This window comes from Chenopodium album, chromosome 18 (genome assembly GCF_948465745.1).
Source record: "Chenopodium album chromosome 18, dcCheAlbu1.1, whole genome shotgun sequence".
Classification (NCBI taxonomy): domain Eukaryota; kingdom Viridiplantae; phylum Streptophyta; class Magnoliopsida; order Caryophyllales; family Amaranthaceae; genus Chenopodium; species Chenopodium album.
Window position 1 is genome coordinate 36,464,007 of NC_137851.1, and position 51,566 is coordinate 36,515,572.

The 51,566-nt window shown below is 34.0% G+C and overlaps 3 protein-coding genes across 3 annotated transcripts; 1 reads left to right on the forward strand and 2 right to left on the reverse strand.

The window, feature by feature from the left end:
• Positions 1 to 32,231: 32,231 nt before the first annotated feature.
• On the forward strand, positions 32,232 to 38,397 carry LOC145590824 (kinesin-like protein KIN-7N). The gene is made up of 18 exons (XM_081647215.1): positions 32,232 to 32,390; positions 32,484 to 32,573; positions 32,903 to 33,021; positions 33,132 to 33,245; positions 33,321 to 33,402; positions 33,493 to 33,560; positions 33,643 to 33,708; positions 33,810 to 33,952; positions 34,023 to 34,125; positions 34,212 to 34,292; positions 34,817 to 34,885; positions 34,961 to 35,020; positions 35,115 to 35,273; positions 35,372 to 35,671; positions 36,342 to 36,428; positions 36,675 to 36,833; positions 36,929 to 37,198; positions 37,736 to 38,397. The coding sequence occupies exons 1-18, from the start codon at positions 32,246 to 32,248 to the stop codon at positions 38,171 to 38,173; spliced, it is 2,553 nt and encodes an 850-aa protein (XP_081503341.1). The 5' UTR covers positions 32,232 to 32,245; the 3' UTR covers positions 38,174 to 38,397.
• Positions 38,398 to 41,198: 2,801 nt separating this feature from the next.
• LOC145590825 (uncharacterized) lies at positions 41,199 to 43,169 on the reverse strand. The gene is made up of 3 exons (XM_081647216.1): positions 42,358 to 43,169; positions 42,175 to 42,286; positions 41,199 to 41,956 (listed from the first exon to the last, which is right to left on the reverse strand). The coding sequence occupies exons 1-3, from the start codon at positions 42,826 to 42,828 to the stop codon at positions 41,460 to 41,462; spliced, it is 1,080 nt and encodes a 359-aa protein (XP_081503342.1). The 5' UTR covers positions 42,829 to 43,169; the 3' UTR covers positions 41,199 to 41,459.
• Positions 43,170 to 45,206: 2,037 nt separating this feature from the next.
• On the reverse strand, positions 45,207 to 48,070 carry LOC145592097 (uncharacterized). The gene is made up of 3 exons (XM_081648565.1): positions 47,812 to 48,070; positions 46,095 to 46,277; positions 45,207 to 45,793 (listed from the first exon to the last, which is right to left on the reverse strand). Exons 1-3 carry the CDS (start codon positions 48,068 to 48,070, stop codon positions 45,207 to 45,209), a joined length of 1,029 nt encoding a protein of 342 aa, XP_081504691.1.
• Between the last annotated feature and the right edge of the window lie 3,496 nt (positions 48,071 to 51,566).

Genomic DNA, 51,566 nt, shown 5'->3' on the forward strand with positions numbered 1-51,566 from the left:
ATTTTTGGATTTTCTAAGTGTAGAAAATATGATTTTCTTAGTGAATTTATTTAGTGAATAATTGGTATTTTCTTAATTAATTATTTTATACAAAATATATTATTTACACAATCATTTTTATTCCTTAAAAACTAGCAAAATAATTGCCTAAATATTTAAAGGGAGGTCCGAAAATATGAGCTTAGGAAAGCTCAAATTTTTGGCCACCATATTGTATTTTGAGCAAAATTATTTTTGTAATTTTTGTATATTAGTTATCTTCCTCAATTCTATTATTTTCCTCAATTCTTATTTTCTATCTCCTAAATATTTGATCATCTTATTTCCCTGCCTTAAAACATTCTTGATTATTCCCCAAACAAAGCCATTTGCCATATTATTTTTCATGACAACACACTTTTCATAATTAATTATTTCTTAGTCACCATAATATTAAACCTTCCTTAATTTTTAAACTCTCTTCTCCAAGTAATTTCCTTAAACCAATTTATCATAATTCTTCCTATATTCTCCTACCATAATTATTGCATGAGCTAGCCTATAAATACCCCCTCATACCTCTCATATTCTTCACACCAAAACCCAATTCTCTTATTCTCTCTTACTCTTCTTTTCCCTCAACGTTTTCCTACTTTTCTTCTCCTCTTTTCTAAAGAAAATCATCCCGTATATCTTTTGATCCAATTTATCAGGAACTTCTGGTCAGTTTTGGGGTTTTTCTATTTCACATAAAATTATTCCTCTCAAAAAATCCTTGAGGTTAGGCTCAATAATCATCCAATTTGGAGTTATATTGAAGGAGTTATGGCGTCTGCAAGTTCTGCCTATTCTTTCCAATGCAAATTCAATTATCTTTAATTCTATTTCTTTATATTATTCATGTTTAGTTTTCTAAAATATAAGTACTTGTTTCAATGCTATAATTTATATTAAAATATTATTTTAAAAGAGTTTTATAGTCTATGCACATTAGATTTGGGTTTATGTCTAAAGATGTTGTGATAACCTTATGGTTATGTTAACTGCAAGATGTATTCATGATTGAATTTTAAAAGTGCAAAGTGTTGATTGATATTCGGAATCAAGGTACGTTTAGGTGGCTAGATACCTTCAAAAGTGATTGGTTTGAATATCATGTTTTATAAGAAGTATGATTTTATTGTTGATTGAATTAAATAAATTTGAAGTATGATTTATGAAATAAAGTATGTTCAGAAGAATTGATTTTAATATTTGTTTTAATAAATGTATTTTTGAAGGACTGATTTTAAGTAAATTTTGATTTTTAACACCACAAAAAAAACACAAAAATGATTTTTAACACTACAAAAAAAAAAAAAAAAAAAAAAAAACTTTTATTTTAACACCACCAAAAACCTCAATATTTTTTTTTTACCACCACTTAACGGATTTTAGGATGGAATCCGTTAAGTGGGGCCATAATGCCACGTGTCTCATATAGTTGGCTAAAAAAAATCATAATTAAAAAAAAAAAAAAAAACAAAAGCCTAGCCACCCCACCACCACAAGCAGCCTTTCCACCATCCAACCAGCGCGGCCCCTACTCCCGGCCCCATCTCCGACGAATCCCTTCTCTAGGCCGACCACCGAAAACCTTCCCCCGATCCTTTCCCGCAACCCTAACCTGACCGACACCCCTATAACCCACCCTAAACCCGACCTTCAATTCCCTAAAATAGGCCACGAAAACAACCACTAATGGCCGAAATCGGCCACTTTAGGGTCGAAATCGACCACTCAGCCCCAAAACCGGCCGATTTCGACCGTTAGTGGCAGATTTCATAGACGTTTTGGGTTAGTTCGGTCGTTTTGGGGATACAAAGGGTATCGGCTGGCTGCGGGAGGTAATTTCCGGTACGCCGAAGGTAAGGTTAGGGGCGGGGGCTGCGCAGATGGCGTGGGGAAGAGGGTGCCTGTGGTTGTGAGTGCTGATGGTGGTGGGGTGTCGGTGGTGGACCTGGTGGTGGTAGGGTGGCTTTATTAGTTTTAGGGTTTGTTCTTTTTTTAAAAAAAAAAAACTTTTTTTAGCCAACACAATTGTGACAAGTGTACTTTATGGGACCTACCTAGCGGATTTCATCCAAAGATGTGTTAATTGGTGGTGATTTCCAATTTTGTGATTTTTGTATGGTGTTAAAATAAAAACTTTTTTTTTGTAGTGTTAAAAACCATTTTTGTGTTTTTTTGTGGTGTTAAAAATCAAAATTTCCTGATTTTAATATCATGTTTTGAATAGTTTGAATTTATTTATTATGTTTAAAGGAATTTGGTTGTTAAAAATATGTTGGATAGATTTAAAGAGTTTTTAAAAAGGTTTTGAAAGCTTGTTGAATTAAATACAACGAGTTTTTGAGTTGTACTATTATAAAGTTTGATTTATTCAAAAGAGGAATTTAAAGAGGATTTATTGAATTATTATTAAAGCTTTACAAGCATGTTAATAGTAATCCCACTATGCAGATTTGGTTGATAATACTATGGACTTTGCATTACCTAGTCTTTCCTCAAGAATAGTCTTGTAATAGAAGGAGACTAGCTTGGGGGGTATGCACACTTGGGCGAGGAATTGGTTTTAAAAAGAGGAATTGGTTTTATAAATCATTTTTATTGAATTATTAGATTGTTTTGAGAATATTGAGAATTGGTTTGAATTATGAGTTTTGGAATTATTGGAATTGGTTTTAAAAGCATGTTTGCAAATAAATTGAGTTTACATTATCTTGCACTTATCGTACTTAGCATATTTTGCTAATTTGTATTTCCTATTTGTTTTGGTTTGCCCTGTTTACCTTAATGGTATGCAGTGTTGTCTATTTCCAAGTGGAGTCATGAATGAGCATATGGGAGTCCCGGGATTTGTTTCACCTAGTTTAAGAATGTTGGTTTTGTCTTTATTTTGAGTACTCATAACAATGTTACTATTTTTATAAGCATTAATAAAAGAAAGCTGATTTCCGCTGCAAGTTTTATTATTGAGTTAAGTATTTTTGAGTAGCCTTGCGTAATCACACAGCGGTAATACTCCTAAATCTATCTCTACGGTATAATTATACGTATTATACTAGTTTTTTTCGTAAAGGGCGATTTGTGGATGCTACATGAAGCCACCCCATATCCCTTCCCCCACCCTCGAAACCAACTACCCTCCCTTCCCATACCCTCGGAACCACCTTAGATCTCCTTTCCCCTCTCCCAAAACTAATCATACGAACATGATTCTGGATATCTTGGGTGGCTTCAGGGGTTGGGGAAGGGAGGGTGGTGGTTTCGGTGGTAGGGGAAGGGATATGGTGGGTTTCGTGGCATAATTAATTAACCAAACTGCACTTATTTTGTAGTCATTAAAGGTATACGATGCATTAATTTTGTAAAAACTCATGGTCATTAAGGGTATATAGTCATTTTTGTAAAAATACATGGGGTATATGATGTATTTTTTAAAAGGTCTAGAGGTATATGGTGAATAAACTGAAACTCAGGGGTGTATGGTTTAAAAACTATACATTTTATTTAATTAAACATGCTTTGAAAACAACTAACTTGAATAAACCATGTTTATACAAACCTTTCATATATATATATATATATATATATATATATATATATATATATATATATATATATATATATATATATATATATATATGTCAAAATTGGTAACTCTTTTCGAGAATAGATTTCAATATAAATGAAAGTCAACTTTCCTTTAATCCAATTCTTTTACTAAGGCCCCGTTCACTTCACCTTATTTTTGCTGAAGTGAAATTATTTTTATTGAACTGAAATTATTATTGCTAAACTGAAATTAATTTTACTGAATTGAAATTACTTTTGCTGAATTGAAATTAATTTTACTGAACTGAAATTATTTTTGTTGAACTGAAATTATTTTTTTACTGATTTTTAATTATATTTCTTCTTTATAGTTACTGAATTTTACTGAACTGGACTTATTTTTACTGAACTTAAATTATTTTTACTGAACTGAACTTATTTTTACTTAATATTATTTTTTTAAGGTGAAGTGAGCAGGCCTAAGTGTGCACATCCTCAAGCTAGTATCTTTATGAAGAAAGAGAATTCTTGAGAAAAGACTAGATTATACTAGTTTCGAATAGAGGGAACTATATTCAACCCGTACTGTAGACACCCAAATGTGTCTCCCCAAAACCAAACCCAGTGATGAATACCTTTTGCGTCGAATGATAATCGAACGAGGTGAAAGTGTGAAAGGTCACGTGTTGCGGTTAGTTTTTATTTAAAATTCTTTCTTTCTGTTTTCGAAAAACAACTCTATTTTATGAAAACAGCCAATCCAGTTTAGTTTGGTCCACGACAAGGATCCAATAATAGTGTAGTTGGATGGGGCTTGCAAAGAGCTTTCCAACGATATATTATAAGCCCAATTACGATGAAGAATGAGGAAGTTATGGCCAAAATACTAAACTGGGCCCGGTTTGATCTTTACATGCGGCCCAATGATCTAGGGGAGGGCCCAATGTTAATTATTATTCCTAAAGTTATTAGAATTAATTATAGTCTTCTAGAATTCTCTAGAGGGTTCTCTTTAATCCTAATAGAATTAGAATTAATAATTATATTTTGATAAGTATTATTTGGAATAAAATATTATTTTATGAAAAATACGATTTCAGTTTTCATACGGACTTTACAAATCAATTTCGATTGATAAGTGGACTCCGTGTTTGAAAGCGCGTAGAAATCCAGGCTGTCGCCAAGCGACAAAGTCGGTTTTGCGGCGACGGAATGGAGTTTTATTCCTTATCAAATTCTACCTATTTCCGGACTGTTTTCTTATAAATAGGGTCCTGAACCTCCGTTTTTTATCATCAACAATCATCAATATCAATCCACAATCATCAATCAGTTAATTCTCTCTAAGTTCTCATCTTTCTAGATTTTCACAAACACAATTCCGCATACACGAGATCTAGAAACACCTAGCCGAGTTCGAAGTTGCCTTCGCCCTAGACGTGAAAGGTTATAATTTCTGAGGGTTTGGTCCCTAATCTCTATTTCAATTATTTAATTTAATTGTTTGATTTTATATTTTCCTTGAAGTTACTAACGCGTGTATTTTGTTATTAGAAAGAGATACGAGGCATCAAAGTATGTAATCTTATTGCTCTATTCTTGTAGAAAGCATGTTTATTATTTATTAATTCCTAGCATCATGTTAGGATGTTATTATTGCTTTCTAGTATCATGTTTAGGGTGCCTTTTACTCTTTTCTAATATCAATTAGTATCATGTTAGGGCTAAAGGTTTGATCTTTATTGCTTAGTGACATGGTAGGGTTTGTTATTAATCTTGTTAGTATCATGCCTAGGATCTTGCTAATATTATTATGCTTTGAGATTGAGAATATTATTATTATTATGATTATTATTATGATTATGATTATGGTGATTGTTATGATTATCGTTATTATTATGTTGCTTGATGTTTATTTATTGTTATTGCTTGATCACGCCTTTTATCCATTTTTAAAGGGAATTTGTACTTGTAATCACGCTTAATAAGATAATTAATAATCTTGTTTAGGGTTAATTTGATTATAATTCAAGTGATCGCCAATAATAGTTTTATTTGTGCATTAAATTCAACCAACATAGATAAACAGGTTTAGGGTTAACCTATTGTTTGCATGTTAGTCAGAAAGCGCACATGAATACGAGAAGAATGAAGTAGAGGCCTATTATTAGGGCAGGTTTAATCTCTTTTAGGTTGGATTTGTACCTTCATCCCCGAACCCTATTTGGTTCAAGACCTTTTGGGGTTGACGATCTCATGGATCGTTAAGGGGTGTAATCTTCACCTTGTGAACAGTTTACAAGCTCCTAAAACTTGTTGGCGACTCTTTTGCTCTAGCTTCCTTCCCTTTGGACGCCACCATGCTTAAGTGTATGATCACAGTGGGGTTCAAGTTTGGGTTAATGGCTTGAAATACTCCCTACACGTACAAGCTTCAAAATATAATTAATTTCTTTTACTTTATAACTTGCAAATCAAGTAATCATAAACAACTTTTAAATTTTCCGCTATTTCACCAAATGCCAATAAGCACTTTAATAATTCACCAAATGCCATCAAGGTTTTCAAAACCTTCACCAAATGCCACCAAGTTTTAAAAAAATTCACCGAGTGCCATTAATGACTAACAGTCGTTAACTTCGTTAGTCATTAGGGTTTAATCATGAAACATTTCATGATATGATTGTTTTATTTTAATTAATAAAAATAAAAAAATTTCTCGATTTTTGTGACAAAAATTGTTCGGGTAACGTTTTGGGGGTTACTTTGAGCCTTTATGAAATCAAATTAAACTCGGAATTGACAAAAAAATAACGTAAATGCCCCGCTTTGTGTGTCGAAAAAATATCTCGATTAGCAAGTCATTATTTTTTTTACCATGAAAGTTGACCGTGTAAGGTTTTGGAAGTTATTTTGACCCTTCATGATTTCAAATTAAGCTCGAAATTGACAAAAAAAAAACATAAATGCCTTGTTTTGTGTGTCAAGAAATATCTCAATTAGCGTGTCTTTTTTTAAACCATTAAATTGACCGGTTAAGGTTTTAGGGGTCATTTTGACCTTTTAAATCTAATTTAAGCTCATATTTTGCAAAAAATTAACGTAAATGCCCCGTTTTGCAATTTTTACGGTAAAAAAATTACGATCTTAACACGCAAAATAGGATATTTACATTATTTTTTTGCAAATTCCGAGCTTATTTTGGTTCCATAAAGGCCCCAAATGACCGCCAAAACCTTACCTCGACGATTTACAAAGTTAAAAAAAAAGTCACGCCAATCGTGATATTTCTTGACACACAAACGGGGTATTTATGTTATTTGTTTATCACTCTGAACTTAATTTGAAGCCATAAAAGGGTCAAAATTAAATAACCTCCAAAACCTTACCCAATCAATTTTCATGGTTAAAAAAATGACTCGTTAATCGAGATATTTTTCGACACACAATACGGGGCATTTATGTTATTTTTTGCTAATTTCGAGCTTAATTTAATTCCATAAAGGTTCAAAATAACCCTAAAATTTACCCGAACAATTTTCGTCACGAAAATTGAGAAAAAATGATATTTTTATTAATTTAATTAAATGATTTAAATGAACCAATCGTATCGTGACATGTGTCATGCTTAAACCCTAATGACTAACGGAGTTAACGGCCGTAGTCATTAATGGCACTCGGTGAGTTTTTTTAAAAACTCGGTGGAATTCGGTGAATTTTAAAAACCTTGATGGTATTTGGTGAATTATTAAAGTGCTCAGTGACATTTGGTGAAATAGCCGTTTAAATAATTAGTTCTTGTAAAAATCAAACATTTGATTCATAAAACTCATTATTAACATGCATTATTCAAAACATTTATTCAAACATTCACCTAAACATTCATAAAACATTCTTCAAACATGCATTCAAAAGTATATCAAAGGTCTAGCCACATATACGTACCTCGACCTTCAAAAATTATTATCCCACCAGTTATAATCATAGACAATCTCCATTATGGAAGAATTAAAGGAATAGGGGGATGAATTCATGTTGGAACGAATAGGAAGAACTTGCAGAGGCCCTAACTCCTATAATATAACTTTGAATTGGGCGATTCTTGTGTTAAAAACGACCAGAAGTACCCAAAAACTGGCTTTAAAGGTACAAGGGCCGATTATTTTATGAAAAAGGTTTTTGAAAAAAAAAACTAAGAAAATGTTTAGGGAAAAAAACAAAAAGAGAGAGAGAGATAGAGAAGAAGAGAATTGGGTTATGGTGTAAAGAATATGAGATGTATGGAGGGGGTATTTGTAGTTTTCAAAAGGTAAAAAGATAGAGATTAAGATGAATTAGTGTTAGGAAAAGATAGGCTTTAACTAAAGGTAATTAAATGAATCTAGCTAGGTAGAATTAAGTCTAGATAATTGTATAGAGATTTTAATATAAGATGAATAAGAAAATAAGATGAAGTAGATGAACAATAGTTTGAATGGAGGATAAATGATAGAAATTATTTAAGATAGATTTGTATAGGGATCTTAGATATTAATTAAGCTTAGGATTCAAATGATAAGAATCAACAATTAAAGATGATAAAATTACAAAAATAACTTCTTTTTTCTTTTAATTTTTTTTTAATTTTTTTTTATAAAATTGACAATTTTAATAAATTAATTAATATTTAAAAACCACAACCTTAAATTTATAAACTTTCAAAAATAATTATATACTTCTAATATTTTTGGCGCCAATTTTAAGTAATTAGGATAATTTAATAAAATACCCTTTCTTTAAATAATTATTAATTAAATTAATTAGGAAAAAAGCCTCAAAATTATGGGTATGTATTACATGAACTTAAGATTTAATGCTAACTATCATGTTAACAAAGATAGAAAATTGAACGTGAGAATATTATGAATACACGCGTAGAATTGAATGTTGTAATGTAGTATGATATTGCTTTCGATTGTAATTTGTATAGAGTTTTAGAAAACAAATCAAGTTGTAAATATATAATTTAGATAAATGAGAAAGCGAACTATTTGAGATTATTTTGTCATGGTATCAAGAGTTAAGGTTAAAAAAATGCACAAATGAGAGAAGAGTCGTGAATTATGGTGAACATTGAGAAGTTGCATCAACTCCACCTGAGAAACCACCGCCACCACAATCAATGGACGATCTTGAGTATTATTTTGCCTCGCGTGATCATCCTGATGTGGCTATTACACCTTTAAAATTACTTCTTTTTTTTTTTTTGACAAAAACAGAAAGAATGGACGTAAAGAAAAAAGACTAGCCTAAAAAACATCAAAACCTACAGTATTAGAAAAGCAATTTAAAGTAGTTCGACACTGATTAGCGATACGATGGGAGAGGTTGACATGTGCTCTATCAACTTTGAGGATGATGCAATGCTGGAAGGTGCTTCCGATCGTAATAATATCCTTCCAAGTCCAGTAAATGTGAATATCCAAGGGTCGTTTGCTTTTAAGCGTCGTAACAAGAGAGACACAATCAGTTAAAACCTTGATAGATCGGTAGCCATTATCTTTGGCCCAGCGCAAAGCATGTAAACAAGCCAAGAGCTCTGGTTGTAGGGCTGAGGCCGCAACTCCAGAGTTTCCTCCAGCTTCCAATTCACCTGTGTTATACCTATCTATTGTCCATCCTACCCCGTATCGTTTGCTAGACTTCTGCCACGAACCATCAATTCGAATTGTACCATGAGCTAACGAGTCATTGAAATGGAGGATATGATTCACTTGTCCTATCGAGACCTGTAGAAACCCCGGTGGGGCCCGATAAGAGGGATCTGGTAACTGAGCAACTTCCTCTAAACTAGTTGTCGCCTTTGTGTAATCATTCAAAAGGAGGAAGGCCTCCTTCAGATTACCAAAGTAACAACCCAAATACCCATTGTCACCTTGAAAGACACGCTTATTCCGAGTAATCCATATAGCCTACAAAGTGGCTACAAATGCCTGAATGCGATTACTATGGATTCCATCCTGACTATAAAAAAGTAGAATATGGCTTCGGATGCAATCCTCTAGTGAAGTGGCATCCGTTAATTTTTTGCAGTTCGATATCTGGCGGTTATCCCAGGCATATCGAGCTATGGAACATTCAAGAAAGAGATGAAAATCATACTCCTCCTTTAGATCACAGTAGTCACATATGGCTTCAGGGGTAATTCCTCTTGATCGAAGATTAGCCTTGAAAGGGAATCCATTAACAGCAAGTTTCCACATGAAAATTCGCCATTTAGGGGGAATATCGAGATGCCATAAAATTTTGAAAAAATCATAAGATTCTTTCCTATGGGGAGATTCTCGCATACCTTCTGGATTTGTTAAGTAGGCGTACCCTGATTTAACCGTATAGATCCCTGAACTGTGCCAGGGCCAGTATAAGAAGTCCTCCTCTTCCTCGGTTGGAAGGGCCATAGAAAAAATTTCTTGTGCGCTATCCCACTCAAAACGATCCCAAATAATTCCAACGTTCCAAGAGCGGGAAGGAGTTATAAGATCACTAACCTTCCATAACGCACTCTGTCTAAGATTCTGATTCGAGTTAACAACTGGAATTTTGTTGTTAACCCATTTAGAACTAGAAGCCAACACATTATGACCTGTTCCAATTTTCCAGGCAAAACCTTTCCTCATTTTAACAGCCGTAGAGTGCATAGTGCGTCTAACCCATGAGAAAGAAGCCGGAGGGGGTTTGCGCAAATCAGAATGGGGACAAAAGATACAATCCGATTTTGCATTAAATATCTTAGCAGCAAGAAGTTGGGGGTTGGTGTGCATGCGGTGGATATTTTTGAAGAGTAAAGCTTCATTATAACTACTAGCAGATCGAATCCCTAAACCCCCCATGCTTTTAGGAAGCTGAACTCGTTGCCTATTGATCCAGTGGATACCTTTGTCCCCACTTTTGGCCCACCAAAATCTAGTGACAAGGGAACCTAGCTTATTAGAGATAGACATCGGAATTTTGCAACTCTTCATAACATGAGCAACCATTCCTAGAAGAACAGAGTTTATGAGAATGAGCTTAGCGCTATTTGAAACTTCTTAGTATTCTCAATTAGATCCACAAAATGGGTAGCTTTCCTCCCAAATAGTACCACACGACTCCTCCGAGCTTTAAAAAAGAACATAGCATCATCCGCAAAAAAAAAAAAGATGGGAAATAGAGGGGGCCCTTCTTGAGATTTTAATCCCTTTAAGGCAATGAATATCCTCAGCAAGAAGAAGCACACGAGAAAGAACATCCATGCTAGTAGTTATGATTGGGCCAGTATAAGAAGAAGAAGCATACACCTTTAAAATTACGAGGTCTTAACTATGATGATTGGGCTAAGGCTATATGTCGTTTGATGATGAGTAGAATAAGGCCCCGTTCTTTAGAGCTGCTCTGCTGAAATCTGCTCTGCTCTGCTGAAATCTGCTCTACTCTTCTTTAATCTGCTCTGCTCTACTCTGCCCTGCTCTGCTCTGCTTAAAAATAATACTTAATATTGAATTATTATAATAATAATTAATATTTAATAGTAATAATAAATAATTAATTTTAAAAAATAATAATAATTAATATTTAATAATAATAATAATTAATTAATATTTAATAATAATAATATTATTAAAAATTAATATCTAATAATAATAATAATAAATAATATTTAATAATAATAATAATAAAAATTAATATTTAATAATAATAATTAATAATTACTATTTAATTATTATAATATTAATAATAATAATTAATATTTAATAATAATAATAGTAATAATAATAATGATTATAATAATGATAATAACAGTAATAATAATACTTATAATTAATAATATTAATTATAATAATAGTAATAATTTATTTTTTATAATAAAAATTAATATTTAAAGATAATAACTAATATTTAAAGATAATACTAATTATTAATTTTGATAATATAATAATAATAAAATAATATTTATTAATTTTTAATAATATAAAAATAATAATTAAATAATATTTAATAATACTAATAATAATAATTATAATTAATATTTTATAATAAAATTTAATGATTATAATAATAATGCGATAATATTAATAATAGTAATAATTGTAGTAGTAGTAGTTGTAGTAGTAGTAGTAATAATAATAATAATCATAATCATAATAATTAATGTTTAATAATAATTAAAAATAATTACTATTATTATTATAGTGATAGTAGTAGTAGTAGTAGTAGTAGTAGTAGTAGTAGTAGTAGTAGTAGTAGTAGTAGTAGTAGTAGTAGTAGTAGTAATAATAATAATAATAATAATCATAATAATAATAATAATAAATAATAATAATAATAATAATAATAGTTATAGTAATAATAATAATAATAATAATAATAATAATAACAATAGTAATATAATAACAATAATGTAGGGAATATTTCAAGCATTATGATAACCCCAAACTTAAACCCCACTGTGATCATACACTAAAGTACGGTGGCGTTCCAAAGGGAAAGAAAAAGAGCAAAAAGAGTCGCCAACAAGTTTTAGGAACTTGTAAACCCAAAAGACAATCCAAAAGGACCATCAACTACTCCATAAGGTCTTGAACCAAACAGGGTCCGGGGATGAGGGTACGAATCCAATCTACAAAAGAAAGGACCCGCCCTATAAAATAGGCCTCTACTTTGTTCTGCTCGTATTCATGTGCGCTTTTCGAATAACATACAAACATTATATTAAACCTACCCTGTTTATCTATGTTGGTTGAATATTAATGCACAAATAAAACTATTATTGGCGATCACTTGAGTTAAAATCACATTAGCCTAAACCAAATTAATAATTATCTTATTAAGCGTGATTTCAAGTACAAATTCCCTTTAACAAGCATAAAAGGTGTGATCAAGCAATAACAATAAATAAAATATCAAGCAACATAAGCATCATAATAATAATATCATGTTAATAATAAAGCTTAAATATAATAGCAAGATCCTAGGCATGAAACTAACAAGATTAATAACAAATCCTAGCATGTCACTAAACAATAAAGATCGAAGCTTCAAACCTAACATGGCACTAACATGATATTAGAAAGAGTAAAGGCATCCTAAACATGATTCTGGAAAGCATTAAATAACATCCTAACATGATACTAGAAATATTAAACAATAATAAACATGCTTTCTACATTGAAAGAGAGTAATAAGATTACATACTTTGAAGCCTCGTATCTCTTTCTAATAACAAAATACACAAGTTAGTAACTTCAATGAAAATAATAAAGTATAATTAAAGAATTAAATTAAAATCAAGTTAAATGAAGTTTAGACTAGTTTTGGACCAAACCCTCAGAAATTATCAACCTTTCACGTCTAGGGCGAAGGCAACTTCGAACTTGGCTAAGAGACGTCTTGTGAATGCGGAATATTGTGTTTTGTAAAAAGGTAGTTTAGAAAGAGAGAGAAAGAAAAGAACTAAGTAATTATTGAGAGGGAATAGAAAGAATTGAGAAAGAGTTGATGATTGTGAATTGATGATTCTGAAAACAGAGAGTCGGACGCTATTTATAATGAAAATAGTCCGGAAAAACATAGAATTTGATAAGGAATAAAACTCCACGCTGTCGCCAGGAATTAACTCTGTCGCGACGCGACAATGTCTGTCGGGAGGCGACAGGGTCTGTCGCGCGGCGACAGAGTCTGTCGCGTGGCGACAGACTTGTCGTTTGGCGACAACCTGTATTAGCGCGTTTTTCTTCACGCAGAATCCGATCTTTAATCAACTTGATCTACGGAATCCGTACAGAAGATAAAATATATATTTTAAGATAATAAAACGATATTTTATTCCAAATAAAAATCTATTAAAAATAATTAATTATTAAATCTAATAATATTAGAATTAAAAAGAACTTTCTAGAAACTTCTAGAGAACTATAATTAATCCTAATAATTTTAGGAGTAATAATTAACATTGGGCCCTCCCCTAGATCATTGGGCCGTATTTAAAATAATTAACCAGGCCCAGTTTAGCATTTTGGCCATAACTTCCTCAATATTCATCGGAATTGATCTTATAATATATCGTTGGAAAGGTCTCTTCGAGCCCCATCCATCTACACTATTATTGGACCTTAATTATGGATCAAACTAAACTGGTTCGGCTATTTTCAAATAAATAAAGTCATTTTCAAAAACAGAGAGAAAAGAATTTAATTAAACTAAACCGCAACACTCGACTTCCAAACCACTTTCACCTAATTCGATAATAACACAGCGTGCAAGGCATTCATTACTGGGTTTGGTTTTGGGGAGACACAAATGGGTGTCTACAGAAGCCCCCACTTTGACTGAGTTTGAAGAAACTTATGTTTCGAAAAAACGAGAGTCAAAGTATCGATAGGGACGGAGAATGATTCAAAACGTTCTGCGATTCCAAATCATTCTTATAACGCCGATACCTGCAAACTAATCATTAGTTAAAACAGATAAAAGAGTTAAGAAACGCGTATCTTGCACCGTCGAGCACACGTCTCTGAACGTAACCGTTTGTTGTTGCTTCATTTGTTGTTTGTGACAACCTCCACAGTGCCTCGTGAACGCCATCGTTGAAGATAACCATATGTCGTCGCCTTCAATAATCTTGGTGACAATCCTCCACAGTATTTCGGGAACATCGTCGAAAATAACTGTATGTCGTCATCTTCTAGGTTGTGGCCTATGTCGCCACGGCAGTACGTCGCCGCTATAGACAATCTCTTCTTTACCTTGAGGGACCGTCGAAGTTGACCTTGCTTCGCCATCTCCACTATTTGTGACACTACCTCGCCACGGCCGTGCTTCGCCACTAGACAACTCCTCTATATGTTGGGACATCGCCAAAGAATCATTTTACCTATTGACCCTTAATATATTGTTATTTATCATCGCTTTTGTATATTTGTGCCAGTACTTTGGTGCTTTTACCTTTGTAAACCTTTACTTTGGTGCATCTATTGAACCAATATTTCGGTATATCTGTTGAACCAATATTTCGGTATATCTGTTGAACCAATATTTCGGTGCCTTATTATGAGCCAATACTTAGGCGCTTTAAGCTAAGTGAGACGATCTTCATCAAGTCGATCACTCAGTGTATTGCAATCAAGCTGACTAAATCATGTCAATTTGCTTAAAGGGGCTAACTGGCGTACCAAGGAACCCAAATTACTAAACTAGACCCACAAAACCATAAGGAGGGGCCCAACACTCTGTCGCCGCTCCAGCGCTGACCAGAGACACCTGTCGCAAGGTTTTGCCTCTGTCGCCATAGTTGTACCTGTGTTTATTTATTTTTGACTTTTGTAGGACTTTGTCTATCTTATTCATATGACTTATGTACTAGACATTTGTATATATATGCACTTTATTATTTATCAACATTTTATTTGCCTGATTTATTATTATTTTATAACAAATGTGTTGTGCATATTAGTGTGTGAGAAAGTGTAATTTTTGCGCAAAATTTCCGTCGTTTTTAATATTAGTGGAGGGTACCGACTCTCTCCCCCAAAAAAGAAATAAAAAAAAAGAAAAAAGAAGGCAGAAAATATGATAAGCCTAAAAATTAATTAAGCTTAATGTGATATAATAATAATAATAATAATAATAATAATAATAATAATAATAATAATAATAATAATAATAATAATATAATAAGGGTGTATGAATAGGAATAAAACAGTAAGTTAAGTCAAAGTGGAAATCAAGTACGTAAAAACACTGTTTCCTACGCGTAATAGGTGTCGCTGCAAAGAAATAAATCGGTGTCATGTAATTCATCCTATCGCCACGCGACAGGGTCTGTCGCCACGCGACAGCCTTTGTCGCCACGCGACAATTTTATCGCCTGGCGACAGACGCGCTTTCCTGTTTCCTTCAGGAATTGAAGTCTGCCATGAAAATAAAGTTATAAATAGCCCCCGAATCATCCGTTTACTGCATAATTTAACCAGTTTATTACTTAGCTAATTAACTAGAAATCATGCCTTTAGCTAAAAGAACTTTTTGTGGATACATGGATGAATGGTGTCGTCATTTAACTGTTAAAGATAAAAAAGCATTAGATATTTGTCATATGGGGGGTATGTTAGGTTATGGATCAAGAGGAAGAGAATGAAGACAGAAACTGGAAAAGAATCAAGAAAGAGAAAAAAGATTAGAGCATTGCTTTTCCTTTGATTTATTAGACAAAGTTAATTTGTTTTAGTTAATTTTTCAGCTTTTATTTTATCAATAATGTACTTTCTTTATTAATTAATAAAATTTCAGCTTTTATTTTAATTAACTTTCAATCAAAGCAATGAAAACAATTACAATATTTATTTTTCGGAGAAGTAATTCGAGTACGGAAGTCGAATAAATTTCCAGAATATGTGAAACTGGTCTAGACACTCGCAGAAAGCTGGCGCTGATATCTGATTTACTGTCGCTGACGATTGGGCTCTGTCGCCTGGCGACAGAGGCTATCGTCTGGCGCCAGTTTTGAGATTTTGCAGACATGCGTTTTTTACTTCGGGGATACAGAATTTGAAGAGATTAAAGTGGCCGCACCCTGTCTGGGTTGCCTACGTATCCTTGGTTTAAGGAATCAGGCCAAACGTAGCTCTCTTGAGTATTTCACTCAAGTACTTATGGGTAGTATTTCTTAAGTTGGTCAAGGTTTGTCATGTTTGAGAATTCATTGCCATCCATATCAGTTAATTTAGCCGCGCCCCCTGACAGGATTGTTTTGACAATATATGGTCCGGACCAATTAGGCCTGAATTTGCCTCTTGGATCTAAAATATTTTTTCTTAATGCTTTTAATACCAAGTCCCCAACCTTGATATTTATAATCTTGACCTTTTTATTGAAATGTCTAGCCATGCGGGTTTGATAACATTGAGTATGATGTAGAGCTTCTAGTCGCTTTTCATCGAGTAGGATTAGCTCTTCATATCGTGCTCTAGTCCATTCGGCTTCATCGAGTTTACTTTCTAACGCAATGCGTAGAGAAGGTATTTCTAACTCTACAGGTTGTACGGCATCCATTCCATATACTAAGTTGAATGGCGTATTTCCTGTTGATGTTCGGATTGACGTGCGATAACCCCACAATGCGAAGTGAAGTTTGTCAGGCCAGTCCTTATAATTTTCAGTCATTTTTTCAATGATCGTTTTCAAATTTTTATTAGCGGCCTCAACTGCTCCATTTGCTTGAGGTCTATACGGGGAAGAATGGTGATGTTGAATACCATATTTTTGTAGCAATTCTTCACATTCGGCTTGAAAGTGAGTTCCATTGTCACTTATCATTTCATGTGGGACTCTGTATCGACAAATTATGTTTCTTTCGATAAAGAGTGCTACATGTTTGGCGGTGAGTTTGGCATATGATTGTGCTTCCACCCATTTTGTGAAGTAATCTATTGCAACCAAGATGTATTCATGACCTCCTGTTCCGGGAGGTGTAATCTTTCCAATTATGTCTATTCCCCATGTAGAGAAAGGCCATGGTGAAGTGTAGGTGTAGAGAAGAGAAGGTGGGATATGTTGCAAATTTGCGTAAATTCGACATTTTGGGCATCTTTTTACATATTGATGACAATCTCTATTCATGGTGGTCCAGTAATATCCTTCTCGCATTATCTTTTGGACTAGCATTTTGCCGTTAACATGTGTTCCACATATACCTTCATGGATTACTCTCATAGCTCTTTGGGCATCCTTTTTGTCTACACATAATAGAGCTCGACCCTTAGATACCCTTTTGTGTAGTTCATTTCCTATGAGTACAAACTGGGAAGCTAAAAGTCTTAATGCTCTTTTCGCTCTTTTGTCAGCATGAGAAGGATATTCTCCTTTGGTGACATAATTTAATATATCTATGAACCATGGTTCTTCTTCAGGTTCTTCTTCTTGAATCACTTCATCATCTTCTATAGCTTGAATATATGCTGGTTTATGCCTTTTTTCTATGGTTAAAGGCATTTGCTCAATTTCCTTAGGTATTCTAACCATTAAGGCTAGTCTTGCCAAGGCATCGGCGAATTGGTTTTCCTCTCTAGGTAGGTAAGTGTATTCCACTTTTTCCAATTGATCGGTGAGAGTTTCCAAATACGTTTGGTAAGGAGCTAAGATTTCACTCCTAACCTTCCATCTTTTGGAAATTTGATTAATAATTAAGGAGGAATCTCCAAATATCCGGAGTTTTCTTACGCCTAAGGCTAAAGCGGTTTCGAGGCCTACCACACATGCTTCATATTCGGCTGCGTTGTTGGTGACGTCGAAATCCAATTTAATGGATATAGGGACATGTTCTTCTTTAGGTGATACTAACAAGACTCCTACGCCGCATCCCTTTTGGTTTGAGGCTCCATCAAAATATAGAGTCCATGTATCATCCTCTGTCATCATTAAACTTTCATCTGGGAATTCATTCTCTTCTAAAGGTGTCGAATCTTCTATTGGGAAATCTACTAGAAAATCCAAGACCACTGATCCTTTAATCGCCTTTTGAGGCATAAACCTTATATCGAACTGGGCCAAATTTACTATCCATCTTGAGATACGCCCGTTAAGTGTAGATCTTTCGAATAGGTATTTAAGGGGGTCCATTCGCGAGACTACGTGAACGGTATGCACGAGCATGTAATGTCTTAATTTAGTTGTGGCCCACACCAGTGCGAGGCACAACTTTTCCAATGGTGTGTAGCGTGTTTCATACTCGAGCATTTTCTTACTTAGGTAGTAAATAGCATTTTCTTTGCTTTCTACCTCTTGTGCAAGCATAGCTCCCATTATTTCCTTTGTGACGGTTAAGTATAGTCTTAAGGGTATTCCGGGGAGTGCTGGAGCTAATACAGGAGGATTCGAGAGATAGGCTTTGATCTTTTCAAAGGCTTTTTGACACTCATCGTCCCATATGATTGGTACATTTTTCTTAAGCTTCTTGAATATTGGTTCGCATATCGTGGTTAACTTGGATATGAACCTACTTATGTATTGCAACCGGCCAATAAATCCCCGAATTTGCTTTTCGGTTTTGGGCGGTGGCATGGACATGATTGCTTTAATTTTGGTGGGATCTATCTCTATTCCTCTAGAGCTTATGACATATCCCAAGAGTTTCCCTGAGGTAACTCCAAAAGCACATTTGGAGGGGTTTAATCTCATGTTGTATTTTTTAGTCTTTCAAAGAACTTTTTTAAGGCTATTGGGTGTCCTTGGCGGTCTTTTGATTTTACAATCATGTCATCCACATAGACCTCCACTTCTTTATGCATCATATCATGGAGTAGGGCAGTTGCTGCTCGTTGGTAAGTAGCACCCGCGTTTTTTAACCCGAATGGCATTACCGTGTAGCAATAAGTACCCCAAGGTGTTATGAATGTTGTCTTTTCCATATCTTCTTCAGCCATGAGGATTTGATTGTATCCTGCATACCCATCCATAAATGAGAGAAGTGCATGATTTTCTGTGTTATCTACCAAAATATCGATGTGTGGTAAAGGGAAGTCGTCCTTTGGACTTGCCTTATTTAAATCTCGATAGTCGACACACATTCGAACTCTACCATCTTTTTTCGGAACCGGGACAACATTGGCGACCCATTCGGGGTATTTGGATACCCTGATAAAACCTGCAGTTATTTGTTTTTGTACTTCTTCTTTTATCTTAAGAGCCACGTCGGGTTTCATTCGACGTAACTTTTGTTTTACAGGTTTCATTCCTGGAATTAATGGTATTGTGTGTTGAGCTATATCTCTATTAATGCCTGACATATCTTCGTATGACCAAGCGAATACATCGATAAATTCTTTAAGTAGATTAATTAAATCGGTTCTTTCTTCTTTGTTTAGTGTTAGTCCGATTTTAACTTCTCTTTTAATGGTTGGATCTTTTGAGATATCAACCGTTTCTGTATCCTCAATTATCGGTGTCTTATTTTCAAGTGTTTCCATTGCTTTAATTATTTCTTTATCATTTTCATCATTAGTTAAGCAATGCTCGTCATCTTTAGATAAAGAAGAACAAGAGGAATACGGGGAAGAAGACATATTATTAAATTCAGAAATCATTACATCAAATAAAGAAATGTCCGTCGGGACTTGATTGCTAACTATCCTAGGAGTAGAAATAGAAGATGAGGGTGCCACAACTAAAGACTTAGAAGACTCGATAGGGAAAGACTCTAACTCAGACTCTGACTCAAACGATTCTTCGAACATTGGTCCTTGTCCTGTAGTTATTCAAATCTTCTTTCCATTTGTAGTGGTTATCTTCACCGTCTTGCGCCATCCACGCTCTTGATCTTTTATTGGAGTGATAAATTCGGAGGGGTCAAAACTTTCACTTTGGAGAACCGCTTGGATAAGTGAAGAATCATCCTCCGTGTATCTTGATTCATTCTTTTCTCTTCCAAAGAGGAGTCCCATGACATTAAAGTTGAAACAAGGAGGTGCTTTCTCCTTATAAATTGGAGCTGGGATCTCGTCTAGGAAGCAACAATCCAAAAAGATTTCGAACCCAGGTTGTCTTATACCATTTACAACGAAGGGTTCGGGAAATTCATGACAAGGATAGTCTTCTCCTTCTCTTATAAATTGTCCATTTAAAGTGAGAGGATATTGGTCCATGGGTATCTCCTTTTTTGTGTGCGGGCATTTCTTCGTACTCTTGATTTTTCCTGGGCCCGCTTAAGGTCTTCGCGAGTTGGTTCAAAACCAAGTCCGAAAGTATCCAATTTAGGGAGGCCAGGTAAGCCCATGTGTTTAGCTATTCCTTTCTTCTTTCCTAAAGTCATTCCAGGAAAATGTCCTTGCTTTCTTAGGATAGCATTCGTTGTCATGTTTGAGTGGAGGTCGTAATGAAGAGGGGTCCTTTCATCTTCCTCTATTAAGGAGACCTCTTCGCTAAAGCCCCACAAATCTTCATCATTTTCATCATGTTCCACATTAATTAGTGGATTTTCTACTGTTTTGATTCTCATAGATGAAGCATCAATGGTAATTGGAATGCCTCCAACTATGGCCTTTACTTGTTGGTGAAGAGATAAAGGGACGGCCTTTAAATCATGAAGCTAAGGGCGTCCCAATAGCAAGTTAAAAGATGCCTTGATATCTACTACTTGAAATGTAGTGGCATTCTCAATTGCACCCGCCGTTATATTCATGGTAATTGTCCCTAGTGCTTGACGACATGAGTTATCATAAGCTCTTATGCCCTGGGTTGATGGGGATAAATCCTCATCTCTTATTCCCAACATTCTTGCGGTTCTAAGTGGGCACACATTAATTGCTGAACCGTTATCCACAAGAGTCATGGGGACATTCATTCTTTTGCATATGACTGTGAGGTTTAGAGCTTTATTGTGTTTGTCACCTTCCGGTGGTAGATCTTTATCCGAAAAAGTGACTAAATTGATTGGACTTGGAAGGTCACTCGTGAGGAAGTTAGCAAGTCCCTCAGGAGTAGTGTCCGAATCTATGTCTACTTTGGCCAACGCATCCATGACTGCAACTCTATGTTCTCGAGATGTGGCTAAAAGTTTCCATACATTCATTTCCACTTTAGTCTTTTTTAACTGTTTGACAACATCGTTGTCTTCTATAATAGGCACGGGAATTTGCTGAATAGAAGGTATAGGTTGTGTTGAAATGGGAGGTTGTATTCTCCCGGACCTAGTGAGGACATCTATGGGCGAATCCTCCTCGTCCCAAATGTCACTTACTGGGTATATTGTTGATAGAGGAGTTTCTTCAATGTCTTTAAGGTAAACATCCTCATCGTCACTGTCCCATACTCCATTAATCATGGCATCTTGTGGAAGTTGAACTAATTTCTTTTCATCAATCAAACGTTGAACCAAGTCCTTAAACTTGAAGCATTGCTCTATTGTATGTCCCCCTGATTGATGATATGAACAATAATATTTGTCTATTCTTTTCAGTGATTCAAATGGTCTTGGTTCGAGAGGTTGAACTTTTCCATTCTCGAAGAGCATTTTGAACATGTTTGTGTATGACGTCCCAATTGGAGTATATTTTCTATTATTCTTTTTGGGAGTGTCAATTACTTGGAGAGAAAAAGGTTTCTTTTGTTTAGATGGGGGTCTACTTCTAAGTAACTCATTTTTTTCTTTTATAGCCTCAAAGGTTTGTGAGATCAACTTTTTCAATTCTGTCAATATTAATGTCAATGCCACTACTTCTTGCTTGGTTGCAGGTTCCTGGCCATGGAATTCGAGAGCATCTTCGAAGATTTCTTCTTCAATGGTCTCGATAGGCTCTATGAGGCTAGATGGATCCTCTTGGTTTTCTTCGTCGGAAATAGCTAAGGAATCCGACAGCGGTGCGGTATTGATACTTGGTTTCTTACTTGCAGGAGGCAGTGGGAGCTAGTTGCTATCGATCAAGTCTTGAATGGCTTCCTTTAGTCTCCAACGATTTTCTGTAGGATGACCCCTACCTTGGTGATATTTGCAATGTGCATTTGGGTTCCAGCTAGCCGTTCTCCTTTCGACAGGTGGGTCCCCAAATGGTCCAATAGGAGTTATAAGACCTTTTGCATGTAAGCGATCAAATGCGGTGTCATAACTCATACCAATAGGAGTATAATTCTTCCTAAATGGTTTCTTTTGTCCTTGATTATTGTTCATTGCCAAAACTTCGTTTAGAGGAAAAGTTCTAACATTATTTGAGTGGGTAGATTTGGATGAAGAAGGATTGTCGTTCTTCTTATTTTTCCAGCCACTACTTGAGTTGTTATTAGCAACTTTTTGTTTAGCAAGGTCATCTTCAATACTAATTCCAATATCATATACAGCTTTGAAAGTGTTTAAGTTGCTTTGGTACTTAAGGTGCTTAGAGTATTTTTCTTGGAGGTTCTTAATGAACATCCTAACGGATTCTTTTTCACTAGGCACTTCAACCATTTTTGCAGTAGTTTCCCTCCATTTATTAAAGAAGGAGGTGAAACCTTCATTTTTTTTTTGTTTTAGCATTTCTAATTCTCTATGATCGGTTTCAACTTGTATATTGCATTTATACCTTTCAATGAAAGCGCTCACAATGGATTCCCAACTAGAGGTTTTTTCTTTATCAAGTGAAAAGTACCACTGTTGACATACAGCTTCTAAGGATAATGAAAATACAGAATGAAATGCTTTTCTATCTATCCCCTTAATACTCATTACAGTTTCAAAGGCTCTTAAATGAAAATAAGGATTGTCCATAGCCTTGAACTTAGGGATGTCATTGGGATTGAACTTTTGTGGGAGAAGGTCCCTATCTACCGAGACCCCTTGGGAGCTAATCTCTTGAAATCTAAAGTCGTTGCACAATTTGCCCAAGCTTTCCTGGATTAGGTCCATTTGTTTTTGTTTTTCAGGATTACTTATTTGCAGCGATAGGTTTTGCAACATTTCAGCCAAGTTGGCTACCTGTCCCTTGACTTCATTAAGTTCTTCTTGACTAGCCATTTCCTTCTTAGCTTTCCTTTTCCTACCGATTGGTTTGTCAAAAAGTAAAATTTGAACAAAAGTGTAGTCCTTGATTAAACGCCCTTCCTTTCTTGACCACGCGCTGTAATTTAAACCATATTTGTTTTAATACTCGACTCTAATTGACTTGACTTTATGTTCAAAAGATTAAAAGAAAAAGAAAAAAAAACGGGGTATATATATATTTTAAGGGAATTTAAAAAAATGGAGGATTAATATCCGACTTACCCCCCTAAAAAAAAAATGACGGAAAACACGCATTCAAGACTCTCTAGACATGGTCATAATGTGACAAACATGTTATGTGTGTGCTTTATGTGTATGTGAGTGACATGCTTTGACTACTAGTGTATGACCATGGGACTTTAAGTGCCTAAACTCAATTTAAGACTTAAACATGGTTTGAACCATTAATAAATCGATTGATCTGATTAGTAGACTGTTAATTAGACTCGTCGTGATGACTCGAGCAAGAAAACTGGACTGTCGCTAAAACGACTGAACTGTCGCCACTGTTTAGAGCCTGTCGCCAGACGACAAATTTGTCGCCAGGCGACAGAAACTAAACTGCAGCGCCACAGTCCAAATTCCTGCGCCATTGCTGGAACATTAATCGGGACTGTTTCCAGTAATTTTACTCTAAATGGACATGCCTAAAGTCATGCTAAGTCGAATTGATTAATTTATTAACCTTTAATTAATTCAAAATTAATTAATTAATTAGACAAAGTCCTTTTAGTCATTAGTCAATTCATTTAGTCTTTAACACAAGTCAAACAAACGGTTAACACATATATAATAAATACAAGCAAGGGTGCACAAGTAGTTCACATAGTCACAAGATGAGTTTGCAACCTAACCATGGCTCTAGTTCTCTAAAGTTTGAGGATATGGGTTAAGTCAAAAAGGTCCATGGTTAAGAATCCATATGCATTGCACACAAGCCTACCGGGAGGGTTGGAGCGAATGGACAGGATTCCGCGAGTTCGTGATGAAATCGAACTCGACTCCATGGTTTGGTGGATTCACAAACATTACACGTACCCAAATCTGAACTTTGCACATGATAGTGGAATATTCCATTGGGAAGGTGAAGCAGGAACCCCCAGAGGGTTATATCCATATGTAGAACACATATGGGTTCAGAAAAGTGAGAAAATGACTCAATCAATAAGCAAAATCGAGCCAACAATGCTAGAAATGGTCAAAGCAAGAAGGCAGACCCCTGGCTCGGTATTGGAAGAACTTGGCGCCAGACTACAGGGACTGTCGCCGCAAAAAAGCTTCTGTCGCCAAGCGACAGAACTGTCGCCAGGCGACAGAAACTTTTTACGGGCGACAAGCCCTGTTTTCTAGACGCTAATTCCTACATGCCTTGGCAAGTTTCTGTGTTCTTCGAATTTTCCAGATTTCGCATCATCTTTTCGATTCTAGTCATGAAAGATATTTCTCAAATTTCCTACGTGTAAAATTCCTATGGATTGACTCATGGGGTGCTCCCATGAGGACCTTTTAATGCATATGACAATAATGTTAATCAAATCACGCACATGAAATACTTAGAATTTTTCAAGTCTCATCCGCTCATTCTAAATAATTGCCAAAATTAAATAAATTTCAGGAATATAAATAAAAATCCTCCCCAGTGGAGTCGCCAAAAACTGTAGGGAATATTTCAAGCATTATGATAACCCCAATCTTGAACCCCACTGTGATCATACACTAAAGTACGGTGGCGTTCCAAAGGGAAAGAAAAAGAGCAAAAAGAGTCGCCAACAAGTTTTAGGAACTTGTAAACCCAAAAGACAATCCAAAAGGACCATCAACTACTCCATAAGGTCTTGAACCAAACAGGGTCCGGGGATGAGGGTACGAATCCAATCTACAAAAGAAAGGACCCGCCCTATAAAATAGGCCTCTACTTTGTTCTGCTCGTATTCATGTGCGCTTTTCGAATAAAATACAAACATTATATTAAACCTACCCTGTTTATCTATGTTGGTTGAATATTAATGCACAAATAAAACTATTATTGGCGATCACTTGAGTTAAAATCACATTAGCCTAAACCAAATTGATAATTATCTTATTAAGCGTGATTTCAAGTACAAATTCCCTTTAACAAGCATAAAAGGTGTGATCAAGCAATAACAATAAATAAAATATCAAGCAACATAAGCATCATAATAATAATATCATGTTAATAATAAAGCTTAAATATAATAGCAAGATCCTAGGCATGATACTAACAAGATTAATAACAAATCCTAGCATGTCACTAAACAATAAAGATCGAAGCTTCAAACCTAACATGGCACTAACATGATATTAGAAAGAGTAAAGGCATCCTAAACATGATTCTGGAAAGCATTAAATAACATCTAACATGATACTAGAAATATTAAACAATAATAAACATGCTTTCTACATTGAAAGAGAGTAATAAGATTACATACTTTGAAGCCTCGTATCTCTTTCAAATAACAAAATACACAAGTTAGTAACTTCAATGAAAATAATAAAGAATAATTAAAGAATTAAATTAAAATCAAGTTAAATAAAGTTTAGACTAGTTTTGGACCAAACCCTCAGAAATTATCAACCTTTCACGTCTAGGGCGAAGGCAACTTCGAACTTGGCTAAGAGACTCTAAGTCTTGTGAATGCGGAATATTGTGTTTTGTAAAAAGGTAGTTTAGAAAGAGAGAGAAAGAAAAGAACTAAGTAATTCTTGAGAGGGAATAGAAAGAATTGAGAAAGAGTTGATGATTGTGAATTGATGATTCTGAAAACAGAGAGTCGGACGCTATTTATAATGAAAATAGTCCGGAAAAACATAGAATTTGATAAGGAATAAAACTCCACGTTGTCGCCAGGAATTAACTCTGTCGCGACGCGACAATGTCTGTCGGGAGGCGACAGGGTCTGTCGCGTGGCGACAGACTTGTCGTTTGGCGACAACCTGTATTAGCGCGTTTTTCTTCACGCAGAATCCGATCTTTAATCAACTTGATCTACGGAATCCGTACAGAAGATAAAATATATATTTTAAGATAATAAAACGATATTTTATTCCAAATAAAAATCTATTAAAAATAATTAATTATTAAATCTAATAATATTAGAATTAAAAAGAACTTTCTAGAAACTTCTAGAGAACTATAATTAATCCTAATAATTTTAGGAGTAATAATTAACATTGGGCCCTCCCCTAGATCATTGGGCCGTATTTAAAATAATTAACCAGGCCCAGTTTAGCATTTTGGCCATAACTTCCTCAATATTCATCGGAATTGATCTTATAATATATCGTTGGAAAGGTCTCTTCGAGCCCCATCCATCTACACTATTATTGGGCCTTAATTATGGATCAAACTAAACTGGTTCGGCTATTTTCAAATAAATAAAGTCATTTTCAAAAACAGAGAGAAAAGAATTTAATTAAACTAAACCGCAACACTCAACTTCCAAACAACTTTCACCTAATTCGATAATAACACAATGTGCAAGGCATTCATCACTGGGTTTGGTTTTGGGGAGACACAAATGGGTGTCTACAAATAGTAATAATAATAATAATAATAATAATAATAATAATAATAATAATAATAATAATAATAAAATCTGCTCTGCTCGGCTCTGCTGAAATCTACTCTACTCTGCTCTGTTCTGCTGAAATTTGCTCTGCTCTGCCCAGAAGCTCAAAAGAACAGGGCCTAAGGCTAGTTTGGATTCGTTAATGGATCAATTAGGAAGCCTAATTCGGGTCAAATGAAAATGAAACATTGGGTTGCTATTCGTCCCATGCTTATGTCTTGGACTACTAATACTTAGAGGACAATTTGCTATCTTAGATTGATTTAGTATTTTATGTGATTAGATGAAGCCCATGCGATACATGTTTTATTTGTATTTTTAAAAATAAATTTTATTTTAATATATATTGTGAATTTCCTCTCATTCGTTATATATTTATATGAAATTCCTAATCTCAAAAGATAATATTTTATATTTAATTAATACTTTAAAATCTCATTAGTCAATTTTGCTTATGTGACATTTCAATTATTTAATTCTAAAAAAACTCACAAATCTCTTATTTAATTGGCTATAACTAAAATTTATAATCCTACATGACGCATTAAGAAAACTAAATCTTATGTGGCTCTATAAAAACTCGAGAAAAAACTCTCCTTTATATATATACTAGTATATACCCCGGGCGTTGCCCTAGATTTTCGTTTTTTTTAAGAGTGTACTTATTTTAATACATGCTTCGTAATTTTTTATGGTACCAATTATTATTATAAATTTTTTTTTGAAGAAAATTATTTCTAACTGTTGTTACTTTTTAATTAAATTACTACTGCCTCTATTATTTTAATATCACATTTGGACTTTTGGCACTATTAGCTTGACTTACTTCAACCAATGTTCCTCTTTAGGTTTAATACTTCCCACAATCGAGTGATCCTCACTTTCAAAATCTAGTCTTGTCTCTCGTTATTAATTTCTAACCTTGATCAAATAGTATATTCTTGTTCATGTGATGTGTTTATCCCTCTGAATTGTTAGGTTAAAACATTATATATAAATCACTTAATTCCCAAATCTAGATAGTTTTAGTGAATTTTTTTTAATAAAAGTTTTTGAGAAATTTGAGTTAATATTAAAAAAAAAAGCAAAATAGAAACTAATTGTACTACTAATATAAGTAGTACCTTTTACAGTTTATTGCATCCATTCTTCAAATAAGCTGGAAAATACAATAATAATATGATTAGGATGAAAATAATTATCTACTCTAGATTATATCAAAACCAAAAACATTGAGGAACTAAGGCAGGGTATATAATTTTAGGATTGACAGGATAACTATGATTTTGGTTTAGATATCAATTTTATGATGAGATGCCTAATTGTAGGGAATATTTCAAGCATCCCACACTTGAGCCCCGTTGTGATCATACACTTAAATATGGTGGCGTCCAAAGGGAAGGAAACTAGAGCAAAAGAGTCGCCAACAAGTTTTAGGAACTTGTAAATCGTTCACAGGGTGAAGGTTACACCCCTTCACGATCCATGAGATTGCTAACTCCATAGTGGTCTAGAACCATGACTGGATATAGGGGGATGAAAGTACAAATCTAACCTAAAAGAGATTGAACCTGCCCTAAAAATAGGCATCTACTTTATTCTTCTCATATTCATGTGCGCTTCCTGACTAACATACAATCAATATATTAATCATAAACCTGTTTAATCTATGTTGGTTGAATATTAATGCACAAACAAAATTATTATTGGCGATCACTTAAATTAAAATCATATTAGTCTAAATAAAATTATTAATTGTCTTATTAAGCGTGATTACAAGTACAAATTCCCTTTAATCCTGCAAGAAAAGGCATGATCAAGCAATAACAACAATAATATCAAGCAACATAATATTGATACAACAAATCATCATCATCATAATTATATTCTCAATCTCAATAAAGCATAATATTAGCAAGATCCTAGGCATGACACTAACATGATTAATAACAAATCCTAGCATGTCACTAAACAATAAAGATCAAAGTTTTAACCTTAACATAATACTAACATGATAAAAGAAATAGAAAGCAACCTAAGCATCATACTAGAAAGCAATAAATAATATCCTAACATGATACTAGGAATTTATAAAATCTAAGCATGCTTTCTATAGAAATATAGCAATAAAACAACTTACTTTGTTGCCTCGTATCTCTTTCTATCAAAACAATACACACGTTAGTAATTTCAAGGAAAATATTAAATCAAACAATTAATTTAAATAATTAAAATAGGGATTTGGGACCAAACCCTCAGAAATTATCAACCTTTCACGTCTAGGGCGAAGGCAACTTCGAGCTTGGCTAGATGTGTCTAAAACTCGTGAATGCGGTATGGTGCATTTGAAAAAGGCAAGGCTTAGAAAATCCAGAGAGAAGGAAAGACTAAGCTTCTAGCTTTTAAAGAGAAGAGAATAGATGATTGTTGATGATTGTTTGTTGGTCCTTTAAAAACGGAGAATATTGACCCTATTTATATAGAAAATAGTCCGAAAACGATAGAAAAGATTCAGAATTCGAATTAGAATAAAATTGGTTCTGTCGCGACGCGACAGGGTCCGTCGCCGCGCGACAGGGTCCTGTCGTTTTGTGATGTAGAACGCGTTTTCTAAAATCCGTACGGAATCCTTAATCTAATTAAATTCGACTAATTAAAGTCCATACTTATCTTTTAAAATCAGATTTAATCCTTTTTAAAACACTTGTTTTATTCCAAATAAAATTCTTTATTTTCTAAAAATATAATTATTAATCCTGATTCCATTAGAACTTAAGAAAACCTTCTAGATTATTCTAGAAGATTAAGGTCAATCCTAATGACTTTAGGAATAATAATTAATGGGCCCTCCACTAGATCATTGGGCCGTATATAAAACTTATTTCGGGCCCAACTAAGTATTTTGGCCATAACTTCCTCATTATTCATCGAAATTAGGCTTATAATATATCGTTGGAAATCTTTTTGCAAGCCCAATCCAACTACACCATTATTGGACCCTTATCATGGACCAAACCAAATTGGACTGGATATTTTCATAAATAGAGTACATTTCGAAAACAGAAAGATATTTTTATTAAAATAACCGCATCACAAGACTTTTCACACTTTCACTTCGTTCGATAATCAATGATGTGAAAAATATTCATCACTGGGTTTGGTTTTTGGGGAGACACAATCAGGTGTCTACACTAATATTATTTTTTTGTGTCAATGCATTCCACTGTTTTTTGTGTCATATCTATGATGTTAGTGTCGAATTATCTTGAAAAATTGGATATAAATTGAGAAGTACTTGGACACCTTTAAATGGAAAGGACATGTACTCAAATGCACACAATCTATTTACATAACGTACACTATTTAATCTATAAGTACAATATACATAAGGTGTCAAGACATAAACAAAATTAATGAAACTGAAAACAAAATCATAAACGTACACAAAAATTATTAAAATTGAATATAAAGAATACTTCATTGATAAAGCTTTGATGGTAGACTAAAAAATTAATGATACTTGACCTTATTAATAGTTATAATTATGTAGTGTATTCATATAGGAGTAATTTTCTAGTGTTAATTGGGTACTCTTATTAATTATAATTATGTGGTGTACCGATAGAAATAAAATTTTATTGTTCATTAGATATTCAATATAGATGTCAATTAATATTTTATCTACATATATTCTATCAATTAAAAAGAGGAATTTAAAATTACAAAAAGATTAAAAGTTTATCGAAATTAAAATTCAAAGATAACTTTTTTGTATTAAACAAATCTATCTAATAATTATTACCTGACATCTTATGTGGCATGTTTATGTATAGTTGTCGCTTACGTGGCGTGACACTTGGCAAACAAACTAGAATGCCAAATTAATATGATATGATATTAGATTTGTGGGTTTACTTATGGATATGGAGGAGAGTATGCTTTATCACAGGAGAGAGAGGAGGAGTTTTGAATATCTAAAAAAATATATTTGATTTATTTTATGCTTTTTTAACTGGTTGAAATAGGTATTATAACCAGATTATCTGTTTTATTACTCTATTTGCAACTTTGCAAACTTTCCATACCTCCTCATCTGCAACTTTTTGCAAATTTTAGTACTAAATTACGAAGTACTCCCTCCGTCCCTAAATACATGAGACGTTGGACTTTTTTCACTATTCATGTATTAACTTTGACCATAATTTTTTACTAATATAATAAAACATATTTTATCATGAAATATGTTATTTGATAGATATTAATATAAAGTTTCATAATATAATTTTTAAAAATATTTTATCATGAAATACTTGCTCTACTTCTCCATGCGCGGAGTTTTAAGAGAATTTGGAGAAAGTGATAAAATATGGAGGTAGTGGGGGTATTGGAGGGTAAATTGGAGGAGAGAGAGTGTAAAGGTAATCATATCATATCATATAACTAATATATAAAGCTAAACTTTTAGCCATACCACGAGACAGTGGCACTTGGCGTTCCAATTTTTCGCCAAGTGTCGCACCACGTTGGATAGATTTAAATAGAATTCATAAAATAAAAAAGTTAGTTTACAATTCTATTTGGATAGAATTTTAGGATAAAATTGTTAGTTTAGAGTTTTATTTTTGATAATATACCAATATTTCAGATGTACAAATCAAATAACTAATATATAAAGCTAAACTTTTAACCAAGTCACGAGATAACGACACTTGCCATTCTAGTTTTTCGCCAAATGTTGCACTACGTTGGATAAGTTTATATAGACTTCATAGGATAAAAAAAAAAATCAGTTTAGAATTCTATTTTCAATCAAATTTATATAGAAATTTAGGACAAAATTGTTAGTTTAGAGTTTTATTTTCAATAAAATATGAATAAAATAGTTTAGGCTTGTCAATCGAGTCGGGTCATGAGTCATTTTGGATAGAGTCATATCAGGTTACGGGTCAAGAAATGTTCAACCTTAGCCCAAGGTTGTGGGTTCGGGCTAACTCAATAGGCTCAGAATAATTTTTTTATTTAATTTATTTTTTTATTCTAATTTTTAGAAATTTCTAACATTTCATCCTTAATTTGCTATTTTTTTTATTTTTTTTTATGTATTTAATCGAACATTTTAACCAATATTATTATTAGTCATTACATGCTTACTACATATTTTAAATTGTCACAAAAGCACATCAATTCCTAACTAATTTTGTATCAATGATACATTTTAAAATATGACATGTAGCTTGAAAACGGGCATTGCACGTGACACAAAACTAGTAAAATATAATTCTATTGGGTTCCACTAGTTGAAGGAAATAAATCAAATATTGTAAAACTTTTCCAAATAAGAAAGTGGAGTAAGTATTTAAAAACGATCGGAAAAGAAAAGTGGAGCAATTATTTAAAAACGGAGATAGTATTTGATTGGCTTTTGACAGGGGTATTTATGTAACTTAATCTAATTCAAAAGCCCGTCCAGGAAATCCCTCTCTCATTTCAATTCAAAAAAACTCCCATTGCAACAAAAAAAATATTTATTGACCAAAAAATTAAAAGGGAGAAAAAAATGGAGAAGATTTGTGTTGCAGTAAGAGTGAGACCTCCAGTAACTCAAGAATCCTTTAATGGAACCTTCTGGAATATTGATGATAATCGCATTTCTCTTAATAAGTCTTCCGGCACACCCATTTCCGGCGTCGCCTTTACCTTCGGTTTGAAATTTTGTTTCACTTTTTCTTCCTATTTTTTAATTAATTCATACTTAATTTGAATATTTCTTGATTTTCTCTTGTTTCTTTTGACAGATCATGTTTTTGATCAATCTTGCCCAAATTCTAGGGTTTATGAGCTTCTTACTAAGGATATTATTAATGCCGCCGTTGAAGGATTTAACGGTTTGTTTCTTCCTTTTTAACATGCTAGTTGTAGCAATTTTCGAGCATTAAATCTAATATTCTTGCCGTAATTTGTAAAATTGATTATAATAAAGGCTGATTGTTGTTTTTCTGTTGATTTCAATTATGAAAATCAATTTTCTTTGTTCAAAATTGATTGATTATAAAAGGATGATTTAATTTAGTTGATTTCAATTATAATTGTTGCAGTTTTCTGTTGGATTTCAGTCATAAAGTATGATTGTAATTTTTGTTGTTGATTAATGATTATTATGTTGTGTAGGGTAGTTAATTGTTTCTGATTATTTGTATGTTTGAGTGCATTGTAGGCACTGTTTTTGCATATGGGCAAACTAGTAGCGGAAAGACATTCACCATGAATGGTTCCGAAAACGATCCCGGGATCATTCACCGGGCTGTCAAAGATGTTTTTGACATGATAACAAAGGTGAAATTCTGGTCTTTGCCTTGGTTGATCCTCATTACGACATAGACCTCATAGTACTGCGATAATTTTGTATTTGATTGTCTAAGCTACAAGATTTCTATTGTTTTCAGCATGATGAGAGGGAGTTTTTGATTCGTGTGTCATACATGGAAATTTATAATGAAGAAATCAATGATCTTTTGATGGTTAATAACCAGAAGCTGCAGATCCATGAAAGTTTGGAGGTAAATTTAGTAGCCTATGCTATTTCATTTTCAGTTTCAAGAGAGAAAGGTTCACTAATTGTGATTTGATTGTAGCGTGGCGTTTTTGTTGCTGGCCTTAGAGAAGAAATTGTGAGCGATGCTGAGCAAGTGCACAAGCTTCTCGAAGCAGGAGAAGGTTTATTTAGCCTTGCTGCAAAATGCACTCGAGTTGTATTTAGTGAATTGTAAAAATTCTAATGCTTGATTTCTGAATTGAATGATGCAGTTCATAGACATTTTGGTGAAACAAATATGAACGTACGAAGTAGCAGGTCACACACAATCTTTAGAATGGTAGTTTCTCAATGCTGTAATCTGATTTGAGCTTTAATAGTTATTTACGAGCTTTTGTAACTGTTTGTGGTTCCATTTACAGGTCATAGAAAGTAAGACTAAAGAGATGGATAGTTCAAGTTCAGATGCTATCCGTGTTTCTGCTTTGGTTTGTTATTTCTTTCTATCATTTATATATACTTCGTATATCACTTTCCTTTTTTCAGTGTTATGGGTTTTAATATGCTTCTTTTGTTCAATAAAATTTAGAATTTGGTGGATCTGGCGGGATCTGAGAGAATTGCAAAAACTGGTGCTGATGGAGTTAGATTAAAGGAAGGAAAACACATTAACAAGAGCCTGATGGTTCTTGGCAATGTCATCAACAAGCTCAGTGAAGGAGCTAAGCAAAGGTTTGTAACTCACTGGCATTAATTTGATCTCATTGGTTAAGTCGTTCACACATATTTATGGGTTTGGCAGGGGACATATTCCTTATCGTGACAGTAAGCTGACTCGCATTCTCCAGTTTTCACTTGGTGGCAATGCTAAAACTTCAATTATCTGCACAGTAGCACCTGAAGAGGTTTGCTCGCTTTAAGAACAGTTGATTTGAATTAGTGCATTAAGATTATTTTGAGTTGTTTGACTTAGATGCCTTTAAATGGTTAGGTTCATGTTGAAGAAACTAGGGGCACTCTTCAGTTTGCTAACAGAGCTAAACGTGTTACTAATTGTGCGCAAGTGAATGAGGTTTGTTACACTCTTGCTTGGTTTTTGTTTTTTTTTTCGCTCTTTGACACCATTGAGGAACATATTTGATCTCATTCAATATTTAAATATGTGTTGGCTACTGCGTTAACTAAATTAAAGAGTTGAACTTGCTGATGAACTAAATATTTTTCGAGACAGAAGCGAATCTATATTCATATGGGAATTTATCTACTTAATCATCAGAAAAGGGAATTATTTGGTGTAGGGGTCTGTACTAACTTACAAACGTCAAAGCACTGCTTCTGACAGTATAAGAACATATGCATATTTCTTGTTACTTTGCAGATAGTTAATTAGTCTTTCTACTAATTATTTTTAGCACTTTCACCTGCTGTTAACAAATCCAGTTGTTTTACTCTATTTATTAGTGTGTGATGGCTAAATTTTCATTTTAATCAACGTTTTGTTTTGGAACCATATTTTTGATGAAAGCTAAGGGTCTATTATTTACCGTTCATGTATACAATTGATGATGGCCTGCCGATCAATAATTTTTGTATTAGATCTTGACTGATGCGGCCTTGTTGAAGCGTCAAACTTTGGAAATAGAGGAACTACGCCAAAAACTTCAGGTTAGTTTATTTGCTAACCTTGACTTTCGTGGGCTTGTGGCTCATTATATACCTAATTAATATTCTCTTGTTTAGGGATCTCAAGCTGTAGTTATGGAACAAGAAATCTTGAAATTGCGGAATGACTTGCTTAAGGTGCAGTATCTCTCGCTGAGTAGTCTCTTGTACTTGTTCTATCCCTTTGATAAAACAATAAAGTTGAGGTATTCATTTATCATTCTCTTATTAGTATGAACTAGAGCACGAAAAGCTTGCCATGGAGCTTGAAGAGGAGAGAAAACTTCAAAGACAAAGGGATTTGCACATCAAAGAGCAACAAATTAAAATTAACAACCTCAGTAATATGGTGAACTTTTCAGACAGTGAGCGAAAGAGCAATACTACTCAGGTGTGCTTTGAGACAATAGAATTATCAAACCATTTTTTAAATGGCCGATGACAGTTGTGTTTATCCATCTGAGATTTGTTTTTCTTTGCTTATTGTAGCACCAAAGTTTATCAGGTCAAGGAATGAGGGAGAGGAGCATTAATAGCCAGCATATGCGGCAAGAAGAAGCTTTCAGCACCCCTGGCTTTAAAGAAGCTCCCAAATCTTTTGTTGTCCGACGATCAAATTATGCCACAGTGTCTGATTCTGATGCTAGCCCCTTTCCGGATGCATTCAACGATGTGGCAGACGAAGATGCATGGATGAAGATGAATAAAGGATATGTAGCCGACCTTGATTCAATTTGTATGACTCCGGCAATTAAAGTTCGGTCCCTGTCATCTGATGGCATTAGTCCTGTAAGATTCATTCTTGAAGCTTAGTGGTGTCCTTTGAGTAGTTTCTAACATCCCTAATGTCCTATCCCAATAAATCCTAGAATCCAATAATAGTAACTTATTTTTGACGTATCTATTTGTTTTAAACTTTTGTTTATAAGAGAGGTGAGTAGATGTAAGAAAAAGGTGGAAAAAGTAGAAAGGTAAGTCGGTGCAAGAAATGATAAAAAAAAATAAGTAGAGAGAGTGGGTGGGAATGTGGTATATTTTGTGTGATACATATATTAAAACTTTCAAAATGAAGAAATGAAGGTGGGTTAATAAAAATCTAATACACGGAGTAGAAATAAAAAGGGTAGAAACTAGAAAGGGTAGTAGTTACAAGAAATTGTAAAGTAACTGAAGATGTGAGAATGTGTGAAGATCAAAAATTTTCTGTCTCATTTTGTTGTCAGAACTTAGTAGTATTTCTCATTTTACAAATATAGATAAAATGTGTCATTGCTCTAGTACACTTGACTCTAACAGTGAAGAGAGTGATGGCGATAGAGTGAAACTAAGGTTCATGTAAATTGAGTTGGTATCGACAGTTTGGGATCTCTTGCAGTTAATTGCTTTGTAAGATACGTTTAACTTAAAAGGTTTTTGCTTTGTAAGATACATATAACAAAGTTAAAGTTATCTTTATCAGGCTTTCTCAAAAGGTCGTTATGAGCACGAGATTCAGAATCTCAGAAAGCAAATGGAAATTGCAACTAAAGAGAAAGATGAACTTGAGGTTAGTTGGTGAAATTTATCCTTGTTGCTCACATAAACTTCACTTAGTGCCTACATATTACTTACATTATAATGTATCTGCTGCAAATCATTGTTTGAAGTTATTATATGTATCCACTTTTCTAGAATTAGTTGCTCTTTTGGTTTGTGAATCCGAATTACATTTAGGAATTAAACTTATAAACATACTCGTAAAGATTTATATTCCTTTTTTAGATTCATATCTACATGTATGATGTATTTGCAGAAAAATCACAGAGATCAGGTCTTGTTGAATAATAATTTAACCAAAGAGATCATGGAACTTCGGGAGGAGGCCAAATTGACAAGAGAAATTCCTCAAATGCTGTCTGATTCTGTGACAACTTGTAAAGACATATATAATGATGTCTTATCTGTTATGCAGGTATACTGATATCACAATGCTCTACATATACAAATTTATATGTGAAGTGACTCCATCCGGCTTGTGTTTAATTGTACCCTTTGAGATTTTTGCAGCGTTCTGTTGATGATGAAAAATCTTTTGCAAATATCTTGCTAACCAGCATGACTGAGATTGGCTCAAATCTTTTTTCAACATTGGAAACTCACTGCAGAATGGCTGTAGATGGTCATCAAACTTTCAGCACGGATACCTCTATACTGCAAGAGCAGTGTAAAATTCTTTGTGATAGATTGAACAATTCTGTTGCATTGTTGGCATCATCAGATGCACAAACTACAATGGAGAAAGAATCGACAACCAGACAATGCGGCTCTGATTATAAGGTAGTTTCTAGGCTAATATTGTCCAGATTTTACTCATTATTTTTTGTGCTACTCCTTACCTTGACATTAGGCTACACTATATTTCTTTCCAGACTTTTGATCTAAGCATCTAACTTTATGCCTGTATTATCCTCTCTACAAACTGATTCATTCATTACTCTATTGTCAAATTTATCTCATGTTTATTACTAAATCACAAAGTTATAGGGATAAATGAAAGAAAAGCCACTTCCAGAGTTCTGAACTGTTTATTGTCAAAATTATCATATCACGTGGCAAAATTAATTTAATACTCATATGTTGTTGATATTATAATGAGTTTCACCTAGGAAAGATTATGGAGTAATAAACTTTTTATGCATGACTGAACCAACTGGTGGGAATTGCATGATAAATTGATAATATTGAAAGTCAGTAGGTTGCTGTTGTTGGGAAAGATGAGAGTACTGTAGAATGCATGGTTTCTTATAATCTTATTGTTTGATAACTATTAGGAGGATCTCTAAATTAGCTTCATTTCCTTTTTCTTTGGTAAAGGGTCTTGAGTTTGGGGAAGATTTCGCTTGTTGGAATGAGAAATTGAGCAATGAAATCAACACATTCAGAGACAAATACATAAGCCTTGAAAAGGATCATGATCATTCTAAACAGGTTCTGGAAGAGTCAAATTCAAGGTACCTTGATCTTGAGAGAGAATTACAGGTTCTGCAACAAGATAGGGAAAACTTGCTTGATAAAGTATTTAAATCCAGCCAAAATCTAAGGTTAGTATCAGAAGAGAGAGATATGTTGTTGGAGAGATACAAGTCTGAGGTACAAAAAAGAAAGAGTCTCAAACAAGGGATCGAACAGTTTAGAGTGGCATTTGTTTCTCGGCAAAGATCAATGGCATCCTTTCACAGTGATTGTAAATCTAGGCTTGAGGATCATATGTCTAAGAATCCAGTTGTGGAAGTCAGCTCTTTCAGGTTTTAGAATTGTTAGTATCTGCCCTATATTTGTCATGAGCTTGCATATTTTGACAATTGACGGACTTAGTTTATACAACCTGCAACCATTCTAAATTAATCTGTCATGAATTTTATTGTGAGATTTGATAGAATTGTCGGCTGTGTAAATTATAAGTTGTGTGTCTCCTTGGGTGTATTAAGACTAGGCTCAATCAAAATTTTGAGCTTTGATGTAAGGCTTAGGCTCCTTCAATTGTATTGGTCTATTTGTCATCAGCTCCCTTGCATTTAACACGTAGTTAATGCATGCTATATTTATCTAAGTTAGCCTGCTTTAGAATTCAGATGAGAATTCTCTGACATGATGAGAAGCCCTTGGTGTTGCTGGCGAAACCAAATTGATCCTTAATTGAGAAGATTACTAAATATAAATGTGATCACAATCATTCCAAAAATGACTTTGGTTTTTTTTTTTTTTTAACCCATTTGAAAGATAAAAGTCAAGTAACTATCTTCTACAAAAGCTTTTTTATTTAAACATTTTTTTCCTTAAGACCATCCATTGGGCTATGGGTCTCTTTTTATGTGGAGAAGCTCGTTTCATTTGGTGAAGCATTTTGTAGCTTCTCAAAGAAGTTTTGGGGAACAAAAGTCTTTGGTAACAAAATTCTTTGGTAACCTCACTTGTGGACAGTAGAGTGAGATAGAGAGGAAGCAAATTTAGTGAGCGAAAGAGAGAACAACACATAGGGTTTCAAAGAGCAACTCATTCATGTTTTTCAGCGAGCAGTCCTAGAAATCACCTCCGATTGAAGCTCATTCATGGTTTGATTTAGCTCAAATTTTGACAACTTGTTTGGGGCATCAAAAGCTTCATCTACAACATTGTGATTGCCTTTGCTACCACGGATTGTGAGATATCAGTGAACTCTTATCTTTGGTGATATTTTCTCAATTACTTCTTTTGTAGTTTAGCTTTTATGATTGTTGTTGGGTAATTGTGTACCCACTTTTGAGACTTGAAATTGTGTTTTTGTAACATTCATTTATCATAATAAGTGCAATTGGGTGGACTCCCTAATTGTCCCTGGTATTTACTCTTCTACTTGAAGGGGTTTTCCACGTAATCATCGTGTATTTTTTTGCTTGGCTGTTTGTGCTCGTTCACTGCTATATGCCTATACTTTATTGCATTTTATGTGTTGATATTGCTGGCTGGTGTATTGTTGATCTTGGAGAAATGGAGAATAGATTGTTTTGGGTAAAAATACCCTAAGCTCCTGCGTTTTGTGAGTGAAACTAACGCTTTCTTAGATGCTGACCTGAGCTTTCCTACCTCTTCTTCTAGCTTAGCTCTCCCTTTACGAGGGGATGCTCTAAGCCACAACCCCCACTGCTTCTCATCCTGTTCTTTGTCCTCTATTGTGTTCGGGTAGTCTTTCTCTGTATGACCCAGAATTCCACAGCCAAAGCAAAAGGTAGAAAACCGTTCGTATTTAATTTGAACAGCAGTAACAATCCCCTTCTTATTCCAATTCTTTTGAATTCTACACAAAGGTTTCAATGTATCCACCAAAACACGAACTCTTCGGGATTTATCCCAACCCAATTCATCTTGTTCAACTTCCAGAACTACTCCAATCTTCTCAGCCATGGTTTTAATGTCAGAGTTCAAACGACAATCCAGCGGAAGATTGTAAAGCCTCACCCAGCAAGGGCAAAATTTCAATTCGATAGAGTCTGGTTGTTCATCCCCATGAATTTCTCCCATCAATAGCAATTGATTATCAAAGTTCCAAGGGGCACCATCCAACACTTTCTCCTTGTCACGCCAATGGAAAAATTGGATGATGAACAAATTATTTTCAATTTTACGGAAAATTACATCACGTTTCAAGGCCCAAATCTGTTTCAAAGTCCTTTGAAGAGCATCAAAATTATACGATCTCATCGTTAGCAATTTTGCAACTATCGAAAGGGAGATTTTGCTATCTTGGGCATCCGAATTGGGATCGCACAACTCTGCAATCTCGTCCTCCTCAGACGTAATTTTAAGGTTTGATGTTAGTGGACCAACTCAACCAAAAGCTTACCCGTGACCTTTGTATCACGCTGGCTCCGATACCATGTTAGTGGACCAACTCAACCAAAAGCTTAAGCTGATGGTTGAAGCCCAGGAATATGTTTTATAAACTATCATTTGACCACTTCTTAGCTATCTCCTCAGCCATCAATCACTGGTAACACCTCGTAATAGGGGAGTTAGGCTTGAATACGCAAGAGCACAACCTCAGACCTCCGCAAGAAAGGAAACCCTATTCTCCAGAGCGAGACTCCTCCCCTAGCTCTCGTCTTCTCGTTGTTCTGTGCAGTAAATGATGGATATTTTTGTATAAACTTGTTTCCCATTCTGATAAACTTGAATTTGCTTCTTTCCAACATTTGTGTAAAGTCAAAGATTGATAACCTTGATTTTTTTAATTTTGGCAATTATTGTATTTTCATATCTTTATGGGTCTTCTTTAATTTCACACAAAATGCTAACAAAATTACATCTTGGTATTTGAAAATATAAGTATTTTGTAACAAATTATCTCAAATAATTTAAGACATGTCCCTTGTTATGTTTATGTGTATGCCTCTCAAATTAGGTTTACATTGAATTAGGTAATTGGTCACTAGCAACAAACAATAATATAATGACTTTTGTCATCTGCTATGTGTACAAAGACCACACCAGATATACCATATATGTAACAATTTTCTTAGCTAATGAAAACTAACTTAGACTTAATAATATTTATCGTCTCGATAATTTGTAGAATTGTAGCTGAAATTGCATTTTCCTTATTTTTTTTTTTTTTGCTATGTGTTATTCTAATTTAATTGCAATGTGACCCAAGACCATTAATCATGTCAATGAGGATTGAGGAACGACAAAGATGGTCTAAAAACTCTAAATATATACAGAAATATGTCTGCATCACTTTAATTATTGTTGGTGGTTGAGTTAATGACATCAACATCCACGTACTAATCTTCTTTTTTCCAACATACATTCCAAACTATATTATTCTTTCCTATTACTAGTGCTGTCAAATATTACTAATTATATACATTATAAAATTAATACAACCCCCTAAAAAAATCTCTCAATTTATTTTTCGTACTCTTTGGGTATTGTGTTGCCGTGTTGGGTCATTGATAATTCGATATGGACTTTATACGGAGACTTTGACACATAAATATTTACGCAAAACAACCGAATCAGACACTTGTACATGTACCCATGTAAAATACGTTAATACTCATTAGTGATCAATCATGTCACTGATAATCTGTTCTGTAATATCATCAAAGATACAATTTCCAATTTCAGCAACAATTTCTCTCTTCCATACTTCAAAGGCACCCCATTCATCATCTCCTAATAAGTCCATTTTTAGTATCTGTTTGATGTTCGTTTTATCACCAGACAGTTTCCCCCATTCTTTCAAGTTTCTACAAATGAACTTCCCAATTTCTTCAGGTCCCATTTTCAGTCCATTTTCTCTGTTGCTGTTGTTCTGTTGCTTACCACTTTCCACCGCCTCTCTCAAGCAGTCGAACATCAGTTGTCGATTGTGCTGTAAGGCTTTCTTCGAGTTCATGTACTCGGGGAACGGTTTTCTCCTCCCTTGCTGCTTTGGCTTGTTTCTGAACTGCACCAGCAGCTCCCAAAGCGAGGCCGATACAATGGCATCCTCTGAAACATTTCTCTGAAACCTTATTCTTGATTCTACTGGTGTTCTCTCTTGCGGTTTGTTTGCTGTTTCAACCCCACAAACATTATCAATGCCATATATCATTATGAATTGATCAATTTTTAACTTTTGTATTTGAATTCAAATTTTCTTAAGAGTGCCAAAAATATGACTCAACAATCAATTTAGCACTACGTACACACAAATTTTGACACATGAAAATTGTTGACTTTGTAAAAACTTAAATTGATGTCACTAAAAAATTATGATAAAACAAACTTACCATTATAAACAGGGATAACCTCAAAATCGAGTTCATCAAGGACTGAATCCGGACTGCATTGCTTGTTATCTTCGACGATTCTCCATTCAATCATCAATCTATCTGATGCTGACTGCCAGCAGATATAAATGAGTTTCTGACCTCACAACAATAACATACACAAAATAGTACTCGAAAATTTACCTTATCATCACGAGTAGGCTCGTTCTGTGCCGGAGATGAGATGCTGATAGTATCTCCATTTGTACCGCCCTCAAACCATGTATAATTTGACGGCGTAGTTGAGCCGCTAGTAGAAGAATATTTATTAGTAGGCTCGACTTCATTCTCTTTTGTTGCTCTAGTTCTCCTCCCCTTCTTCGAAACGAGTGTATTAACTAGACTCCTAGCGATGCTTGAAATAGAGCTACTCTTCCTTGGTACATGATAATTCGAGCTCTTTTTCGAATTCTTTTTGCTTGAGCTGTTCTTAACATTATAATCCAACGTAGTAGAACTCCGATAACCAGTATATCCATCCTCTAACTCCAAGCTTTTTCTTATTCGATACCCTCTTTCACGTAGGTATATCTCTAGCACGAACGGTTCTTGCTGCTCGTTAAGAAGCTCCGATAATCGCCTCGGAGTCTCTTCTTTGGTTGAAGCTATATCCATCAAATCAAAGTTATTAAATTAAAGAAGTTTAACGAGAAAAGATTTTTGTTGTTTAAACAAAGAAGTTTAAGGAGATTTTTTTTTTTTTTTTTTCTCTTTCCAGATTATACAGCAGAACAATGCATTGATTAGTTGACTGGGGTTGCTAAAACATATCTATCTGTTAGAGACTTGACAACAAGAAAAACAAATTAAAAAATATGTTAGAGAATTTTTTAAAAAGGGAAAACTGAGTTAACATAGTATGCAGGTTTATATATATGAAGGTAAAATTTAAATGCCAGCAAACAGAAAAATAATTGAAGTGGCTCCAAGCAAAAAGGGTTGATGAAATTCATGAATTTTCTATCTTTCATTCCTAATATTATTTTAATATTATTTTAAAAATTTGAATAATTATGATGTCTCTATATACTTCCTTTTCCATCCTGTCATATAGTCCATACTATTAATTAATTATTTAAGTTGTTTGTTAATATTTTCTAATAAATAATTATGCTACTATATGGTCCCTATGAAAACGTTATTGTCTGAAAGTGAAGGATAGGATTAAACCATGCTTATATATGATGGGTACAATTGAATGCTTTTATCTCTTAGCATTTTGAAATTGTTTTGGTGGTTAGATTTTTAGCTTTTTGAAATTGTTTTGGTGGTTAGATTTTTAGCTTCTTTCAAGCTTGTGTTGTTTGGATATGGTACTCAATTGGACTCTAGTTTGGTTGTCATTTAAATTTTTCTTAGGATGAGTCCTATATCTTTATCATCATCTTTTTCATTGGAAGATCGATAAACTAATATGGGATCAAGAAGATGAACCAACACGAATATACGATATGACAATAACAATATGAAAAAATATTCACAATTTGTAACTCCAGTTGTTTTATATTGTTCTTATTTTGAAATCTTTTTGTGAAACAAAATTGGTCAAAGTAGAAAGAACAATATAAAACAATTGGAGTATTACTAACGTGCCCAAAGCCCAATCACCTCACTTTAGAGGTTTTTTTTTTATTTATTTAAATTTTTTTGTTTTGTTTTGTGGGTGGCTTATGTGCACACAAGTTACAATAGTCTTCAATTAATGATTTTTGTTTCATATATCGCCAACAATGAATTGTACCTTAATGCTTTTGTTCATGTCCAATTGCACCTTACCACTAGACCAATAACATTTCTTTGTTACAAGTACCTATTTAATAATTATACATTATATCTTCATTTCCTTTATATTGTCTAATTTCGAGTCATGCCCAATTTCAGATAAGATATTGTAATAACAATACCTCTAGACATTTAATACAAAACATATATTTTTAAAAATTTGATAGTTACAAATAAAATCGAGAAAAATTAAAACAAGATTTCATATGACAAAGTTTTGAATTATATACTACGTATTTATCTTATTTATCTACTATATCCATTTCATATTTTTTGCAATTTTTGAGTATTATTTATAAAATATAAAATATTTCAAATTTATAAAAGATATAAAACGGAGGTAGTATTTTTTAAACAAATTTCGATTAGGTGCATTTTTATTTTGGGTGCATACAAAGTCTCGAAGAACAAATAATTAAAATCCCATCTCAATCTTTAACACATACCTAAAACTATGTGAACTATTAAATTAAGCATGCATTATATTTAAAGTACACCCAAACATAGAATTTTAGGCTCACAAAATAATTGCATTAAGCACGGCGCCGTGTATGAACAAAGGACACAAACTCTAAAACTACACTTTTCTTAATTTGCACTCGTCAACGTGCCCAATAAATGACTAAATATATTATTGCTATTGTTGAAGATTACTTATTGCAACAAAAGGATAAAGTAAAGGAAATCCAATAAAATAAAGTTGAAAAGGCAATATTTGAACAAGTTTTTGAATGATAGATTTTGATGCCACATGGTGAAGGTTCACTATATAATTTATTAGAGCACTTTCAGCAGAGGAAAAAAAAAAAATCTTCTTCACTCTCTCTCTAACTTTCTCTTTCCTCCACATCAGATTTTTACAGAAAGAATTTTTTTATCCCACCAACAACAAACCAAAAAATTCCCTCACCACTCTATTTCTTACTTTTCACTATACCCCACTATATTCTATCTCTTACTTATTTTCAATTTTTATAATAATTCCATAATACTTCCTACCCATATACTTGACGATAATTAAATTGTAATTAATTAAAATTGTGACTTTAATTAATTACGAACTAATTAAATAACAATGATTATTGGAAGACATAAGTAATAAAACTAGAAATGCATTACATTAATAAAAAGTGAAATATGATTACGATACATGATGATTAAAGCTTCATTAGATTTTAAGGATTATTGTCACCAAGCTTTTCCCAAATGTGCTATGTCAAGTCATCTTTCAAGGATTGATGAGTTCGTCTATTACGCTTAGCGTCCCTTATCTCCAAATATTTATTAATGTCGATAGGACGTCCTGTTTGAAACTGAAATGTCTCATCATTATTTGGAGTACCACTTGTACCAGCTTCACCTCCTAGACGCGACATTGGGCGATCTGTTTCGTAATATTTTCTTGTTACTTTAGCATTTTTATAAGTATCTCGTTCATCCTCTACTATCATGTTATGAATTATTATATAAGCCTTCATAATGTCAGCTAGCACATCTTCATCGTAAGCAAGAGCTGGTTGCCGTACAATTGCAAACCTCGCTTGTAGGACACCAAATGGACGTTCAACATCTTTACGTGCAACAACTTGTCGTTCAGCAAAAAGCATATGCTTATGAGTTTGAGGATTGGTAAATCCTTGCACAAAAGTAGCCCAACTCGGATAAATACCATCAGCTAGGTAGTAAGCCATGTTGTATTCATGGCCATTAACATTAAACTTCACTGGAGGTGCTCGACCTTGCAACACATCAGTAAAAACCGGTGAATGGTAAAGTACATTAAGATCATTACAAGAACCTGGAATACCGAAAAAAGAATGCCATATCCATAGATCTTCATCTGCAACTACTTCTAAAATGAGGGTTGCGTTCTTATTTCGTCCGTAATATTGACCTTTCCATGTATTTGGGCAATTCTTCCACTCTCAATGCATACAATCAATACTGCCAATCATCCCTGGAAAACCTCGTTGGTCATTTATACAGGATCTTTCGTAGGTCTTCGTCCGTCGGGCTTTGTAAATATTCAGCTTCAAATTCCTTGATTACCCCTTCACAAAATTTTTTTAGACATTTCCGTGCAGTTGTTTGACCCATACGTAGGTACTCGTCAACGGCGTCAGGAGTCACCCCATACGCTAACATTCTCATCGCTGCCGTGCATTTTTGGAGTCCAGACAACCCCAACTTCCCAGATGCATTTCGCCTTTGCTGGAAAAACTCATCATTTTCCACAATCTTATTCAAAACAGAGGTTGTTTCATCCGAAACCTCTGGCGAAACTGACGTAGGGAAAATGTAGGTCGTTATCTAATCTTCCATAGAGCCAAACAAATTTATAAACACTTAACAAACCTAAATACGAGTATAGAGGCAAGTCAAGGGTCGAACCCAAAGGAACGGTAATGTTCAAGCGCTCTCAATTATGCGCCTAAGCTAGGTCGAAGCCAAAGATAAGAGAGAACACTAACAACTAACAAACAAACAACCAAACAAATAAATAAAACACTAGGGAATGGGGATCAACAAGTAATCAAGACAATTGTAGCAACTCGGGAACAACATGCAAATCAAAGGCTGCAAAGACTAATGGTAAAAGCAATCAAAAGAGCTCAACAAGCTATCTCCTAGAGGTCTAACTAGCGCCAACTACGAGAGACTCTAACTAGGAACGTCACTAACCGAACTCAATCGACAATTGTGAGCTACAAATCAATGGTCTGTATCAATTTAGGCTCACAATGCAATCTAGCATAATTCTCAAGGCCTAATCGAATTACACACATGCACAATTTCCATTAATCACTTTAATCTTAACAATTAATCAAGACAATTCCCAAATTAAGCACAATCAATCAATCATACAAGTTTCACCCATCCCTAGCCAAACAACTACTCAAGAATCATCATCTAATCAACAAACAACTAAGGAAATCAAGAATCAAAAAAATATCAAGAACAACTACACTAATCAAGCATCAAACATCAAAATCAATCCAAACAAACAAGAATATTAAACAAAGCAATAAAATGAGATAGAGTTAGAAATGCTCATTGATAATAGAGAAGATCTTCAACACAATTGTCACCATTGAATCTTCAATCTCTCAATCACCATTGAAATTCCTCACTTTCTCTCTCTAAATCTACTCCTAAACTAACCCTAAAACTAGAGAGAGAAGCTCTCAACTAAGCTAAGAATATGATCAATGATATGTCTAGAATTGCTTCTAATTCGGGTTACAAGTAGATATTTATAGGAGGCGCGAAACGAAACCGAGCAAAAACAGGGACCCGGGGAGGCGCGCCTGCGCGGCTAGGTAGCGCGCCCGCGCTCCTCTGGGTTTCTTCAGTTCTTCTCGAGGCTTCGTGCGTTCGCTAAGGGACTTTGAGTGAGCGCGCAATATGATGATGATGAACACTAAGAGAGGCAGTTTCAAAAGCACTTGATAGTGGGTTTGACACCACATCCTCATGAGAGCACGGCTTGAGAGCGCAAGAGCTAGAACTTGGAGAATCCACTTCCTTGCACCTTGAGCTTTCCCAATGCTATAAGCTTGCTCCAAAAGCATCTTCCACCTTAGTAATCCATCCATATCAAGACCCGAGCCTCGTACAATACCTACAACCACGAAAAGAGAGAAAATAAAGGAGAAAAGACTAGAAAAACCATAGAAATGCACAAAACCGCAAAATAAGAGAGAAAAGGTAAAACAAAGAGCTAAAGCATAAAACTAAGCATTTATTAGGAAGAAAAGCTATGAAAAGAAGGTAAAAACAACTTAAATACTCATCAAATGGGTGCCATTATGACACCCATCAGAAACTGGCTTTCATTATATACAGAAGGATCCGTAAAGTAGTCGTTGAACAATTGGTTGTGCCCTTGTTCATGATTTCTATCCATTTGAACCCGAACATGAGCATCTGTATTATTACGTTGATTTCGAGGTGGAGGTGTTGGGTACAATTTAGATGGTAAGTGATTATTGACAAGGTCGTCAATAACTTGGTGAAATTCTTCATTACTATCAGATGAAGAACTTGAGCTTGAAGAGCGTTTTTGAAACAACATTTGTGTTAATTTTAATAAATTTATGTGGATGATGTTTTCAATGTGTATTGCAAACCATTCACATAGTCTTTATAGGATGAATGATGCACATTTTTTAATATAATACGATTCAGAAAGTTGGTCTAGAAATTTCCAATGTTATTAAGGTGATTATGACTACACAATGACAACAAATGACATAAATAAGACTACACAATGACATAAATAAGGCTACGCAATGACAGAGTACCATAAAGATTACACAATGTTATAAATAAGACTAAACAATGACATAAATATGACTACACAATGACATAAATAAGGCTACGCAATGACAGAGTACCATAAAGATTACACAATGTTATAAATAAGACTAAACAATGACATAAATATGACTACACAATGACATAAAAAAGACTACAAAATGTCAGAAACAAGACTACACAATGCAATAAATAAGACTACACAATGTCATAATTAAGACTACATAATGTTAGAAACAAGACTACATAATGCCATAAATAAAATTACATGGTACCATAAAAAAACGATAATACACAATGCCAAGACAAAATACTAAGTGTTCATTTTTACCCGTACAATTCCTGGAGTAATTTCTGCTTAAACTTCTTTTCCATTTCGTTAAGCGATGTCTTAGACAACAAGACTTGCAATGTATCAAATTTTCGATTAAGTTTATCTGCCTCCATCTTCTCTTGTTGCATTTGGAGATTTTTCTCCTCCAACTCTGGTTGTTTTTGCTTCCTCATTTCCTTTTGTATATCAAAATCAAGTTTCTTTTGTTTAAGGGCAACCTCAACATCGCGTTTATCATTGTAAACTTTCATCTGTTCACCAACAATAGTCAAATCTTCTGATACTAACCCTTTGCCTTTTCTTCTGGCCTTGGCTTTCTTAACACCATCAGGGCGACTCATACCTCCGGATACAAAGCAACTAGTAGCATCGTCTCTAGTTCTTTTACCACTACCGCTGCTCTCTTCAAGTTCTTTTTCCGCTTTGTGTTCAGCATCACCTTTCTTTCTTTCTTCCTTATTCAGACCCCACCGCATGAGCTTTCTCCACTTTGGATATTTGTTCACCTTTCCCCATGCATATTGAAATTTAAAATTCCTTGGTGAATTTTGACAAGACCTTCAAAACAATTCATGGGCATTTTTTACCACATCACTATCATTGTACCCACTTCATGTTATTTTACCAGCTTCTTCCATAACACTTGCCCAGATGAGTAAGTCGGCAGCCATCCTCCTCCAATGAGTCTCCAACATGTTCTTGTTCTGCTATGGAATTTCATGTGGTCGAGATAGATGAGCCGCATGATATTCTCGATGTATATCTCTCCAAAGGTCAGCAAATTTTCTATCTTTGCCAATAATTGTGTCCGTGCAATTGTTGAAATAAGCCTCAATTAGAGCTTCTTCTTCTTTAATAGACCAATCACGGGTGTTTGTTGCAATTGGAATTGGCTTATTCGCTCTAGGGGATACTGTGGTGTCTCTGGAATAGTTTCTTCTTCATCACTAATGAATTGACTATTACTTCCTTGATAAATTTGTGGAGATTGGTTGTAATTTTGGTGAGTTAGTGGAGTTGTTTCTTCTGGAGGTGGTTGTTGCGGAGGACTATTAGGAAAATTTGGAAAATTACCTCCAAACATTTGAAAAAACTGAGAAAATTGTGGAAGATTCATAAGTGATGAAGGATCAAAGTCGTTCACATTTTGTGAACGATTGGGATTATTAGGATCCATTTTTACTTTTAAAAAAGGGAACAAAATAAAAAAAAATTTAGAAGATAAAATTTGATTAAACACTTGAATGATACAATTAAGGAATTTTAAGAGTAAAAAACGATATTTTCATCTGTATCAAAATATGGAAAAATGGATGTCTATTTATATAGAGATTTTTTTTTCCTGTTGATAATATTTGTTTTTTTTTAAAAAAAAAATTTACTGTATACAAAATAGCCGTTTTATACTAAATCGGTAACATTTTTACTGTTAGAATAAAGCTCTTCCAAAAAATGACACGTGTAAGAAGATCAATGGCTAACAATTAAACTCACCACAACATTGCAATTCTACTGTTGATTAATTATTGTATGTTAACTTTTTTTGGTGGGCCCCACACAAAATTAATCAAAAAAAAAAAAAGACCAAAACTTCGCCCTACCCCACCAAATGTCAGACTATACCAGTTAGATGAAAATTGAGAAAGTTTTCTCCAAGAGAAAAAATTCCCAATTTTTCTAAACTTTTTTTTGAGAAATTTTGTAGGTGGGGTACTTTTTTGAGGGGAAAAAAAAATTTTAGAAGAGAATTTTTCCTCTGCTATAAGTGCTCTATTAATTTTTTTTTTTTTTTTTGAGGAAACAATAAATTAGTTATATAAGTGAGGCCAATTGGTTTGCCAATAAATCAACAAAGTGGCAACAAATGAGATGTCAATTAATTTTAGTTGTTTATAATCAAATTCTAAAATATACAAGTATATATACTTGACTTCTTCAAAGAGAAATGCAATTACTTTTGTGTGAAAGCTTTATACGAAGTAATTTACTAGTAACATCCACTTCAACAAAAAAGGACACAAATCCATGAAAACCAGGGATGTTGCCATAATCCCTTTTTAGAAATAGGCAGTGTATTTTTGCTAATTGCTAAATGATAAAATGGATTGCACTTGGATGTGATGAAAAAGACTATTCATGCACGAGAGAACACTTAGCCACTTTGCCAAAACAGTAGTAAAGCATAAATACAGTATCTGAACTTTTGTATTTGTGCACTTTTAGTCCCTCAACTTTCATTTGTGCATTTTTTGTCCCTCAACCACCACTCTTGGTGTTTTTGACCAAAAGGTTGAGGGACCTAGCCTAATCAGCATTAATTTAGGAATTATGACTCATATTTTTTTGTTTGAATTTATTAAAAAAATAATTTTTTATTAGTTTAGGGACCTTACTTTATTTTAATTTCTTTTTTTTAATTAAACATGTCTTAAAGAAATAGGAAAAGAAAAAATAAAGAAAGAATAGGAAATAAACCCTGTCATCAACATCGATTTTAGGGAAGATGTGATTTCTCAAAATATCAGCATTTTGCCCCTATTGAAAAAGCTCTAGGTACAACAGACCCTTCTAGGTCTTCTAAGATGACTAGCCTCTTACCCTATTGCTTTATGTTTCCCTTCCTATTTTTGTAATTATATATACGTTTCCACTTAGAAGTTAGAACATCTGTACATAGCCAAATGATGGTTAGGACATTCACTAGGATACTCCAAGGTGTAGGGATTTAGGTACTCTAAGATGAATGTCATGAATCTTATTTATACGCACCTAAAATAGGATCACATATTCACATGCATAATACACAAGAAACACATAATTATACCTTTGAAGCATGATTTTCACGTAGCGATTGACTGAAGCGTTGCTTCTCTACTTAGTCCACTGGATTCGAATAAGTCGTCCACCAAAGTTATATTGG

Bases quoted from the DNA above. Each gene is read 5' to 3' on its own strand.
- LOC145590824 (XM_081647215.1), top strand. From the start codon at position 32,246: ATGGAGAAGATTTGTGTTGCAGTAAGAGTGAGACCTCCAGTAACTCAA. The intron at 33,953-34,022 runs GTTTGTAACTCA...TGGGTTTGGCAG, and splicing joins AGTGAAGGAGCTAAGCAAAG to GGGACATATTCCTTATCGTG. The intron at 34,886-34,960 runs GTTAGTTTATTT...TCTCTTGTTTAG, and splicing joins AACTACGCCAAAAACTTCAG to GGATCTCAAGCTGTAGTTAT.
- LOC145590825 (XM_081647216.1), bottom strand. From the start codon at position 42,828: ATGGATATAGCTTCAACCAAAGAAGAGACTCCGAGGCGATTATCGGAG. The intron at 42,287-42,357 runs GTAAATTTTCGA...ATCTGCTGGCAG, and splicing joins AGCCTACTCGTGATGATAAG to TCAGCATCAGATAGATTGAT. The intron at 41,957-42,174 runs GTAAGTTTGTTT...GGGTTGAAACAG, and splicing joins GGTTATCCCTGTTTATAATG to CAAACAAACCGCAAGAGAGA.
- LOC145592097 (XM_081648565.1), bottom strand. From the start codon at position 48,070: ATGTTGTTTCAAAAACGCTCTTCAAGCTCAAGTTCTTCATCTGATAGT. The intron at 46,278-47,811 runs GTGTCATAATGG...TCCCTACGTCAG, and splicing joins TGAAAGCCAGTTTCTGATGG to TTTCGCCAGAGGTTTCGGAT. The intron at 45,794-46,094 runs GTATGGGTCAAA...TCGGTATTCCAG, and splicing joins CGCCGTTGACGAGTACCTAC to GTTCTTGTAATGATCTTAAT.